Here is a 72,089-nt window from a genome sequence, read left to right as displayed (position 1 = left end):
TTCCATAGTTCTCTTTTGTTTCAAAAGTAGTCAAGTAAATTGCATTAAAGCGTGCAAATATTCATTTAAATGAAATCTTTGCTGTGTGCGTTGCTGTGTGATTCCCCATTCAGCATTGTTTAGGAGTCTATGAACTATGATGGCACTATCTGAGCTCCAAGATGTTCTCTCATTAAGCGCTGATGAATTAAAAGCAAAGACGATTTCTAGTGTCCTCGCATGACAAACCAGGCGAGATCTTTCCAGCTCTCAAAGCTGACAGGGATAAAATAAATAGAATAATAAATACCCAAAAAATACAGATGCACGTTCAAGTTTAGCACCCCACAATCTTTAGTATCTACAGTATAATACAACATGTAGATATGTGGGATTAACACTTCAGTTATAATATCACAGCTGCCCAGTGCTGACTATCCAAGCAACACAGAGGTCTATTTCAGTCGGGAGTAGTATTATAGTGGGACAGATGGATGGAAAAATACTTCTTCACTGCCTCTTTACTGACATACCCTAGTGACCTGGAATATGGTATAGATGACTCTGGTATATTAAGTTATTGTCATTCTTTTCAGCATATACAGGTTTTTTTTTTTTTTTTTTTTGTAAATGAGGCTTATTATAGAAGCCAGCTCTATTTTCTTGGCACAGAAAATGTTTTAGCAATGGTTCTCAACAGGTTTGCCTTAGGACCCAGATTTTATACTAGACATCGAGTGACGACCCAACACGGTACCAAAGTTGTTAATTGTAAAAAAGTAAAATGTCCTTAAAATCAAATATTGAAATGTATTAATATTACCATCTTTATGGACAAAACAATATAAAAAATTACCAACATGACAGGCTGAGTAAGAACATTTACATTTTGTAATGTAGGTATAAACAACAGTAGAAAAATAATTTAGTTGTGAACCTGTATTTAATGTAGTCTGGGTCAAAATTTCTTTTACCATGAAAAGTTTTGAAGTTTTTTTTTTCTTTTTCTTTTTTTTCTTTTTTTCAATAAATATCAAACAACCTGTTCATGTTGGCATCTGCCTATTTGGTTAGATTCTACCTTGACAGATGAATTTGTGCCGAATTTGTGTTCGATGTAACGCACAGCCTTTGACGTCAACAACAAAAGATTTGGGAAACGTTTTGTCCGCCCTTTAAAAAGTTGATAAGTTGATATGTTGCTATTCTAACTACTGTATCTGCTGTCCCTCCAAAGGAAGACTGGATGAGTGTCTGGGAAACCTGTTTGAAACAATCATTATTTTATCAGTTCCATTTGGTATGTCAAAATTACACAGCTTTAAAGAAGAGAGACTAGAAGATGTCAAAGAAACCTTTTCCGCAACTCTTAATCTACCACACTTCTAAAAGCAGTTTACTAATGTGGCCAGGGGAACATTTGTTAGGTTTTAACCCTTGTGCCAGGTCCTGATCGCCTACCAGAGACCAGCTGCCGTGGGCCTAACTTTGCTTCACTCTGTGGGGTTGTCCTGTCAAGGTCATGTCTGCATGTGCCAGGTCTATATCCTGTCCATCAGAGCTAATTTTGTCCGACATAGGAGAGGAAACATGACGATGTTTGTTTAGAGGGATACACACAAACAAAAAAGCAGGCCATGCCCTCTCTTGCTGAAATAGAACTAGGGCTATTTTGGCGGGTCAGAGACTGTCCTAGTCAGGAGGACTTATGAATTTGTAAAGAGGTACCCTATTTAAAGGAAATAAAAATTCTGCAATCATTTAATCATGTCGGCCTGAATGCATGTGCTGTTAGTTTTGTGTGGAATTTTCACATAGATATTTTCCATACGAAGACATTGTGACTGCAGTGGCTATCAAGTTCCAAAAACAACAACAACAACAGCAGCAAAAGCACCATAAAAACACCATTAAAGTAGTCCAAACTACTTTGTGCTATATTCTAAGACTTTTGAAGCCAGACTCTAAATAATAACATTAAACAGCATTTGTTATTGCTTGTCTTGTAACCAAACATCATGGTGTCAAACCCGTCATAGGCACCTTATTTGACTGGAGAGCTGCAGCGGTGAAATCAATTAAATTGGACTGTCTTTGGAGGTTTCCTAAAGTCAGATTGAAGAGAACCCAGTTAAATTCCACAGACGTAAGGTGTAAAAATGTTCTCAGGATCCTCTTTTATGAGGCTGTCATTTACTGTCAAGTGTAAAAATTTTCCAGGTATCATCTGGTTTTATAACTGATATATAGGGGTATGAAGTTTTTGAGCCAGAGCTAAATATTTGGTCTTATTACTTTTGAACAGGATGCTTTGAAACAGAGCAGACGGATATGAAAATTAAAACTTTAGGAATGAGCAACTTTGTCCTTTTAATGGAAGCTTTAAAAGTCAAATGCTTTTTCCAAATCTGCCTGGGTTAGTGTAAAACTAAGGTATCATTATTCAATAGTCAAGATTTTCAGGATCATTGTTGCTCTTTTAGAACTGTCTATCTTGATGTCTATGCCAGTTCCTTAATATTTACCAGAAAGGCAAGCCCAGATGGAGTTTGTGCTCACAGATCTCTGCAAAAAACTTGTGACATCTGTCATCCACAAAAGTTCTACACATTCCCCACTCCTTGTATGTTTGATTATTAAAAATTTTGGCCAATTTTGATGAAGATTTAAGCTAAAAATAAGAATGTATTTCTCTCTATTACTCTATTTAACACATTTTACTATGTTTAAATCCCTTCAGTATAATTAATCAAATCGTTCCTAAAAAATAAAAAATGAATACAAATAAAGTCTGCTAAAAAGTCTGTAAATGGCTTACTTAAAGGAATAGTTCACCCCAAAATGAAAATTCTTTCATAATCTTTTGCTCATCCCATATGTGTATGACTTTCTTTCTTCTACTAAACACAAACAAAGATTTTTGAAAAACAACTCAGCTCAGTTGGTCCATTCAAAGCAAGTGAATAATGTCCAGAACTTTGAAGCTCAAAAAAAATAAAAAAATAAAAACAGCATACAAGTTATAGATACGACCCCATGGTAAAATCCATGTCTTCAGAAGATAGGTGTGGGTGAGAAACAGATTGATATTTGCAATATTTGCCATATCACCCTGAAGCTCTAGACTGGTAACCCTCTGAAGCTGAGCAGGGTTGAGCCTGGTCAGTACCTGGAGGATAATTAATAGTAATAAAATAATTAGATATTGATCTGTTCCTCACCCAAACCATCAAGACATGGATTTAACCACTGGAGTTGTATAATGATTACTTTTATGCTGACTTTATATGCTTTTTGGATCTTCAAAGTTCTGGTCACCATTCACTTGCATTGTATGGACAAACAGAACTGAGATATTCTTCTAAAAACCTTTGTTTGTGATCTGCAGAAGAAAGAAAATCATACACATAGTAAAGGGAGGGTGAGTAAATGATGAGAGAATTTTAATTTTTGGGCTAACTATTCCTTTAAAATTGTCTTTGCATATTGAGCTTTCTTGGAAAAAAATAAGCTTGGAAAAGGTATTTTAATTATTTTTTTCTTATAATTTTATATATATAAATTTCAATGTGACACTGTTACTGACACCTTTCAAGAATGGCACCTGCTGAAGACTTTCACACCTCCCTGAAACAATAATGCGGAGTTAATCTAGTTTACTTGTAAAATCCATACAGCTTGGGGCTTCAACTGAACAGCAGATGCTTAAAGCATTAGGGAATTCATGTTTCCTCATAAAGTGGTGAGTTAAACATGGGCTATTCCAAATATTCTCTGAAAGTTTTAGTAATTAGGTTATCTCATGAATATTGCAGATGTTTCCAGACTGTTTCTCATGGTTACACAATCTACAGTTTGGCCCAGTTATAAGGACATGCAGTAGCTAAACCCTCTGATACAGGCATATGGAATGCTGCATTATTAATCTTAATAGCTGTTTTCCAGGCATTTCAAGTTGCTAATAGAATTTATATAATTTTGTAAGTTGGCACTGTTTATTCATGCAACAGTTCAGTTCATGGAAAATTTGTTGTACCCATTGTAGACTCTCACTCCTTAAACGTTATGCCAAAATATTCCCATTAGCAAATAATGTGGAAGGGCATGAGCAGAGTGAGCATATTGAAACGTCATATGAGCCACAGAGAATACACTGAAGCAGGCTGGTATTAAAAGAAAGATTTCAGAGAAAGAGGCTGAAAATGATTCATGCTGCCCAGTGACAGCATGGTTCTTTTCTTTTTCTGATGGAGAATCTACATAAAAAAAGAAAAAAAGTTAAGAATTTGGCTCTGCTTCAAAAATGCTCTTTGCATCTTACTTTGCCATTAAAACCTGCTTGAGAAAGCTGGGAAAAATCCAGCATTTCAAAACTGCATTTTATATTGCTATAAACAGTATAAATTGTTCTACCTATGTTCACATGTTGCAAAGCAATAGATGCCACTTCAGTCAAAGTCAAATGAACTCCTTTAGCTCATTTATGACTTTAGTTTACAAAAGAAATACAATATAATTGTTTTATTTTATATAAACTGTGAGATTATTTATTATAAACTGGCCAAAAGTTTGGAATAATGTACAGAATTTGCTGATTCGGAAGGAAATTGGAACTTTAATTCACCAAAGTGTCATTCAGCTGATCACAAAGTACAGCCAGGACATTACTGATGTAAAAAAAAAACATCATCACTATTTGAAAAAAGTCATTTTTGATCAAATCTAGACAGGCCCCATTTCCAGCAGCCATCACTCCAACACCTTATCCTTGAGTAATCATGTGAAATTGCTAATTTGGTACTAGAAAATCACTTGCCATTATATCAAACACAGTTGAAAGCTATTTGGTTCGTTAAATGAAGCTTAACATTGTCTTTGTGTTTGTTTTTGAGTTGCCACAGTATGCAATAGACTGGCATGTCTTAAGGTCAATATTAGGTCAAAAATGGCAAAAAAGAAACAGCTTTCTCTAGAAACTCATCAGTCAATCATTGTTTTGAGGAATGAAGACTATACAATGCTTGAAATTGCCAAAAAAAAAAAAAAAGACAAATTCATACAAAGGTGTACACAAGGACAGAAAGAGATGTGGAAGTCCAGATGTACTATTAAAACAAGAGGATATGTACATCAGAGTCTCTAGTTTGAGAAATAGACACCTCACATGTCTTCAGCTGACAGCTTCATTGAATTCTACCAGCTCAACACCAGTTTCATGTACAACAGTAAAGACTCAGGGGTGCAGGCCTTATGGGAAGAATTGCAAAGAAAAAGCCACTTTTGAAACAGAAAAACAAAAAGAAAAGGTTAGAGTGGGCAAAGAAACACAGACATTGGACAACAGATTATTGGAAAAGAGTGTTATGGATCTTAACGTCATGGTTACTTGTGTAACCTCCTTTCCCTGATGGAGGGAACGAGATGTTGTGTCGATGTAGTGACACTAGGGGTCACTCTTGGGAGCCTGAAACACCTCTGGTCTTTGATAAAAGGCCATTGAAAATTGGCAAGCGGTATTTGCATGCCACTCCCCCGGACATACGGGTATAAAAGGAGCTGGTATGCAACCACTCATTCAGGTTTTATGCTGAGGAGCCGATATAAGGTCCGGCCATTTCAGCTGGTAGTTCAGCATTTTAGCAGGAGGGACACAACGTCTCGTTCCCTCCATCAGGGAACGGAGGTTACACAAGTAACCATGACGTTCCCTATCTGTCATTCACTCGACGTTGTGTCGATGTAGTGACACTAGGGGTCCCTATACGAAACGCCACAATTGGCTGAACTGTGTTACATGAACTGGTGGTGTGTGGTTGGCAGACTACTGTGTGCCTCATAGCCAGCACACCAGGTCGACACGTAACCTCCCCCAACATATTTATGAGTGTCGAACGGCTCTTTTTGGGGACAAGTCGACTACCCAAGAGATAGAGACAGGCTTAACCCAGTCGTGGCCTCTTTTCCCCTTCTTTTTTTTCCACTCCCTAAAAAAGAAGGGGGATTATCCGACTGGGCCACCAGGTCTAGTTGGGGGGTGTCCCTCCCAAGGGGAAGACACAGCGGAGACCACACCTCGCCCAAAGAGAGGGGGGATATTTAAGTGGAAGGATACGTCACATGGTCTTTCCAACCATGTGAAGAGTCTTCAAGGTAGATCCTGCCCAATGGGGGAGGAGTTACTACAAATATGGAGACTGGGGCAGAGGGGCTTTGCCCAAGGAAGACGCAGTTTGCCAACTGGGAAACAAATTAGCGGAAGATATATATCGCATGGGGTTAGCCTTACAGGGAACTGCCACATGTGGAGCACCTACCCCAGAACAGGACTCTTAGTTACCACGTGTACTGGGCCGGCAGCGAATCTCTACGAAAACTCGACTGCCACAGGGCTCGGAGGAAGTCAACCAGGGAACAAACTTGTGAACACTACTGGGAATTAATGGCGCACTTCTTCAGATCAGAAGGAGATGGAAGGCGCTATGTGCAAGTGATACACCCGGCCGGCTATCCTGGGCTTATCTGATTGTGTTGCGTGCCACTACCTGGGATGAAACCGGTTCCACCCGGAGGTTGTAGAACCTCGCAAATGTGTTGGGTGTTGCCCAGCCCACTGCTCTGCAAATGTCTGTTAGAGAGGCACCCCTGGCCAGGGCCCAGGAAGCCGCTACACCCCTGGTAGAATGGGCTCGTAGCCCTACCGGGGGCGGCATGTTCTGGGTGAGATATGCCATAGTTATGGCATCAATGAGCCAGTGGGCGATCCTCTGCTTGGAGACAGTGCTTCCTTTCCGCTGTGCACCAAAGCAGACAAAGAGCTGCTCAGAGATTCTAAAGCTCTGCGTGCGATCCAAATAGATGTGTAAAGCAGACACCGGACACAGCAACGACAGAGCTGGGTCTGCCTCCTCCTGGGGCAGCGCTTGCAGGTTCACCACCTGGTCCCTAAAAGGGGTCATGGGAACCTCAGGCACATAGCCCGGTCGGGGTCTCAGGATCACGTGAGAGTAGCCCAGACCGAACTCCAGGCACGTTTCGCTGACAGAGAATGCTTGCAGGTCACCTACCCTCTTGATGGAAGTGAGTGCAGTCAGGAGGGCAGTCTTCAAGGAGAGTGTCTTAAGCTCAGCTGACTGCAAAGGCTCAAAGGGGGCTCTCTGTAGACCCTGAAGAACTACAGAGAGGTCCCATGAGGGAACAAGGTGGGGTCTGGAGGGATTCAGCCTCCTGGCACCTCTTAGGAACCTGATGATCAGGTCGTGCTTCCCTAAGGACTTACCGTCGACTGCGTCGTGGTGTGCTGCTATGGCGGCAATGTACACCTTCAAGGTGGAAGGGGACAGCCTCCCTTCCAACCTCTCCTGCAGGAAGGAAAGCACTGATCTGACTGCGCATCTCTGGGGGTCTTCGTGTCGGGAAGAACACCACTTAGCGAACAGATGCCACTTAAAGGCAAACAGGCGCCTCATAGAGGGGTGATCATGTCTACCACCGCAGGTCCCTTCCAGGGGCCATACATGGAGATTCCAGAGGTCTGGTCACAGGTGCCAGAGGGTGCCCCGTCCCTGAGAAAGAAGGTCCTTCTCAGGGGAATTCGCCAGAGGGGAGCTGTATCGCGAGGAGCGTGAGGTCCGAGAACCACGTCTGGGTGGGCCAGTAGGGTGCTACCAGGACAACCTGCTCCTCATCCTCCCTGACCTTGCACAGGGTCTGTGCAAGCAGGCTCACTGGGGGAAATGCATATTTGCGCTGGCCAGGGTGCCAGTTGTGTGCCAGCGTGTCTATGCCGAGGGGAGCCTCGGTGAGGGCGTACCAGAGCGGGCAGTGGGAGGATTTTTGGGAGGCGAACAGGTCCACCTGCGCCCGTCCGAATCGACTCCAAATCAGCTGGACCACCTGAGGGTGGAGTCTCCACTCTCCCCTGAGGGTGACCTGCCGGGACAGCGCGTCCGCTGTAGTGTTGAGGTTGCCCAGGATGTGAGTGGCTTGCAGCGACTTGAAGTGCTGCTGACTCCAGAGGAGGAGACGGCGGGCGAGTTGTCATATACAATGAGAGCGCAGACCGCCTTGGCGGTTGACAAATGCTACCGTTGCCATGTTGTCTGTCTGAACTAACACGTGCTTGCCCTGGATCAACGGCCGGAACCTCCGCAGGGCGAGCAGAATTGCCAACAACTCGAGGCAGTTGATGTGCCAATGCAGTCGTGGGCCCGTCCAGAGGCCGGCGGATACGTGCCCATTGCAAACAGCGCCCCAGCCCGTTTTGGAGGCATCTGTCATGACCACGACGTGCCTGAAGACCAGTTCTAGAGGAACACCTGCCCATAGAAATGAGAGGTCGGTCCAAGGGCTGAAAAGACGGTGACAGACCGGTGTGATGACCACGTGATGTGTCCCATGGTGCCATGCCCAACTCAGGACTCGAATCTGGAGCCAGTGCTGAAGCGGCCTCATATGCATCAACCCGAGCGGGGTGGCCACCGCCGAGGATGCCATATGCCCCAGGAGCCTCTGAAAAAGTTTCAGTAGAACCGCTGTTTTCTGTTTGAACGCTTTCAAACAGGCCAGCACTGACTGGGCACGCTCGTTCGTAAGGCGCGCCGTCAAGGAGACTGAGTCCAACTCCAAACCGAGAAAAAAGATGCTCTGAACCGGGAGGAGCTTGCTCTTTTCCCAGTTAACCTGAAGCCCTAGTCAGCTGAGGTGTGAAAGCACCAGGTCCCTGTGTGAGAACAACATGTCTCGAGAGTGAGCTAAGATTAGCCAGTCGTCGAGATAGTTGAGAATGTGAATGCCCACCTCCCTTAATGAGGCAAGGGCAGCCTCTGCGACCTTCGTAAAGATGCGAGGAGACAGAGACAGGCCGAAAGGGAGGACTTTGTACTGATACGCCTGACCCTCGAATGCAAACCGCAGGAAGGGTTTGTGTCGAGGAAGGATCAAGACGTGGAAGTACGCATCCTTCAGGTCTACCACCGCGACCAAATCTTGATGCCGGACGCTCGCCAGAATGCATTTTTGCGTTAGCATCTTTAACGGGAGTCTGTGTAAAGCCCTGTTCAGTACCCACAGGTCCAAGATTGGCCGCAACCCACCACCTTTTTTTGGTACGATGAAGTAGAGGCTGTAAAACCCTTTCTTCATCTCAGCTGGAGGGACAGGTTCTATTGCGCTCTTCTGTAGGAGGGTAGCGATCTGGCAGTGTTTTCACTCTTGACCAAGGTGAAGTGAATACCGCTAAACCTGGGCGGGCGCCTGGCGAACTGAATCATGTAGCCGAGTCGGATGGTCCGGATCAGCCATTGCGACGGATTGGAAAGTGGCAGGGTGGAGCTCGAGGTGCCACACCACGTTGTGGCCGTGCTGAGTCTAGGGACATCGAAGCACTTACCTGGCTCCTTGTGACCACCCCCGGAACAACCTGGGACAGGGGAGGAAGAGGCCTGTCCTCGTAACCCGTGGATACTGCCACATCGGGGGCGGCTGTGTGCCACAGCTGGGCGCTCAGGGGCGGAAAGGCCACCGCTGGAGCGCCAATCCTGCAAGAAAAAACCCGTGGACGGTACTCATGGTGGTGACCGTACACACCGGGTATGTGACCCAGGGAGGAAGGAAGCCGCTCTTTTGCTGAACTGTTGGGTACCGCAGCCACTTGGGAATGCTGTGAAATCAAACAAAAAGGCAACAAAATATTTTCCGCCTGGCCCTCCACCGGGGGATGGAGTGGTCTTTTTACCAGCTCTGAGTGAGTGGGTTCCTTCATCCCTGAGTCGCCCGTCTCAGGGGCGCTTTGAGGACCTCCGTGGGTTCTTAGGCGCCGGCTGTGAGATGGGTGGCATCTGCTTCCTGCGGTGGGCTCCATGCCGGGGCCAGTGCAGTCACCACAGGGGGATGCCCTTGGCGACGAGCAGACGGTGTGCAGGGCAGGATGTGCTGGATTGCCTCTGTCTGCTGCTTCACTGCCGAGAACTGCTGGGCAAAGTCCTCGACGGTGTCGCCGAATAGGCCTGCCTGGGAAATGGGGGCAGCAAGGAACCGAGTCTTGTCGGCCTCGCCCATCTCGACCAGGTTGAGCCATGGCGTGCAGGGCAGAGGTGGCTTGTCCAGCAGCACTGTAGGCTTTAGCCATCAGGGACGATGTAAGCCTACAGGGCTTGGATGGGAGCTTAGGGTGTCCGCGCCAGGTGGCGGTGCTCTTCGGGCATAGGTGCACTGCGAGTGCCTAATCCACTGGGAGAATCGCCGTATAGCCCCTGGCCGCCCCGCCATCGAGGGTAGTGAGAGCGGGGGAACTGCGGAATTGGGGCCAGGCAGTAAAAGGTGCCTCCCATGACTTTGTCAGCTCCTCATGCACTTCCGGGAAGAATGGTACTGGAGCGGGGCGTGGCTGCTTTGAGCGGTGCCGCGAGCCCAGGAACCAATCATCAAGCCCCCATTCAGGGGAGAGCGGAGGGTTCCACTCTAACCTGACGCTCGCGGCCACCTGGGAAAGCATGTCCGTCATTTCGGCATCGGCCTGTGACTGGGCAATCGTCCCCAAAGGGGGAAACCCAGCTGAGGCTTCTGCGTCTGACTGGACAAGCCCGCTCTCCGATGCTGTGCTCGAGAGCTCATCATCTTCGCGGGCTCCAAACAAGAAGCCAGACTCGCCGTGAGATGAGCCGGCGAACTCATCCGGAAGCCCGATTGGGGCAGACGAGCATGCTGGGGAATGGGAGGTCCGCGGGGGGATACCCAGCGGAGACGATCCCATTGGGGTCCCCAAATCGCCCCCAGTGCTAGCCGCGCTGGCCTCATACCCGTAGGTAGAAGGACCGAGGTGGGGAGCCGCTGGGGTGGCTTGCTCACTCGCAGTGAGAACATGAACCATCCACAAACACTGCCTCCATGTGGGTCGCGCCCAGACACGAAAGACAGCGATCATGATCATCCGAAGTTGAGAGATAACGACTGCAACCAGGAATAACACACAATCGGAAAGGCATCTTTAAAAAGATGCGTCTTTAAAAAGATGTTCCGTGTGTGCCGCTCTTTTAGAGAAATATATACTCTTTTAGAGGAGGAAAAGCTCTTTCAGAAAATATATACTCTTGTTTTTCTGCCGAGGCGCCCAGGGGCATTCTCTGCAGTGCACCAGTGCAGAGGAGGGAGAAGCCGCTGAAATGCGCCGTCAGATCCAGCAGAGGTGAATGATCAGTAGTATTCAGCTCAGTGAGCATGACCGTTCGGCTCCGAAGAGAAAATCTGAATGAGTGGTTGCATACCAGCTCCTTTTATACCCGTATGTCCGGGGGAGTGGCATGCAAATACCACTTGCCAATTTTCATTGGCCTTTTATCAAAGACCAGAGGTGTCTCGGGCTCCCAAGAGTGACCCCTAGTGTCACTACATCGACACAACGTCGAGTGAGTGACAGATAGGGAACCCCATTGAGCATTTGTGTGATCTGCTAGACTGTAAGGTGTGTAAGAAGTGCCCGACAAGACAGCCACATCTATGGCAAGTGCTACAGGAAGCGTGGGGTGAAATGTCACCTGAGTATCTGGATAAACTGACAGCTAGAATGCCAAGGATCTGCAAAGCTGTCATTGCTGCACGTGGAGGATGAGAACTCTTTGAAGTAGTTTAAGTTGTTCTGATTTTTTTAATTTTTTTAATTTTTTTATTGTAATAGTAATTTTTCCTGTTATTAATGTCCTGACTATACATTGTGATCAGTTGAATGCCACTTTGGTGAATAAAAGTACCAATTTCATTCCATAAGATCAAAATCTGTACATTATTCCAAACCTTTGGCTGCCAGTGTATATAGGAATTTCTGTTCTCTTTTTTCTTCTTTATTTCTTCCCCTCTGTTTGCACAACTATCTTTCCTGATCTGTCCTCACAGTGTGACAATATTTGTTGTCCTATATTGGGGCTTTTTCTTCGAAAGTGGAGTTATTGCTGTGTGCAAAGCATCTCACTGACAGAAATCATGAACTGTGAGCATGTCTCTCCAATTTTAAAAAATAAAAATAATTGTTTCCACAATCATTACCTAAAAACCTAGTGATTTCAGGTTGATCTGCAGAGTATTTGCATCCATGTTCTGTTTCATGTCCCATCATGTCCTGCATACTTCATAAAACTAGCTGTTGTGAAACTATATACTGAAACTACATGTTTTGAGTATAACAGAATTTCAAGTCTTTCTATAGGATGTTGGCGAGCAGGAGATCGTGTGAAACTGGAACAGTTTGCTCAACAACACAGCGTGAGGATCACAGGCTTACGACAGAGCTCGGTGTGTCTAATAGAGCAGTTTCCCAGACGGTGGCTTGTTAGAAGGTTTTTTCCGGTGATAGTTTGATACACAGATTGTTCTGCTGCCTGGACCGGGGCCTCGGAGTTCAGCATTGTTTAACCTCCTTTCAGATCACAGCTGGGCAGAAAGCTTAAAAGAAATCACCTGTTTATAGACTGATACATGCAGATCCTCTTCTAGATACACCCGACCTCAGAATCATTAACCTTTTCATGGACACAATTGTGTTATTGGTTAGATTACTTAGGGCATTTTCACACCTAGTTCATTTGAGCACTCCAAGATGTGAACAACCCAAGTGGTCTCAGACCCCCTAAAAGGACCCAAAAGCAAACCGTACTCAGACCACCTCAGGAGGTGGTCTGAGTACGGTTCATTTGTGGGTCCTTTTGTGGTTCGATTGATTTGCGCGATGTGAAAGCGAAAAGGTACCAGTCCGCTTGGCATTTTATGACATAAGTACCTCGTGGCTTACCATACATAGCTGCAATACATACTTCATATTCCAGTCACAATTTACTGTCCACATATGGGAATTTTAAGCGAATATAGATATACCATGATTACCATGATGTGTTTTTGTGTCTTATATTCCATTCTTGTTGGAAGACATAAGGTGCAGAGCAACATATTAAGATGAACTGCTTTAAAGTGCTCTGATGGGCGTACTGTCTACAGAGGTTCACATCAAACTCCCACGAAAATACAAGTGAGGATATTTATATTTTCACTTTATTTTTTTTTTTTGAAAATGTTCTTGGCTCATACACACAATGTAAATGACATGCAGGAGGAGACGCTCGCTTGCTCCATTACTCTCGAGATGATAGATAAAGGAACATTTTCAAATGCACGTACAATTTCTAATGTTTTCCTTCATTAGAAATAAGAGCTTGTAGCTTTTATCGGAGAGCCTTAAAATAACGTGAGAGAGTGTAGAATTTAGGACATAAAACAGTTTATACATTATTACTATTGCATAATGTAATATAATTGGTGGTGTTGTCTGGGTTTCATAAATGATATAACATAAAATATTACTTTTTATGTAATTCTATCCCTGTGCAATAATTTTTAATGAAAAATTCAATATTTTTAAAGCCTTAAAAGTAATCATATAGCCCCATTTTATTATATGATTTCAAGTTAAATATCAATAAATTACTGCTTATGATGTAGGCCTATCTGTAATAAGCATTCTTACACATTAAGAAGTATGACAATTTGTATGACAATTGCTTATCATAATAATCACTTTATGAAAAACTATTGTCAGCCAAATTTCATAATCGTGACAGCTCTAGCTGCAATGGGGTCTGCGTTCTTAAGGAGCTGTGGTGTGAACAATAAGGGGTCTGAGACCACATTAATGTGAAGAGGACCAAAAAAGAGGGTCCTCTTTTAAGTCCACTTACATTGTGAACACCAAAAGCACTGAGGTCATTTGCGGCTGGTTCCCTTTCTGGTTCACTTTAACCAAGCTGGGGTTGGTTCACTTAAAACGTACTATATGTGAAACCACCCTTAATTAACTAAATGCTTGAGAACTTTTAAATACCAAAGTAAAAAGGCACTTGAAGATTTTCATATGGGATAAACAAAAATATTATAGGGGTTATATTATGAGGAGTCACTTTTTCACAGAAATTCTTCCAACTTTCTGACGTCAAAAAGATTAATACAATTGAGTAGTTTACATAACAACAATGCCTGTTCCATGTTCAGAAACTTGGCCTGCTTATAGTAACAGTGAAATAAAAAGGATGAAGTAGGACAGATACTATTCTTCCTAAACACCAAAAGAGCAAACCAATAACCGTAAAATGTGGTAAAGTCTGCCAAATACTGTACTTGTGTTGTTCCTGGCTGTGAGTAGCACCTGCCACTCTGCATATTCTTCTGAAGAATCCCAACATTAGAAACAAGTGATAGAAGGCTGTTTCTTCAACCATGGTCCCAATCATTTTATTCTGATCTTAACAGTTTCTGTGGCACATTTCAGAATGGACTGTTTTGTGAACCTGTCACAATGTAATGCAGACTTTTATTGAAGGATGGGAGAGTTAAAAGCCATATTGGACTTGACAGCAAACCTGTAGCTCACGACAGAGTGCAGCAAAGCGCATTATCTCATTTCCCATGCAAAGAAGGTATTTACATAGAAGTAGCACAGTAGCAAAAAATGGCTTGTTTAATTTACAACTCAAGAGAGGGTTGCAAAAAACTTTACCAATGTTTCAAAGTAGACCTCAGGGAAAAACTAAAAAAGGATGATATGGCCTGTTTATGAACTTCTGATTAGTAAAAACTATTTATTTGAAAAATACATACATGATTTATTTGATATATGTTATACTGAATATGAAGTATTTAGAATGTTCAAGATGAGAAGAAGAGCTTCACCTGTACATACACTAGAGCTGCACTGACTGTGGATTTATAAGAGCCTTTTAGTCTTTAAGTCTCTCACAAACTTTGTTGCAGCATGCTTGACACACATGAGAAATCTAAAGAAGGCGGGTGGAGTTATAGAATCACGGGAACATAAATTCACCTACTAAGCACTGTTACTCTGCATCTTGCCCAACAATGTGAGCCTTTCAGACAGGAAGCACAGACTCAATGCGCCTTTCCTGCTCACCGTGTTAAATGAATAATTCAATAAATAAATGGAATATTAAATGGTGTGACCGGAAAAGGGTGACACCCTATTCCTTATTTTCCCACCAGTGTGACAGCCTGTCCCACATAATCCAGAGGCTCCCCTCATGCAGTGGACATTTGTAAGAGATTTAGTCTGCTCTCACATTAAAATCTAAAAGTATGCGTCTACTTGTGAAAATGAAATAAAATGAAAGATTTAAAACATTTTCTATTTTTATTTTTATTTTTATTTTTATTTATTTTTTTTCATTACAAATGACAGTTTCAGCATAACAATTTAAGTGAAATGTTAAATTGAAGCATTAACATAAATTTAATAAATTCTTAGTTTCTGGTATGACCCCTTTTTTGCTTTAATGATGGCATGGACTCGAGCTAACAAAGACTCCACAGGTTTGTGCAAAACCTAAAGATCCATGTTATTCCAGCATGATTTTAGAAGATTCCAAAGAGCATCTTGTTGTTTTTCAATTCAGGAATCTGACCTTTTGTACAAAGGAGATAACAAAATGTCAAAAATCTGCCTACATTTGATTAGTGGCCTAGAGCAGAATTTTAAAGATTTCTTCTTTATTTTACTTTTGGACCCCTCAGTATTTATCTTTCATCTTTCCAGATTTATTCTGCAATATTAAAATTAATAAATCCACCTGTTCCTTTTTTTTTTGTACATGTGCTTTAAATATTTTAGTTAGGCATAATTACATCATTACTCCCAAAAGGAATGCATCTTTAAAAGATGTACATGCATAATATACTGATCCTCAATATTAAATGTTGAAATATTGAAGAAATCTAATTCAATGTCCAAGCGCGAGGAAGTCACAACATCTTAATGCTCTGTATTATGTAATTCACCTTCTCTGCTAATGCAATCCAAAAGCCATTTTGTACAAAAAGTATATTATGGTCAAGTATAAAAAAATTAAAATAATAATAATAATAATAATAAAATAATAATGTGCTTCTGTTTGCTTTCTGCTTTTCTTCCTTCATGGTGTTCCTATTAATATCTGCAGTACATCAGAAGATTTGCTAATTACCATTAACGGACAGAGCAGATGAGGTGACGCACACACATGCATACTTAGTTCCTTCCTTTTCCATTGCTCCAGATATCCAGGCTACCTCAATTGACATTAGTGTCAATCTAACCCTCTTGTGTATAAAAATATTTCCATGGCACTGATCTGAATCAAGTTTCTCCATCATTTTTCTCAAACACAAATCTGTGCAAAGCACAACAGTCATCCCTATTAGGGAATATGAAAGAACTCATTTCCTCTCCTTCACAAACTGGAATTTCTCATCTTGACACAATGTTGGTGGGTAATAAGGAGCTCCAGTGCGAGAGGTGTGAACCAGGTGCTTTTAAGTTAGTGTATATTAGTAGCACTTACAAAAAGACATGCCACTTTGAGGTTAATCGTATTTTGAAGTGTTAAAAGCTCCAGATGTCCTTCCCAGCAGTTCATTGAAAGTCACACTGCAGTTTTTATTTTTTTTCGTATTCATTCACTTTTCACTCGACTGTCAGCTACATTTATTTTATTTCTTAAGGTTGTATACTTGCTACGGGTCATTAAGATGAAGAGCTGAGGTGCCAAAGAGCTGCTTTAAATAAAAAGGAATGTTATGGAGACTTTCTGTGTGCAAATGTAGCTTCTACTTTATATCTCACAGCAACATGACTGAGTTTTAGGCAAGTACTTGAACATGTGGCGATGACCAATCGCCACCAATTAAGATACAGCTGAGAGAGAAATACAATATAATTGAAAGAATATGCATTTTTCTAGGTCAAGAGCTGAAGATGTCTTTAATGAATATTATTATGACAACTTTATAGTAGCTGTCTGTAATAGTTACAGTGTGAAAGCTTTGGGAAGTTAACGCATTACCTGTTCAACTTTTTTATCAACATCAACATTTTAAGTTAAAATGTCAATGAATTTCAAAGTGTATATTTTAGATGCTGTGATTGGTCTATTTGGACCATTTTAATCAACTTTTGGCCTTCAACAATTTGTTTTAAATGGTCCTGCAGTTTGACAAATTAATTTATAACTATAGCAGCCTGGTCTCATAAAATGAACGTCACTCTGTATGCATTTTTGCAAACTGACTTTTACGAGCCACTTTCTATGTTTCGCTGCAGTTTCCTGGTGAAATTCACACTAGAGGCACTAAAACAACTGTTGGTTTTATTTACTGTCACACAAATCACAAGTACGATTGCTGATTATGATTTTATAATACTTATTTTTCACTCTATTATTCACCTCCCTCTATGTTATGACTTAAAAACATTGTTACTTTAACGCATGATTTCAATAACGAGACATTTTAACACCTGTATTACAGACCCACCTACATATACACACTTATTCCTATGTCTTTCGCTTGATTGGTAGCTCACTTGATAGAGCATTGGACTTTTGATTTGACAACTGTGGTTCGAGACCAACAAAAGCCACATGAAAGAGAAAGTGGCATAGAAGCAACATGAAATAACATGGTTGTTTCAGTAAATGTACTTTTTTTTCTAATTTGCATTTTAAAACACTATCAGTTAGGGTTAGGTGTTGGTTAAGGGTAAGAATGTCTGTTTTGTTAAACTCTCATGTATCTTTCTGGACAGTTTAAGGTTAGAGAGGTACGTTTTATTAAAACATCCATCTAAAATTCACCTTAAAAACCATGTCTGATCACTGCCTCATTTTGCTCGGTTTTGGCGCCCACCACTGGACACTTCACTTGCAAACTGCAGCCAAACGTGTAATGAAGCACGTAATTTCAGTTTTGCAAAAACGTTGCAATGTTCACGTAAATTTCATGAAACCAGGCTGAAATGTACAAATATTCCATGTTGTCTCTCATTTGTAACATTATTAAATCACATGCATAATAAATCTTAAAGAATTTGCAAAATGCTGTTTGAAATAGTTTTAGATTGAGTATAGCATGTCAGCTACCCATATATCTATGTTTAAAGTGTTTTGGATAGCATTTCCAATGCTTTTCCAATGTCTATTTAAAGAGATATGAATCCAAGGAACAAAAGTTTTGACCATTCAATCTTTTTTTTTTTTTTATTGAAAAATGAAATAAAATAGCATGTGCAATAATAATCACAATAATAATAATAATAATAATTATAATTATAATAAGAACAACAATAAGATTAATCATAATATAAAAATCTGTACATTCCATTGTTTTTCTTTATTCAGTACAATAGGGAAGACTGATACAAAATGACTGCAAAAAGTATGGGGATATTTACAACAAAGAGAATGAAATGCTGCCTATAGACCATCAGTCACTATAAAGAGCACTTCCTCCCCATTAGCCAACAGTTGCCAGTACAAATCAGGCTAACTGAAAATGTGGCTGTTCATCAAGTGTCTCTTGAAAAATAGACATGCCAAAAAAAAAAAAAAAAGCTATAGATGAAACAGTATTAGCAATTTTTGTCTTTGTATGCGTAACACAGCCGTATAATGTGCAGTATTATTTTTTTTTTAAATACCCTACATTTATTGTCTCCTTTTATAGAGCTTTCCGGAGAACATGCTCTAATGGTCGTTTTGCATTACTTTAGGTGTATAAAAAAAAAAAAAAAAAAAAAAAAACAAGGGTAAAAACATTGCAATCAAGTTTGACAAAGCAATCAAGTGTGATGTGACATCTCAAGTGCACATTTTGTGTGCAAGTGCGGTTCTGAGCTCAGATTCTGTGTTCTGATTGTCTTTGGATCACAGTACCACGATCTCAGTCTAATTACCCAGTCCTACATACCCAGTCCTAGGTACACATGTCAGATTAGTCATTTGGGTTGTATTGCAGTTTACCAGGTAAGACAAGAGGTTAGAGTTGATTAAGAAATAATGAATGATTAGAGAGGTTTAAAGTCAGAAGGGAGAGTGGGCTGCTTTCTGTCCTTCTTTTAAATAAAACAAAAAGTATATAAACCTAAACCTTTCGACCCTGGTACACTCACACAGTTGTAATCCATGCAAACAGAACCTTAAATCTAAAGGTTTCCTAGCAGTATTTTCAACCCAAACACTTATGTAGCAATAAACTGTAGTAACACTGAAGTTATGGGAAGAAAACGAGGGTTTAGCTGTTTGAAAATAAGGTCGGCTAACCTGTAGCAGTCTTATTTCCTATGGGCTTTGTTTTTCTGTTTTTGTACTATACACATTTGGCTTTGAATAAGAAAATATCTGATAAACCATCCATGTGCATAAACAAACAAAACAATTATTTTCACTTACAAATATATATTTTTACTCCATGTTTTGACTTGTCCTGTTGTCTTACGCCAAGAAAAAAATAAAAACAAATGATGCATTCTTTAAAAAAAAAAAAGATCATTTTGAATACTCTTTGGTTTCATCTAAAACTCTTTAATATTCAACTTAGCAGCACTTGTAGAAAGACATTCATTAACACGTTCACTCTTTTCATCCCTGCGGACACGATGACTGTGATGCCTCACTCTGATACTGATTTAAAGACCCTGTCCGATTTCTCATAATAAACAGGCATGTTCCTGTGCGTTTCTCCTCAGAAAGCCTGCCTTAGGATAACCTGAAATAAACTGCAGGCTCAGCTTAAGTTTAGCTGACTTATATAGAAAAGGAGTAAAGGGAACGATGGGATAATTAACTACACAGTAGAAACAGGACTTTAATGTCCTTTCTTATTATACTTAAGACATTGTCTAACACTCACTGTGCATTTCTCATTTGAAGTCCTTCTGTGCTTCAATGTGGAGGTGGAGAGTTGTTTCTTTAAATTTACCTTCTAATATTGGTTTCTATTTTGCAGATTTTAATATTGTAAATATAGAGCATTAATGTATTTTTTCCATTTGCAACTATTAAAATTGTCCAACTGAAATGGACAGAACTGGGTACATATTAATTTTCAATGCAGACATCAAATCAACTTTTGTAGCAGCATGAATGAATGGCTGAAAATGTTTAAATACGTGTCTAAGCTCAAATTCATTCTGACATCACATTCGGCCAAATGCACAGGGCTGCATGCCTGCTCATTTTCAAGTTTTGCCTACCAGTTACATACTCCCCACTTCATGTCGTATAGAAGCAACGGTCTAAAAGGTAGCCTAATTGGGTAACCCACTCCTCCCCTTGATGTGCATTCTTCATTAGCTGTGCAGTAACCTCTATGCTGTTTTTTTAACCATGCATTTTCGTTAGAACACTCTTGTACAGTTTCTCTGTCGATTCCTCCTCGCAACTGTACCGTTAGCTTGAGTCTGCCTCACCGAAGAGCTCAGTTCAGCTCAATGTGCCTGTTTAAAGAGGTGTCTGTTAAACCTTGCCACAATTTCTGCACAGTCATATTTCAGATTCCCGCCTCAGAGGCCGTGGTTCTAAGGTGGCTTGGCTGTGGTCTGAGTCTGAGCTAGTGTCGGTGTTTGTTCCTACAGGCCCCATGCTATCCCCGTTCCCTTCCTCTTTGTCCTCTTTGTTTGAAAGGGCCACCTCGTTCTCATAACAAAAAGAATTTGAGTTGGATAGGATATATTTTTTCTCAGCAAGGTCCCTCGCACTGCACAAGGGGGTGCTTGGCACTTCATAGGTCTTGTGAAAGCGAGAGTAGTCTACTTTGTAATAATTTTTCTCCTCAAAAAGAACAGGCTCAAAGCGTTGACCCCACAGGATCTCACTGGCCACGTAGGAGCTACGGCACTGGGTGGTCATGGCAGTGGCCTCCACCATACCTTCCAGGATCACTACGATTTCAAAATCAGAGTTTTCCATTTCTTGCTTGCTCATGTCATAGAAAGGACTGTCCTCATCTATCTCATGAACAATAGTAATAGGTGACACCAGGAAGATGCGATCAATGCCACTGTCAAAGCCCACGTCAATGTCCATCTGGTCTAGAGGGATAAACTCGCCCTCAGCTGTGGTGCGAGATCGAAGAAGCTGAGCCCGGACGTGGGCCTCTACTAGGTGGCTTTTGCGCAAGTTGCCCACCCTCCACATGAGGCATAGCTTATTGTCCCTCATGGCCACTGTAGCGTTGTGGCTGAAGACCAACGTCTCATTCCTCTTCTTGGGCTTTGCCATCTTTGCCATCACAGCACCAATGATGAAGGCATCAATGATGCAGCCTACAATGCTCTGAAATACCACCATGAACACAGCGATGGGACACTCGTCCGTAACATAGCGATAGCCATAGCCGATAGTGGTTTGTGTCTCGATGGAGAAGAGAAACGCAGCAGTGAAGGTGCTTACATTCGAAACGCACTTCGGACTTGCATTTTCCAGGTCTCCATGGAATATGGCAACCAGCCAGAAGATACATCCAAAAAATAGCCACGACAGCAGGAAGGCCAAGCAGAAGATGAGAAACATCCATCGCCAGCGAATGTCCACGCACGTGGTGAAGATATCGGCCAGGTATCGCTGACTCTTCTCGCTGACATTGATGAACTGCACATTGCAGTGTCCGTCTTTCTTGACGAACCTGCTCTGGGTCTGGTGACGGGTGTGCACCTTGGTCTTCCCGTTACCGTACCCATTTGGCACTGCAGCAGTGGCCAACTTCATTCCGTCCTCCTCTGATGACACGATGCTGTAGCGGTTGGCCCGCACACTTCCCATCACCTCAGTCTGGGAGGTCTGTGCTGTTTCTGCTTTGGAAAACAGTCTGAGTTTCTGGAAAAAGCGTTGGAGAAACAGTTTTGAAACACTCACGGGGACCAACACAAGCAGGAAATATTGGGGTTGTTCAGAGCCGGACGCAGGTGGCGTCTCGTTGCTCCAGTTGGACCTTTTGATTGACAAAAAGGTCTGAAGGCCCAGAGATGGGGTGGTCACTTATTTCTCATCTGCTCTGGTGGTTTCATCAATCATACTTCCTATCAGGAACAAAAGACAAGATACAACGGTTAGCATTAATTGACAAAAACCTTAGAAACACAAAATCACTACACTACAGTCACTACAGCTTAATCAAGTGTTAACCCTCTGGAGGGTATAGAACAGAATTATAGAATTTTTGCACCACATGCATCAACTAACAGAATTCCATTGGTCGACCAACAGAAAGTCCCGCCAATGTTAATGTGTTGGGTAGGTCAAGATGCTCAAACAAATTGAGCAATATTTTGATAATGCCACAGAGCCAGTGTTTTTGGGAGATAATCAATCTAAGAATGGCTTACTTTTACTGTAGTTGTCTTTGCATGTTAATATGGAATAGGAGACAGGGTTTAAAAATGGAAACAATTGCACACATCACCTTTTAAGATCTCTTCTCTCAGCCTCAGTTTGACTCAAAGGTCTTTCTAAATTAACCTAATCACTAAAATTACATTTTTGGTTCAACCATCTCACATGTCTCTAAGACCAAACATGATGCACATAATTCTCACCCATTCTCAAGTCTCAGCTTGAACTGATAAATTCAAACACTGATTAAATCACAATGTTAACATTTCCCTTTGAATTTAGTATCACATTTAATAATACTAACTTTGATGAATGGTATGTGATTAATCAAAAACTCATACTTTGAAATTTAAGAGCACCCTTACCATTCCTTTCAGATTTAGAAAAACATAACAGTAGTGTTTGCCAACAAGGCTTCACTCAAAATTGATAAAATAACAGAACTTAACCCAAAACCTTAAAGTAAGTCCACAGAGTAAATTGTGAAGTATGCTTGTTTGATCATCAATTATTTTTGTTGGCTGTATGGTGATGTCAAGATAATTTATCATTTGACTTTCCAGTAACTCCATTGGATCTTGTGGAAATGCACAATTACATCATATGTCCTTATGACATTTTATAATTTCAATCACTGAACCATTTTTAAGCTTACATTGGAAGCAATTGTCAATTTGTCTCTACACAATATATATATATATATATATATATATATATATATATATATATATATATATATATATATATATATATATACACATACATATATATTTTTTTTTTTTTTTTTTTTTACATAATGCCATTTTACCAGACAGTGCCCAACATCCCTTGTTAATGTCATGCCAACCAGTCGGTCCGTGAGAGCTCTCTCTTATACTGTATAGTGTTATTTCCCACAGGACAATCAGTAATACCCATTTTCACATACTGTGCTAATCAGAGTTTGGGTAGATGGAAAACTGTTTTGCTCAGTCATGTATGTCCCTTGAGTCCTGAAATATTTAACACCTGTAGCTTCTTTAAAATATTCTAGTGAATCTACTGAACATTAAAATACTTTTAATAAGTCTTGCAGGGATGTCCTCACAAACATTCCAGGTAAAAACCAACTGAAATGGTTATTTGCAATCTATTTTTTTTTTTTTTTTTTGCATGTAAATAGTGCTTTGCCTGTTCCATGCAGATTTTTAGACATTGCTTAACTTAAGTTTGAGTCTCAAACATGAAAAATAAATCTGACATACTGATCAAATGCAATCGTTTGCCTGACCGAAGTCAAGAATGTCACAAAGCACATAACATACTGGTCTATTGCTTTAATGTCAGCAAAAGTTAATAACAACAAGCTAAGGCTGGTTTTCTGGAGGGTGCATAGTAGGGACTGAGACAAGGCTTGTTGACTTGAGAGCTCGTCCTTTGGGACCTCATCTTCTCTCTCAGCCATGTAATGACAGCCCTGTGTCAATTCTTTGGGGAGGGCTAAAGCACGACTCATTAAAGCTCCCATTCTGCCCTCAATGTTCCTAGCAACCATAATGAAAAGAAAGGTTCTTTTTTATCGTAATCACTAGATACAAACAAATCAGAAGGTGAAAAAAAAAAAAAAAGAGTGAGCAAGAGAAAAAGTGAATGAGAAGAAGTAGTTTAGAGAGTTTGAGAAATTAAGGTATTTAAAAAAAATTACTTGGTTTAATTGTCTCCTTATTTAGCAATAAGAATTCTGCCATCTAGAACAAAATCAAGCCGTTTATTTCTTTTGGTCTCTGGCTTGTTCAGATTCAATTCAACATATTTGTCTTTTCCTAAAGACTGTTTTCACATGTGGTCTCTCAGACATTCAGATCAGGAGCAGGTTGATAGATTGCATTATTTCTTACATGAAGTAATATGACAGTGTTTATATCCAGGAGAGATGTTTATTTTGATGCCGTGAAACAGTAAGGACCAATGGAAAATGTTACATAAAAGTCTACATTCTTTTTTGTGATCTACTGAGTTAATATTCCTAAAATATCTCTGCTTGCTTGCATATTTTAGGGAAAATCCTATTGCCTTATTATTGCTGTTAACATTATGTGGTGTGCATAGTCCTGACAAACAAGTTAATCCTCAATTTAGCTGTCAATTGAAATTCGGTGGGTGTTTAAAGGCAGAATAGGCAGTCTGTGCATCTGTCAGTCTACTGATGCCTGACAACTGCTGAGCGCAGCTGTGCGGCAAACAGACAATAGTACACACTTAGTAACAGTGAGTTTAGTAAAGCAGACTATTAAAAACAACAATAGACAAGAATGAACCTTTTGTGTTATGCAACAATATGTGCATTGCAACAATAAAAGCACATGTTACAATCCTGGGACATATGGAGTCAACAGGTGCAAGAGAGAGAGAGAAAAAGAAAAAGAAAAAAGAAAAAGAAAGACATTCCCTTAATATTTTTTTTTTTTTTTTATTGGTCTACTTCCAGGATTATTTCTTATACAGTTTGGAGATACTCAAGATGTCATGTCACTTTTTCTGTTTGTTTGAACAGATCTTTAACTTCAGAAGAAACAATGCAGTATTGATGACATTTCTCATTGAACTGTTCTAAAGGCCAGAACTAAACTGTAATGAACAGCTCTTCATTCAGCAGCTGCCACATTCAAGTCTTGCCTTGCCTTTAGCATTATAAATGAATAAAAAACTTAGACAAAACTAACATAAAAACCTTTGTGTTAAAAAAAAAAAAAAACACTTAATATCGCCATGCAGTCAGTGTTTATTTTCTGTTACATAAAATCATTAATTAATGCATACATTGTATTAATTAAATGTCAGTAATGTGCGACCTTACCAAGTCATTTGTAAATGAAGAAATAGTTCTCCTATGTATATCCTACGATATGTTTTACTATCCACAATGTCTTCTCATTGATGTTGTTCTCTCCACGTATGGTCTTGAAATATTCAAAGATAAGAACAGAAAACTACACGTTCCTCCTCGTATGTAGCCTGCGGTAACTCATGTGCTGTTTCCACAAGGCTTCAAAGCTGTTTAAATAACAAATACCGGTAAGACACGCCCACTCTCATGAAACCGACCAATCACGAGAGGGATAATTTCACGCGCGGATAAAGAGATTTTCTCAGGCTGGAGAGCAAGTGAAAAAGAGAAGCTCAGGTGAGATTAAACTGTGACAAATGTGCCTAGTTTTCAAGAATATCCATTGGATATTGCACAGACGACAAAATAAACGGGCAATTCACAGTTTAATGTAGGATTTGCAGTTTGGTACGTGCTTATATCGTGCTTTTCTTTGAACAACAAACAAAGCATTGGGTTCATAAAAAAAATAAAAAATAAAAAAATAAATAAAATGCTATATAAAGCTTCAGAAATGTGCTTATTACGTGTGTAATTTTATGTTTAAGTATTTTGTTGACCGACTGATATTTACAGGGACTTAAAGTGATAGTTCACCCAAAAATATAATTCTGTTATCATTTACTCACCTTCATATTGTTCCAAACCTGTATGACTTTCTTGCATATGTAGAACACAAAAGAAGATTTTAAGCAGAATGTTAGCCTCAGTCACCAGTCACCATACACTTTCATTTTATGGAAAGAAGATGCAATGAAAGTGAATGGTGACTGACATTCTGCCAAACTTCTCCGTTTGTGTTTGCATTTTTGGGTGAACTATACCTTTAAACTTTGACCTTTGACATATGGTCCCACCCTCTGCAAATATAGAATATTTAGTTGAATACATGGCTATTAATTGTGGCTATTATTTTATATAAATTAACGACTATATTGTGGTCTTTAGTCTAGATTTTGTCATTGTAAAAAAAAAAAAAAAAAAAAAAAAAAAATTGATATGGATTTTATTTTTTCTATGCATGGACTTTTTCAGATCTATCTGGTTATTCCAAAAAAAAAAAAAACCACAAACAAATATATACATATGTATCTATATAATAGCACACCCCAGAAAACTTCCTAAGTCTGAGGACTTTATCAGTCTCGAACATACTGTATATTGGCTGTGCATTGTATTGTTGTAAATCACAAATTAATGATAATTTATTGTTCAATCAGAGGAATGTTTCCCCTTCTCTTTATAAGTGGTCCAGTGAAAACCCAGCAGTATAGGCCTATGCCCTTCCTGGCTGCTGCGTGTCACCCACTGCTTACTTATCATAAGTAATGAGCCGTGCTCTACTTTTATTTGTGAAGCTGTTTCACAGGGCTTATTTAAGCTACTTTTTGTTCAAGTCTATAAATAATGCAGTCTATTTATAGGCAAAATGTGGTGCGTGAGATGTCCATCCTCTGTTTACCTTTCAGCCTAATTTGAGGCTATGCTTGGACAGCACTGAATCCAACCACAAGGTGGAGGGCTGGAGACTTCACTTTCTGAGGAAAAGCTCCCAGTACCCAGTAATTTAGTTTTATTCACTTGACTGGACATAGGTTTTTTGTTAATACCTCAAAGACCATACATGCCACTGTTTTACATCTTGGTGTATTTTAAAGAGAACATCCTGGGCTTGTCTGTGTTGCCAAATGTTTGGGGAAGTGTCCAATATGATGACATTAATGTATGATTTAATGCTAATAAAATGTTATAAAAGGGTAATTGACAAATACTTAGTTGAAAAAATACTAATTGAGAAATACAGGGCATGTTATATTCCATATGATTTTAAAAAGCATTTGCTAATTATCTTATAATTCTTACGCATGTGGTTTTAGTTATTATTATACGTGGTCTCATGTGAATTGAGAGTCTAGCAATACTTGTATTTTTTAAAAATTGTCAAAAATCTAAATGAAATGGTGACCAGTCACAGCACCTAAAGTATACACTCTCTTACACTCATATAGCCTGAATTTGAACCTAGACTTGATTTAAAAATAAAAACTGTATGCACTAACACCTTAATGAAGTAAAAAAAAAAAAAAAAAAATCTAAATTGTGGGTCTCGAGAGGGTGGATCTTTCTGTTGGTATACACTATACATGGTAGCCTACTTTAAGAGCTAAAGATCATTTATTGCTCTTGAAGGTTAAACATTTTCAACATCACCCCTTAGATTGCCCTTCAGGAACTTGGATGCATGCTGTGTAAACAGGAAAATATTGGAAATTGCCACTGGGGCTCTTGTTTCCAAAAGATTTTATTAGTTGTTTGTAAGGAAAGGTTAACCACTCTGCAAAATTAGGTGGAAAAATCTTCTGGACTTCCTTGGCTGATGCAAAAGAGACTCTCTGACTGACCACAGTTTGGTCAGGTTAACATCACTGTCATTATAATTACTCCATAGCCTCTCATGTAGGTAAAGGTTTGGGGTCATATTTTAATCAATTTAATCTTTTTGTACATCTCAAAGAACCTTAAAGTTCATAGAGGAAGATTTTGTAATGCACATCAAAGTTTTATAACCTCTATGATCTCCGAGAACAAGTGAAGGTGTGCTTGTGTGTGTATGTTTTATACAAAAAGATTATAGGTTTGTGCAAGACTGCTAGATGGTGCACACATATATAGCTAACATATGCACCTTTGAAATAAAATACTTTATAAATCAAACAGGACACACTGCTTTTATTCAAAAACATCCCAAAATTTTGTTGATTTTATAATTACAGTATTATTTTAAATAGTGCTCTGTATAATAATCTCATCAAAGCCAAAGCATCATTTACTCATTTTTATGTTGTTTCAAACCCATTTGAATACAAAAGGAGATGTGAGGTAAAATGTTAGCCTCCTCAATGAAATTGAATGGTGACTGAGGCTAACATTCTTCCTAACATATCCTTTTGTATTCTACGGAAGAGAGTCATGGGTTTAGATATGGGTCTAAACCTGGTTTCATAAAAACACATTACAGTTACTACATTTAGCAAAATTGAGCACTGGAGCTGCTAAAACTTCAATGTCTTTTATTCCCTTTCACACAAATCATGAGTAACAGGGCAGTTTATCAGTTGAGAAATGCCTATGTCTTATGACATTGAACACTTTTACTACAGTGCATGACTTGTAAGGTGATACATTTTAACATTTGCATTGCATAGCCAACTACATTTACAAGCTTGATCAATCGCGATTCAACTGCATAGTAGCTCAACTGATAGAGAGCAAAGAACCAGGTTTTGAGTCCTGAAGGATATGCAAGTTTACAAGTGAGCTGAAAGTGTCATAGAAGCAACACAAAATGATGGTGTTACAGCAATGCATTCCATGTCACATTTGCTTTTTATGATACTGTCGGTAAGGTTTAGGATGAAGGTTTAGGGTAGGGAGGTCAGTTTTGTTGATTTAAAACCCGCTAGAGCATTACCCATAAACAGGGTTGGGAGGGTTACTTTTGAAATGTATTCTACTACAGATTACAGAATACATGTTGTAAAATGTAATTTGTAACATATTCTATTAGATTACTCAAGGTCAGTAACGTATTCTAAATACTTTGGATTACTTCTTCAGCACTGGTAGATTTTTTCACTTGTTTTGACTATAAAAACTCTGCCAGTACAGTAAGACAAAATACACATGTTAAAAATACATTCTCTGAAAAACCTATATATCTTATGCAGTGTTGTTTCTAAAACGAGATAAATCAAATTGATGTTGTTTTAAGGATTTTTAGATATTTTTACAGGAAAACAATAAAAAAAAAAATATTATCAAGAATAAGATTGTTGCCCTAATATCAAAGGTCTTACTAGATAAAAGAAATTATGATCCACCGTGAACTTTCTTGATAAAAAAATGTGATCGTGTCTAGTAACATGTGCATGTAAAATGGCTAGAAAAAGCATTTTAGCTTAGCGTAAAGCTGACAACTTACACAAGGTTTATTTCTGTTTCTTCTGCTCCAAACTTGCTTCAAACTTACTTCTCTGTCTGTTCGTATGAATGTAACACATCATAAGAAAGTGTTTCATCGCTGTTCAAATGCACTTTGGATAGCATAATTTATATGTATATATTTTTCCATTTGAAAGGACTAAATATTAAATGAAACAAATGACAATAAAATGCAAAGTAATCTCTTCAGTAATCAAAATACTTTTTGAATGTAACTGTATTCTAAATACCATTTTTTTAAATTGTAACTGTAGTGGAATACAGTTACTTATATTTTGTATTTTAAATACGTAATCCCGTTACATGTATTCTGTTACTCCCCAACCCTGCCCATAAAAACCTCATCTGTTTGAGAGAAAATTTTACTAACATTTAGCGCCACTTAGTGGACATTTCACTTCAGAACTGCTGCGATATTTGTGAGGAGCTACGTCATTTCATTTTCATTCATGCTGGAATTTTCATTTTTGGCTGAACTACTTTAAGGCAAACTATTATTGTACTATTGCTTACATTAGTGAAGCCTATGAGGAAGCCCCATTTCAAAGTGCTATAGAGTCATGATGTATCAGGTCCACTGTTATAGCTTGTACTCTTGGACAGCACTGCTGGTAGATTCTTTTTCAGTGTCGAGGCTATTCCCATTAACCAAATCCTCAGCTGCTGTTGGGGAACTTATGTACAGTGGCTTGTGTTTTGGCTGTGGAGAGCACTTCTTCAGGTCATATCCCTCTGCACTTATTTCTGGGACCAGGACTTTAACTGTGTGGTTGAACAGGGTGTAGTCCACTCTGTAGTTCTTGCGGGTGACCCTGATCATCTCCTGAAAGTGCTGGCCCCACAGAATCTCACTTGGAATGTAGGATGTTCGTGTCTGGTGGAGGATGCCTGTGCAGTCATCCGTGTAGGTGAAAGACACCACCAACTCGAAGTTCTCCTTCCTCAAGTCCTGCAAGCTCATCTTGTACAGAGGACTGCCAGGTCTGATCTTATGAATGATGGTTGTTGGGGTGGCCAGGATGATATTGCTTTCTTCAATGTTGAGATCTTTGTATGAAACATCAACTTTCCCGGTGGCGTGTGCGATGTGTTGAACTACCTGTGCATGAGCCGTTCCTTCCACCATGTGGTTTCTACGGAAGTCCACCACCCGCCATGACAGGCATAGGTGGCCATCACGTAAGCTGATCACAGCACAGTTGCTGAATCCGACCGTTTGGGCTCTCTTCCGGGCAGATGCCATCTTGGCTACGGCGATACCAATGACAAAAGTATCAATAAAGACGCTGATGACATCTTGGATAGTAACTAAGATTATGGCGATCATGCAGTTTTCGGACATGCCCCGAAAGCCATAACCAATGGTTGTCTGGGTCTCTAATGAGAACAGAAAAGCTGCTGTGAAGCTTCGCACCTCATAAATACATGGCTCATTGGTGGGGTCTTTCATATCGCCATGGGTGAGTGCAATGATCCAGAACAAAATTCCAAAAAAGAGCCATGATAAGATGTAGGAGAGGGCAAATGTCAAGAACATGACCCTCCAGCGGATCTCCACCAGGGTGGTGAAGATGTCAGTGACCCAGAGGAGCCACTCTTCTGGAACATGGCGCACCACCATGTTACAGCTCCCATCTTTTCGCACATATCGCTTCTTCTTAGAGTAGTAGCCGTCTTCGGTTAGCACACTAGGTATGTCACCACTGCACTTTACTCCAGAGTATTGTACCGTGCCTGAGTTCATGCTGCATCAGTCTATAGATAGAAAGAGAAAAGTGCAGTCAGATTTACTTGTAGCTATTACATTGCACTGATATTAAATTGGATATTTAAAGAGATGGTTCACCCAAAATGGAAAATTCTGTGATCATTTACTCTCCATCATGTTGTTCCAAACCTGTACGACTTTGTTTATTCCATGAAACACAACAGGTTGATGTTAGGCAGAATGTTAGAACAGCACCATTCACTTTCAGTGTATGGGGGAAAAAAGATGCAATGAAAGCGAATGGTGACTGAGGCTAACATTCTGCCTTACATCTCTTTTTGTGTTTCATGGAAGAAAGAAAGCCGTATAGGTTTGGAACAATGTGAGGGTGAGTAATTAAAAACATTTTTTTTTTTGGGTGATTCCTTCAAGTATATTGACAGAAAATCTGAATGATGCCATTGGCTAGGGCTGCACAATTAATCTGAATAAATAATTGAGATTTACAATTAGAAGAGATACAGTTTACACTGCCACAAATAACTAACTGTGAAAAGTGTCAGGTATAGCAGTCCATGGTTTACTCATGTTGTGTAAAATGTATTAATAAGTTTACAATTTATTCAAAATTTGAATAACATCTTTGTTTTTATGCTGCAAAGAGGGCCAATGTGAAGTTGACTGTTTAGGCTACTAGTCTTGATTTACTGATTAATAAAACGCCAATAAAGTCATTCAGGAACACATGTTCTTAGCTTGTTTTGGATGTGTAGGTGACAAAGAATATGGCATGCACTAGATCTACACAAATTGAGCATTTTACTGGAAATGTTATTAATACAAATTAATCCCAATTACTATATGAATGGAAATAATCATCAATAATTATTTTTGTTATAAATGTGCAGCCCTACCATTGGCAGATTTGACAGAATCCCAGTGCCTTTGACCACAAGCATACAAAATAAGGCTTACAATGTTTACACAAAACACAGTTACAAAAACACATGATATGATGGTTGCTTGGTGGTGGAATATTTTTTTTTTAAAACTAGCATATGAGAGGAACTGTTGTGGTGTCATTTAAAATGGTAAAGGAGAAATCCATGTTTTTTCCTGGGACATGATAATGTTGGCCTTGGAGAGAGAAACTCTAGAACAAGACAATCAAATATTGTATACACATTCTATACAGGTAGTTAGTTTCTAATTAAGGGGCTTTATAATGTGCAGGTTGTCTTTTTTGTTTGTATGGGATCTTAAAAAATTTCCTTGAATTTGTTGTTTTTGTTCATATAAGAATCCAATCAGACTCATCCCGAGAGTGGTATTTTGTTTTAGTGCATTGTTGCTAAATGTAGTAATTGCAAAACTTTATGAGAACATATTTTGTAAACAACACCATACTTTGCACCTTGGTCACACTCATAAGTACCATGGTTGCAAAATTTAAGGCTTGTGTGGAACAAGCAAAGGGTTGTGGTCAGTAATTTGGCCATTTTATGTTGATGACTTAACACAAGCTCAACTTGGGGACACCAAAGAACATCGATCCAGGGACTCGTTATTTTGACATAATCCACATCATTTTTTTCTGATGTTGGGTCTAAGAGAGATATTAATGGAAGGATTTAATGTGTCACTGAGGAGAGAAAGTGTGGCTTTACAACATACAGTAGATTCTGGCAGGGTGTCAAATAAACACTTTGGCGCATATAGTTCTCTGAGAAAGCAGTTAGCAGGTGTCACCCATTACCCCACCCCCCATTCTGCAGGTTAAGGCTTGTCATTGTATATTTCCTGTGCTATGAAATGCTACCTATATCTTACAAGAATGTTTGTGCAAAAAAATGTTATGCAAACAGAGATGTTCTAGAACTTGTCTGGACATTTCATGGCCTTGCGTTAATGGTAGACATTTCTGTATGTTTTTGTACAACATTGGTGTCAATGGTGAGCTGATACCTCACAGTGTGGACTTTCCCCTTTTCAGTAGGATGATGTGTCACTTTTGTTTGTGGTTTAACGCAAGAGCGCAAACATATGAACACCCACACACAAAACAAACACATTACATTTATGAATGAGAGGCAATGTATATAGATTTTTGCAGGTTATTACAAAGCTTAACAGTACAAACTTTGCCTACAGTAAAAAAATAAATAAAAAAACCCCCACACATCCACATACTCTCTCTCTCTCTCTCTCTCTGTCTCTGCCAGACCCACTCACACATGAGCACACCTGACACACATCACAAGTTATGAAATTTTCCACAACACCCATAATAGCGATGTCTGTGTTTAACATAGAATGGACCGCAAACAGATACTTATAATTACATGTCAAGCACTTCATGTTCCGTCTCGATTTTTTTACGTCCCAATTTGGAATGCCCAATTCCCACTACTTAGTAGGTCCTCGTGGTGGCGCGGTTACTCATCTCAATCCAGGTGGTGGAGGATATGTCTCTGTTGCCTCCGCTTCTGAGACCGTCAATCCGCGCATCTTAACACGTGGCTCAGTGTGCATGACACTGTGGAGACTCCACATGTGGAGGCTCATGCTACTCTCCACGATCCACACACAACTTACCATGCACCCCATCGAGAGCGAGAACCACTAATCACGACCACGATGTGACCCCCATGTGACTCTACCCTCCCTAGCAACCGGGCCAATTTGGTTGCTTAGGAGACCTGGCTGGAGACCTTCTGCTAAACCAGCACTGGCTTTGCAGATGCAGATGAATGAATTCTCGTCTATATGAATTTTCTTGTCTATATGAAAACTTTGGATGCGTTGAGACAAATGGGTCAGACTGATACAGACTGAATTATAGATAGAGACAGCAAGAAAGCAAAAGAAAGAAAAAAGGAAAAGATGGAGAGATTATTCTATACTTTTTCTAGTGGTGGACTTTGTCATAAACTTGTCGGATGTTGGTTTCACTGGTACGTTTTGGTTTCCCATCTATTTTAAGATGGCAATCTGGGAATGTTTACCATTGGTAATTTTTCTTTTTCTATATTCTCTTTGCCCAGTGTCAATATAGTTTATCATAATAGAATGGTTGCTTGGAGATGCAAACCTCATTGCAACAACAATTGTGATCTTTCCAGTTTGCAGACTTCTTAGAAACTTTGCATTGTGTGGCAGTAGTGTACAGAGAAATCTAATACTTTTAACTCTATGTTGTCTTTCGTAGGCCATTGTATCTTGATAAGTTTGGCTTGGGTTGCCAATTAATTCGTATTCATGATTGTTTGTGTGTAATGTAATTGAGTGTAATGTAAATCTCCTAACATTCATTCACCATCAGAGTTATTATAACTAACTTCCACTAATTTTGTAATTTGCTACTGAAATGTCCGAGACCAAATAAACAAAAAAGTTCTCAGGCTTCATACTCTTCAGAATCAAGAAATGTTTTATCAATGCACAAATCTAAGTCTAAAATTATATTAAAATAATTTCTATTTAATGTGAAACATAAATAAAGTCCCTATTGACCCTATTTACTTTCTTAATGGAGGTCCTTAATGGGCAATTCATTGGTGCACATTATAAAAATTATTTTGATATTTTATCAAAATGCAATGTAAACATTTTCTACCTTTTGAAAAAACTTTCCTTTTCGGCTAGTCCTTCTTAATTTTTTATTTGATTCCAACTAATATTTACATTTTGGTCAATTGGACTCCTCTTAAGTTATATTTTTTGATTCTTCAGCAAACATTTGCTGATTTCCAGCATCGAGACAATTGTCGAGAAAATTTGTGTTTTCTTACTTCAGGGTTAAGAGGCTCTGCCAGGGCAGCCAGCCAATGTGAAGTGACTTTTATCTGGGTGGAGTCCCTAACTTTCTCCATTTACCATTAAAGGAAGCTCTTCTAAACTGCAACACCCAGAGAGGGTGAAAGAAGAGAGAATGGAAACTGTTAGCATTCCATTGAGAAAACCTTTGGCAGCAGACTAATGTATCACAGCCAAACCACTTTGAGCATCTTCTGCACTGATCGCTGCCCCCACCCAGCCAAACTGGGCTTCAGGTTCCACTCGCTTACTGGCTGAACTGGTGTTCACTTCCTTCTGGTCACAGAGCCATTCGTGCTTGCCAGACTATGGAGTGATACAGTATTTGTGTAATCATGTGAAATACCCAGATTGTCTTACAATTATCTCTTCTTCTGGATTGTGGGATAGAAACACAAGGGAAGAGGCCCTTTGTCTTTGTCGACATTGAATATTTGTTTGATATTGCCTTTATTTTATACAATTACAATTATCCAAAATCAATTTTCACTATTTACTATAGATTCATATTATTTCTTTAATCCTTAACAGCTCAATTTGGTGTTTTACAGCCTTGCTCAAATAAATTAGATTTGTATTTACTGAAGGAAATGGTAGTTCTTGTTTAGGTAAGTTTAGGTTTTAGGCTTTGATTCTGTGTAAATTAAATGCTGCATAAGAGCCAATTTGCCGTTGTCATGACACTCATCATGCGTCTGTTTTCTGTCAGCTGTGCACAAGAAACAACACAGTCACTGCGCAGTATAAAGGCGGCTATACTGTAGATGGTTAAAGGAATATTTCGAGTTCAACACAAGTTTAGCTCCATCGACAGCATTTGTGGCATAAAGATGATTTCCACAAAAATTAATTTAAACTTGTCCCTCCTTTTCTTAAAAAAAAGCAAAAATCATGGGTTACATTAAGACCCTTACAATGGAAGTAAATGGGGCCTATCCGTAAAAGTTAAAATACTCATTGTTTCAAAAGTATAGCCACAAGACGTAAGCACCAACCCTAAAACCCAACACGGTCTCATTTCCAAGGCATCAAATACTCCCACCTGTGCAAGAGCCCAGTGCGTCAACCTACAGCGCAATGCCGAGAGAACCTTCTAGCATCCGTTTCCGACGCACATGGCAGGTAAGCCAAGGGGCACTCTCAAAGGAAGGCATCACTTTATATTTTTGGATAGTATTGCATGTGTTTAACCACAATATGTTTTATTTTACTTACAAATATAGCAGTCTGGCTACATTATACAATCATACCGATTACACCGTGTAACAATTTTTCCCTATCTGTCACTCACTCGACGTTATGTCAATGTAGTGACACTAGGGGTCACTCTTGGGAGCTCCAAACTCCTCTGATCTTTGAGAAAAGGCCAATGGCAATTGGCAAGTGGAATTTGCATGCCACTACCCCGGACATATGGGTATAAAAGGAAATGGCTCGCAACCACTCATTCAGATTTTCTCTTCGGAGATGAACGGTTGTGTATTTACTGAGCTGAATTCCCTCACTGTCTCATTCACCTCTACAAGCTATTGGATTTACGGCGCATTACAGCGGCTTCTCCCCTCTCGCACCAGTGGAGTGCAGAGAACGCCCCTGGATGCTTCGACAGATTAAAAGAGTATATTCTTCCCTGAACACACCCACGCCAGGGCGGTTTTGATGGACTATGGGGACGACTTCACTCCTCCCCCCTCCCTGACCAGCCCTATGATGGGTATCCGGAGCCAGGTAAGTGCTTCGACGTCCCCAGACTCAGCATGGCCATGGGTTTGGGGCTTGAGCCCCCTCAACGTGGCACCTCAGGCTCCACCCCACCGCGAGGCCCCTTCCGCCGGTATGTCCGATGTGATTGTCCCCTTGGTCCCCCTCGCCCGGAGTTTGGAGGTGTGGCTTGCGCTCTCCAACCCGTTGCGGTGGCTGACCCGGACCGTCCGACTCGGCTATGCGATTCAGTTCGCCAGGCATCCGCCCAGGTTCAACGGCGTCCACTTCACCCCGGTGAAGGGCGAGAACGCTGCTGCCCTGCGCGCGGAAATCGCGACCCTTCTGCAGAAGCACGCGATAGTGCCTGTCCCTCCAGCCGAGATGAAGAAGGGGTTCTACAGCCCCTACTTCATCGTACCGAAGAAAGGCGGTGGGTTGCGGCCAATCTTGGACCTGCGAGTACTGAACCAGGCCTTGCACAGACTCCCATTCAAGATGCTGATGCAGAGACGCATTTTGACAAGCATTCGGCATCAAGATTGGTTCATGGCGGTAGACCTGAAGGACATGTACTTCCACGTCTTGGTTTTGCCTCGACACAGGCCCTTCCTACGGTTTGCTTTCGAGGGCCGGGCGTACCAGTACAAGGTCATACCCTTCGGTTTGTCCCTGTCCCCTCGCATCTTCACGAAAGTTGCAGAGGCAGCCCTTGCCCCGCTAAGGGAAGTGGGCATCCGCATCCTCAACTATCTCGATGACTGGCTAATCCTAGCTCACTCTCAGGATCTGTTGTGTGCACACAGGGATCTGGTGCTCAGGCACCTCAGCCGTCTGGGGCTTCGGGTGAACTGGGAAAAGTGCAAGCTCTCCCCGGTTCAGAGCATCTCTTTTTTCGGGTTGGAGTTAGACTCAGTCTTGATGATAGTGCGCCTCACGAACGAGCGCGTGCAGTCGGTGCTGAACTGCCTGAATTCGTTCAGGTGGAGAACGGCGGTCCCACTGAAGCAATTTCAGAGGCTCCTGGGGCATATGGTATCCTCAGCGGTGGTCACGCCGCTCGGGTTGATGCATATAAAACCACTTCAGCACTGGCTTCGGACTCGAGTCCCGAGGTGGGCATGGTGCCATGGGGCACGTCGTGTGGGCATCATGCCTATCTGTCGCTGTTTGTTCATCCCTTGGACAGACCTGGCATATCTACGGGCAGGGGTTCCCCAAGAGCAGGTCTCCAGGTGAGTTGTCGTCACAACAGATGCCTCCAAGTCAGGCTGGAGCGCCGTGTGCAGTGGGCACGCAGTCGCCGGCTCTTGGACAGGCCCACAACTGCTTTGGCATATCAACTGCCTCGAGTTGCTGGCAGTATTGCTCACCCTGCGGAGACTTCGGCCATTGATCCAGGACAAGCACGTGTTGGTCCGGACGGTCAACATGGCGACGGAAGCGTACATCAACTGCCAAGGTGGCGTGCGCTCTCGTCGCATGTCACAACTCGTCTGCCGTCTCCTCCTCTGGAGTCAGCAGTGGCTCAAGTCATTGCGGGCCACTCACATCCCATGGCGGATGCGCTGTTGCAGCAGGTCACGCTCAGGGGAGAGTGGAGACTCCACACCCAGGTGGTCCAGCTGATTTGGAGTCGATTCAGTCAAGCGCAGGTAGAACTGTTCGCTTCACAGAATCCTCCCACTGCCCGCTCTGGTATGCCCTGACCGAGGCTCCCCTCGGCACAGATGTGCTGGCACACAGCTGGCCCCGGGGGCTACGCAAGTATGCGTTCCCCCCAGTGAGCCTACTTGACGCTGTGCAAGGTCAGGGAGGACGAGGAGCAGGTCATCTTAGTAGCACCTTACTGGCCCACCCAGACTTGGTTCTCGGACCTCACGCTCCTCGCAACAGCCCCCCCTCCTCCCCCCCAGTGAATTCCCCTGAGGAAGGACCTTCTTTCTCAGGAACGGGGCACCATCTGGCACCCGCGACCAGACATCTGGAACCTCCACGTCTGGCCCTTGGATGGGACACGGAAGACCTAAGTGGCCTACTGCCCATGGTGGTAGACACGATTACTCAGGCCAGGGCTCCCTCTATGAGGCGCCTTTATGCTTTGAAGTGTGCCTGTTCGCTAAGTGGTGTTATTCCCAATGCAAAGACCACCAGAGATGCGCAGTCGGGTCAGTACTTTCCTTCCTGCAGGTGAGGCTGGAGGGGCGGCTGTGCCCCTCCACCTTGAAGGTGTACGTGGCCGCTATAGTGGTGCACCACAATGCAGTCAACGGTAAGTATCTTGGGAAGCACAACCTGATTATCGGGTTCCTTAGAGGCACAAGGAGGCTGAACCCTCCCAGACTGCGCCTCATTCCCTCATGGGATCTCTCCGTGGTCCTACGGGGCCTGCGGGGAGGCTCGTTTGAGCCCTTGGAGTCAGTTGAGCGAAAGGCACTCTCTTTGAATACTGTGCTCACCTCCATCAAGAGGGTAGGGGACCTGCAGGTGTTCTCTGTCAGCGACACATGCCTGGAGTTTGGTCCAGGATACTCTCACATGGTCCTGAGACCCCGACCGGGCTATTTGCCCAAGGTTCCCACAATCCCATTTAGGGATCAGGTGGTGAACCTGCAAACACTGCCCCAGGAGGAGGCAGACCCAACCTTGGCATTGCTGTGTCCGGTGCATGCTTTACACATCTACTTGGATCGCACACAGAACTTTAGATGCTCCGAGCAGCTCTTTGTCTGCTTTGGTGGACAGCGGAAAGGGAGCGCTGTCTCCAAACAGAGGATCGCTCACTGGGTCATTAACGTCATTGCTTTGGCATACCATGCCCAGGACGTGCCGCCCCCCATTAGGGCTACGAGCACACTTGGCTAGGAGTGTGGCGGCGTCCTGGGATCTGACTAATGGTGCCTCTTTAGCAGACATCTGCAGAGCAGCGGGCTGGGCAACACCCAATACCTTTGTGAGGTTCTGCAATCTCCAGGTTGAGCCGGTCTCATCCTGTGTATTTTCAGGTATGAGCAGGTAAGTTGCGGGACAGCTGGCCGGGTGTACTGCTTGCTTATAGTGCCTTTCTCCTCCCGGAGGTGAAGATGTGCACTTTTTACCCCCAGTTGTTTTGACGAAGTCGTGGACCCTGGATGTCCTTCCTCCTTAGCCCTGTGGCCCTGTGAGTTTGCGGAGAAACTCGTTGCCAGCCCAGTGCATGTGCTAATTTGGCCCTGTACTGGGGTAGGTGCTCCACATGCGCTGGTTACCCGTTTGTAATCCCGTGTGATGTATCTTCCGTGAGACGGTTCCCCCGTTGGTGAACCTGTGTCTTCCTTGGGCAGAGGCCCCTCTGCCCCCTGGTCGCCATGTTTGTAGAGCTCCTCACCCCTGGGTAGGACCTACCACTGGGACCTCTCCACATACGACACTGCCGGTATGACTTGATAAGACCATGTGATGTATTTCCACTCACTACCCTCCCTTTGGGTAGGGTGTGGTCTCCGCGGTGTCTTCCCCTTGGGAGTGACACCCCCCCCCGACGTGGACACTTATTGCCCCCAGTAGATAAATGTTTTCCACTCTTTTTGGGGAGAAAAAAGAGGAGAAGAGGCCACGGCTGGGCTAGCCTGTCCCCATTTTTTGGGCAGTCAACTTGTCCCCGAGGTGCAGGGGACCGTTCGATGCTCGTAGGAGCATTGGGGGAGGTTATGTGACGGCCAGGTGTGCTGACTACGAGGCACACAGCGGTCTACCTGTTACTTTCGTAACCTCCATTCCCTGATGGAGGGAATGAGACGTTGTGTCCCTCCTGCCACAACACTGAACTACCCACTGAAATAGTCGGGACTTTCATTCGGCTCCTCAGCACAAAACCTGAATGAGTGGTTGCGAGCCAGCTCCTTTTATACCCGAATGTCCGGGGGAGTGGCATGTAAATTCCACTCGCCGATTCCCATTGGCCTTTTCTCAAAGATCAGAGGTGTTTAGGGCTCCCAAGAGTGACCCCTAGTGTTACTACATCGACACAACATCTTGTTCCCTCCATCAGGGAACGGAGGTTACAAAAGTAACCAAAATGTTTTTTGTTTTTGGTTCCTGGGTAGTAAGTGTAATTTCCTAATTGCTTATGCCTCAAAAGTATAGAAAATGGCTATTATTCCCCACAAACTTTGCTTTTGTGACCAGGACAGTATTACTTTTTACCTATTTTCCAGAACATTCCAGATAGATTCAGTGCTGAGTAAACTTGGAGTAACTTCTAGAACTTTCTAGAACTTTCCAGTAATATAAATACAGGGACCTTAAGCCCACCAGTTCAGTTTAGTACCAGCTGCCTAAGTGATACATATCTGCATTTTTCTGAGATGGCATCAAGAGGGTGCAAGCATCTGGCAGACGCATTTTGCTATGTCTGCGGCAAATTTATCAAGATAGGAGCGAAAAAATACTCCGTAGAAGCATCTGCTAAGATGTGTGAGGTCTACAAGGCATATTTCAGCATGCCTGTCAGGGATCAAGACAAACCCTGGGTACCTCATTTCACCTGCAAGCACTACAAAAAAACTCTGGAAGGTAAGATGGACAATTGTTGCTCGGAATTTTATGTTATAAAATTTGTTAATTTTTAAAATTGTAAAAGTTTTTAATTTTAAAATGTTTTACAATTTTTGATGTTATTGAAAAATATATCATATATGAAAAATGTTGTGAGAATCTCTTACACATTAGTCATGGGTGAAATAAATGTATTTTTGTAGGATGGTACAGAGGGGAAAAAAGAGCCATGAAGTTTGCTATCCCAAGAATTTGGTGGGAACCCACTGACCACTCAAGCAACTGCTACTTCTGCATTGTGGACCCTTCCAAACGTCGGACTGGCAAGAATGCACCTGCTATCACATATACAGACCTTCCTTCATCCATTGCCCCGGTGCCACACTGCCACGAGCTCCCCGTACCCACTCCTTCGGAGAGAGAGAGCAGCCATCTTTAGAAGAGAGCAGCAAGTCAGAGAGCGAGGAAGACGTTGTCGATCCAGATGACAATTTCAGAGGTGGAGCTGAGGAGAGAAACCCATACTACCCCAACCAAAAAGACCTCAATGGCTTGATTAGAGATCTTGGTCTCACCAAGTCCAGTGCCGAGTTTTTGACATCTAGGCTCAAGCAGTGGAACTTGTTGGATGAAATTGTGCAAGTCGCAGATCAGAGGAAGCATCACCAACCTTCTTCCAGCTTCTTCACCCGTCAAGATGGGCTCTGCTTCTGCCACAATGTGATCAGTCTGTTCAAGGCAATCAGAATCGCCTGTAACCAGAATGAGTGGTGCCTCTTCATTGACAGCTCATCCAGGATCCTCAAAGCCATGCTGCTCCATAATAGTAAGAAGTACCCATCTCTTCCCCTGGCTCACTCGGTGCACCTCAAAGAGGATTACAACAGTATCAAGACCTTGCTGGATGCCTTAAGTATGATGAGTACATTTGGGGGCTGATTCGTGAAAGTGATTTACAGTATAATCGTAAATCTCGAAAAACTACTCACTTCTAAATCTTTTGTAGTCATTTTTGTATTACTTTAGTATAAATACATGTTAATTTGGATTCATATGTTGTTGTTTTTTTCTGACTTTATGTGAACAAAAAGACACAAATTTGCCTGTTTTCTCATTGGAAATAGGTACATTTCAAAATATCGCTGTCCTGGTCACAAAAGCAAAGTCTGTGGGGAATAATAGCCATTTTCTATACTTTTGAGGCATAAGCAATTAGGAAATAATGGAATTGTGTTACATAGTGTTATTTTAGATCCCCTAACCCAAATCCGTTCCTAAACCTAAACAATTATCAACATTATAATACTTAGGAAAATGTAGTAACAATAATTTGATTTACATTACCCTATTTTAAAGATAATTTCAAACACCCAATCCCAAAATCATGCCTAACCCTAACCAATTCTTAACAAATATAAAAGACGTAACAAGCAGATAAAATACAGTCATAATACATATCTATTTTTTAAATATACAGAAGCACTATAATAATATTCCAAACCATACAATAGATATGGGTGAAGAACAGAGTGAAACTGTAGGTTTTATTTGCTGAAAATCTTCCCCCTCCATGAAGGCAGTGTCATCCTGATTGTACCGGATACATCCGAACTTAAGCTTTTCATAATCGGTCACGAGCCACACTGAAGTCAAGCCTGTGTCATAACGCTTCTTGGAGTGGCAATTTTTGAACATGTTAGAACGAGTAAAGTGCGGGATGTTACGCCGGATGCCGGGTGAACATGATCGTGGAATAAAAACTGAAAACAACAGACTAAATATTTTAAACACTGCAAACTAATAAATGTTAAATGAAAATCATACCCCAACATATCATGTCAGAATGACAAAACTATACCTCAACATATAATTTCACCATTATGAAACGTTTCTCACTGAAAGCAATACACTTGCCGGATGTGTCAGAAATTGACACCAAAAGCTGCTTTTGGCGTCCACCTGTTGAGGCGCGCAGCTCTTGTACTAATGGCAATATTTGACACCTTGGGAGTGAGAACATGTTACAAAATCCTAAAATGTCTGTAAAAACTACAATTTAAACAACTTTACAGCTTGTTTTAGTGATTTTATAAAATTATAAACTTCCCATTTCTGCCTTTAATCCCTCCAAAAATTGGCTTCATTCACTTCCATTGTAAGTGCCTCACTGCAATCTATTTTTTATTTATTTTTTTATTTTTTTAAAGAGAAAGAGGGATGAGTCAAATAAATTTTTTGTGGTAATCAACATTATGCCCAAATGCTGTCGATTGATCTTAATTTGTATTGAACCCAGAATATTCCTTTAAATGCATGCAAGGAGGACAAGACCAATTTAGAATTCAAAGAAGAATGCAAATAATATGGTGACATCATTGCTGTTGGTTAGACTGGGAATGCTGAACATTCTGTCAGTGTAAGTCTATTGGAGGTTGTCAAACTTGAATATTACAGTACATTTCTTAAAAAAAAAAAAAAAAAAAGTATAAAGTTTAGAAAAAAAATTTGGCACACCCAAGGCTCAAACTGTCTACAAAACTAACCTTGAATCTGATAGTGTATGTTAAGCAATTAGATCTGGGTCTGCCCGTTAGAAGTTTAAAACAAAGTGCTACAGTGCTACCTAAGCATTGTAAATAACATAAATCACATTTTTCAATGTAACAACTGCGCATGAATATGTAACCACCTAAGCAGAATCAAATGGATGAAAGTACAATTTAGATTTAGGTGAATGTGTATTTGCCCAAACTATCAACCATAAAACATGTAAACTGAATTAATTTTACTGAGCCCTTGATTTACAGTTAGTGATAAGCATAGTTACTGACCTATGAGTTTTATAGCCTGTTTCTAGCCTGCCACCAAATTAAGTCACTGTATCATGAAAATTCTTAATTGCACATATAATCACTTTCCAGTCATGCCTAATATTTCTTAATAAAGATGACAGTTCATAAACCCTTAACTGTGTCTCACAAGGAGGGTCAATGGTCTCTTTAGACAGTTAATTAGGACCAACTCGCTGCTGATTATTATTTTATTTTTTTACAGCTCTGGGCCTTAAAATGTATTAAGTCCTAATAGATTTAAATCTGAGAGTCTCCTGAGTCTGGGTCATCGTATCAAAGTAGTGGTAGACAAGCCTAAATGCTCTTAAGAGGGTGCATTGTATGACAGGGTTGCCGCAGGGCCTGTAGTTTATTCATTACTTTTACACGCAGAAAAATGCTGTTAGATGAAACTCAAGAATCTTAATGTACAGTCACATAATTTCACAAAGTTTTTAATGTGGGGTCAAGTTCAGAAGCGAACAATACCAATGTCTCAAGAAGAGCAAATCATGTTTTGGCATAAACATTCCCTCAATTTACTGCACAGACCACTGGCACCAAATAGTGGCATTGCATGGTCAAGTAAGGGATGACAATATATTACCAAATCACAAACAATAAATTATGAAAGATATGACATGACAGCAATAAAGTTTAAGGCTGCCCTGATGCTGCATTTTATTTATCAGAACTGCCTTTAATACTAGGGGCTGAGGTGGGTCAGAGCAGGCATTATTTAGTCTGGCTTTTATGCGGAATTAGGCCCTTTCCCACCTACAGTCCCGGTACTTATCCCTTAGTAACTTTCTAGATGCGAACTCTTAAGAGGAATAGCACACCCAAGGAGACTTTTCCCCTCTTGCATTCGCACTCACAAAAGTAACCCCCATAGTGACTTCACGTAGTATCGACCATTTTTCTTATGATGTTATTTGCATGCGTAATTCAATAGCACAACAACAACAAAATCAGCAACACCTGGAATCAGAGCTACACTTTTAGGGCTGTTTTCTCTGAACAGTATAAGAAGCACCTTATTACATCTTACCTTCATCCATCCTTATACAACCTCCGAAGGCAGCATTTTCAGTTTTTGGGCACAGCCTCTGTCTTCAGATTACAGTTTAAACTGGGCATGTGCAGTGCTGCATGCTGCAGCCGGAGTGGGAGGAGAGACGAGGCGGTGAAAGTGCTCTTTAACCACGCAGCACACGCTGAACTCCGCAGGCAACATGTTGAAAATGCACTATAAAGCTATTTATCAAAAGGATATTTTACAATAAAGGCTTTTATGACTCAAAATAAATTACTGTACTGAAATACTCACTCATTGACTTAAAAAAGACGTCTTGATGCAAGTTAACCTTGCAGTAACAGGCGCAATACTTCCCTTGTGTAAACTAGATTTAATGACGATATTGTGTATAATAAAATTTAATTACCCACTCTCGATAAACATCTGATTATTTATATCTGACATCCCAGGAAAAATTTGATGTAGTAATCCAGAAGTTACTTTATTTTCTGTATAGTCACACAGTACAAACAGTACAGATGCAATGAAGTCTCCCGATGAAGTCACATACACACATAAACACATATGTGATACGGTTGATTCTCTTTGGATACTTTGTTTTATGCTATTTCTGTAAAGGAATTGTAAAATTTGCGTAATCCTCTAAGTAGCAGGCTAGCAGCTAGTTTGTTTACTGTGGAGCTCCTTTCCTTTCTCTATGCTTTGTGCATCATAGGCTTTTGACCAATCAGTCTGCAGCACCTCCCATAGTCCCACAGTCTGTATCTACCCTAGAGTAGGAGCTAAAATTGTCCTCTAAAATGGCTTAGAGGGACTATAGTTCCTTAGGTGCGAAAGCGACGAAAAGTACTAAAAGTACCTAAAACGGCCTTTAGTACCGCCAGTGGTAAAGGACCTATTGCGTCTTTACACAGAATTTGAGCAGGCACAGTGCCTGCTCAGAGAAGCTGTGTAAAGATGCATTTATAAATAGACAAACACTCATACACAAGTTTTTGAAACATTGGCTACTCAATGCACAGGACAAGTATTTACTGTATTGTCTTCTGAAATGAAGTTTCTTCTGAAAATAACTTTAGGTTGTCCCTCTGTCCCCAGACTGATTTTAGTACCCATGTTCACATGAAGGGTGAAGCGTGTATCCATATACTGCTCATGTGGGACATATGGCAATGTTCTGGAATGTTCTGAGTCCAAGCTTACCTCTTCTGTTTCCTGCACTGCTCCAGGGCTTTACACAACCATTACATGCCCACTTAAAGCAAATAACATCCATGAAGCTACACAAAGTTCAGTGACATGAAACCACCCTGTATGTGGGGAGCAGAACTTCTTTGCCCTGGGCCCTGTCTCACCCATAGTGACCTTCAGTTTTTCTGTTCCCAGGAAGTTTGAGGCACTTTATTTAGCTAAAGTTTTACCAGTTTCATTACCGGCTCATGTGGAGCACTCTGTTTAGCAAAAGTTTAATGTTACGTAAAGCTTTTAATGCCTAAATATGTCGAGCAAAGATCTTGGAGGATGTCACATGCAGGATATTTTTGGATTCATGGTGTGGGTAGTTAACCACAGAGTTGATGGGGAATTATGATGAGGACTTGCATCATGTTCTAACCAGGCATGATACAATAAGACTCCAAAGACAGATGATACGTCTGTCCACACTCAATGCGAAAATGTGCAATTTGACACAATCACAGTGAATCACAATATATAGTATCTGATGTTTAATGCACTGTTATGTGGAGTGGCTGGTTAAAGGGATAGTTCACCCAAAAATGAAAATTCTCTCATCATTCATCATTCATCATTCAGCAGAACACATTGGAAGAAAAACAGAAAAATATCTTAGCTCAGTAGGTCCTTAAAATGCAAGTGGATGGTGATCAGACTTTGAAGCTCCAAAAAGAACAGGCAGTCAGCATAAACATCGTCCAAACGTCTTCTAAAGCGATACGATCACTTTTGGTGTGAAAAGGATCAATATTTAAGTACTTTTTAACTATAAACCATTGCTTCCAGTAAGCTTCACGAGAACGCTGAGCTCACGCTGTCTCTTGTGTGACGTATTCGCATTTGCATGTTACGGACATAATCTCACTTTCTTCTCTCGGTTGAGACATCCAGGATAAGCACACATCGCACCATTGTGAGTTAAAAAAACAGATACAAATACAGATCTAAACCAAGACCAACGAAGCTTCTGTACAGCATTCCTCCTTCTCACTTGTAAACAGCGCTGCTTTTCCTGGTGTGTCACACATGCTTCAGTTCTCGAGTGTCTCACGTGCCAATGCAATTACGTAACACGTGCGTACCGCTGCTGACCAGAAGCAATGGTTTATAGTTACAAAGTACTTCAATATCTATCTTTTTCACACCAAAAGCATTGTGTTGCTTTAGAAGACATTAATTTAACCTCTGGAGTCATAAGGATGACATTTATGCTGACTATCTGTTCTTTTTGGAGCTTCAAAAGTCGGATCACTTGCGTTTTAAGGACCTACTGAGCTGAGACATTTTTCTATTTTTCTTCAAATGTGTTCTGATGAAGAAAGAAATTCATACACACCTGGGATATCATGAGGGTGAGTAAATGATGAGAACATTTTCTTTTTTGGGTGAACTAGCCCTTTAAGACAAAAAAAAAACAAAAAAAAAACACATGGAAGACTAAGCTTTTATAGCTTGTAAGTAGTCTGATCACCTAGGTCTTTGTAAGGACATTTCTGTATTACAATAAGCTTAAAGTGTTACTTTATTACTAACATGGGTACTATGTTAGTTAAGCTCTGTTAATCTTTGCCTGCAAAGACAGAGTTGTTGATGTTTTTTAATGGTCCTTTACCTTGTCCCTGGAATACCTGACAGTAGCATTATGTAAGTTTTAAGTCAGTAGAAACAAATTAGCTTGAAATGTTTACGCAACATTATGTTTTATGCACTGTCAGCTGTTTTGACATTCCAAGAAAAGTCTCCAAGGCAGTCTACGAAAGTTGACCAATTCGCATTGTTGTCTGTACAGAATTCCTAATTTCTTAATACATGCTTTACTAATTATGTTTGAAAAAGATATTTGTACCTCTTTTTACCACTTTAAATAGAAAGAAAAAGTGCGGCTGTTGTTGCACTTGCAGGCCATTTGAGTCCAGAGATGTTTCTCTCACACATTTTGCGCTCTCATTTTGTGCTGGCTGCACAAGGCTTGTCTTCCCTAATGCAGCTCAAGTGTCAACGTTATCCTGAAAAGCCCTTCCTCTAACTCCCCAAAAACAGACATCCCTTTATCTCAGTTCACATTCTGTACTGTATGTCTAGTTTGATCTTTGTCTAACTGCAACAGGAAACAAGGAATAATGTTAATTTTGGGAGGTGGGCTGACAGGACTCTTGGACAGTGTTTTCACTAGACACAACTTTGTAATCTCTCCTCATGTTAATTACTGTAAATAACCAATAGAATGGGCATGGGGTGTGGACAAAATATAAAAGTTTAAAGGTGAAGTGTATCATTTCTGCACCACTAGCATCACAAAACTGCAAATGCAAAAATCAAACAGGTTTCCCCAAATACTCCATCCATGTGCCATTTGTTAGACAAACGCAAAGTCCTCAGACTGATCTCAGTGGCGACAGTAGGTCAAAAGTTCTTCAGCTGAAATAGGTCAGTGCTTGACAAAATTCAAACCGCTCCCATTGGCCAAAGCTGGAGGTGTTGTTGAACGGATGAGCATGTGTGAGCTACAGTTTTTGGATGAAATGTCCTAAGAGTGGCTCCACCCGTACAAAAAATAATTTCAGTTTTTTAACTGTAGTACAAGTTTGGTAAATTGGATGCAGTATTCCTGCAGTTTCCAGTACTGTAGTACAAGTGTGGTAATTTGGTTGCAGTATTCCTGCAGTTTCCAGTACTGCAGTACAAGTGCGGTAAAAAAATCCAAATTACCACACTTGTGCTACTGTTGTTCTCTAGAACTGCATTCTGGGATCATACACATAATACATTTGCTGTACTTCCGTAAATTCTTCAAAACTTGACCAATGACTGCAAACACAATGTGGGTTATTAGCAATCAGCAATTTATTGACATTCAAATGTTTAAAAAGGTTTAAAAGCTTTTAAAGATGTGCCTGGCCATTAAGACACCTGAGCATCAGCAACACAATATTTTAAATTAAACATTCACTTGCAAATATAAAAGTATTAAAATATAAGTTTTTTATTTATTTTTTTTATTTTATTTTTTAACAGTTAAAGGCATCCTTTTTCACAAATTATCAGAGCAAGTGTCATGAACATGTGATACAGTACATGCAGTACACAGTACAGTACATTACCTCTAAACTGCTGTACTGTAATGAAAAAACACTCATCATTGGCAATGTTGTTTAAATATTTAATCACATGATTTTTATAGTTAATCACAGATTTTGAAAATGCTGAAATATGACTCTCTCTCTCTCTCTCTCTCTCTCTCTATATATATGTATAGTCTTATTTGCCAAGATGTATAGCAATGTGCATGTGTATAAATGTTGGAAATTATTCGCATTAATAAAGTTACATTCCCGCTCTAACTCACTAAGTGGGAGCACTTAGGTAGAAGAAAAATATAAAAAAAAAAGAGGTTGCGCTCATCTAACTTTTCCCGATATTTCCTACATTTTCCTACTGTATGTGATATATGTGGGGCTTTTCTCTCTCCCTAGAGAGTGTGTGTGTGTGTGTTTGATTGCATGCCGGAGAGAGAGAGAGCGTGCGCAACTGATGATGCACTCTCATCTCAGCGCAAGAGAAATGAAAGCATGAGTAAAGTGCTCCGTGTTCACTCTATTTACACTTTAGCGTAATCCAAATATATTTGCATAGCCTATATTTGAAATGTATTTTCACAAATTACAAAGAAAACAGTTTGTGGACTAAGGAATATTCCTCTTTCTATCACCATATGAAAAAAGTGCAACTGAATTAATGTGATCCATGACTAGTAGGCACCAACCCAACACGCTGAATAGTGGGAGAACTAAACAACAAGTCAGCTAAAATGTACACCCTCTAATACAAATATTACATGTGACTGACAACAAGAGACGCAAATATCCGGGTTCGTGGGATGACTGAACTCACTGTGAATAAAAAAAATGTTCTCCCCTTTTTCTCCCCAATTTGGAAGGCCCAATTCCCAATGCACTCTAAGTCCTCGTGGTGGCATAGTGACTCTCCTCAATCTGGGTGGCGGAGGACAAATCTCAGTTGCCTCCACGTCTGAGACTGTCAATCCTCTTATCACATGGCTTGTTGAGCGCGTTACCACGGAGACATAGCGCCTGTGGAGGCTTCACGCTATTCTCCGCGGCATCCATGTACAACTCACCACGCGCCCCACTGAGAGCGAGAACCACATTATAGCAACCATGAGGAGGTTACCCCATGTGACTCTACCCTCCCTAGCAACCTGGCCAATTTGGTTGCTTAGGAGACCTGGCTGGAGTCACTCAGCACGCCCTGGATCAAACTCGCGACTCCAGGGGTGGTAGTTAGCGTCAATACTCACTGAGCTACCCAGGCCCCCCACTGTGAATTAATTGTTATCCAAACGCATGAGTTTTATCACAGAGGAGCCATGCAAATTTTCTTATACAGACGTCACCCTGAGTAACAATGACCATCCAAATAGGGCTTTGTTTTACTTTTAGCACTAATACTGCCCTCATAATGATACTTTATCCAAATAGTCCGGCATGACTGTGTGTTTGTTTGTGGTGTGTGCGTCTCTGTGTAAGGTCCCCTGGTTACATCGCAAAGGTTAAGCCCTATTGTAACAACTGTTTATCTCACACAGAATAGAATAGAATGCCAGAATCTAATGTCAAATTGGTATTTATGTTAATCACGTTAAAAAAATTAACAACATGTCAAATTTTGTAAATTAATCGCATGTTTTAATTTCTACTGCCTAAGTTTAGATTCTTTAGAACTGCAGTTTTGTTCAATGTGAAAACTGCAAATGCAATTGAAGCTCCATTTATACTGCAGTACAGCTGTTTAACTGCACTGAACTGCAGGTGAACTACACAAACTACAGCTGTACTGCAATGATTTGAAATTGTACTTCATTGAACTGCTATTATTTTGCAATGTACTGCAGTTATACAAGTGTGGAATGCAGGTATACTTGCACTATATCAGTACTGCAGTTAAAAGGCATTGTAAGTGCAGTACAGCTTGTCATTGTGCAGTACAACATCATTGTACTACACAAAACTGCACTTTTTACAACATAGATTGCTGGCAGTGGTTTTTAGTAGTATATGATACAAACTATACACCCTAACCCAAACCCCAGCCCTTAACTTAATCATCAGTTGAGTAAAAATGCAACCTTCGAACCGCACCCATCACTGATTTTGTGATCGCAATTGCTTAGTGGTTTCCACCGGACCATAAGGTAAACACATTTGAATTGATGCAAAGATGTGTTAAACGGAATGGCGCTTGTCAGTAATCGCAGAATCGTTTCAATGTCTGAGTATCGGAACATTCAGTAGCAACATGTCGAGCTCCCATGTGATCATGTTGTAGTCCCGCCCTGAATTCACACGATTGGTTAAGTCAGTGTTGCTGTGTCAGGCTGGACAGGATGCTCAAACATATAGAGCAATCTTTTGATAGTACTACAACAGTCACACTGTTTAAACTTTTCAAGTGAATCAGTGTACAAAATGACTTACTTGTCAAATTGTCTTTACATATTAAGCTGGGATATGAGAAGGTAGTTTAAATTTGAAAAATTGCACACATCAGCTTTAAGCATCTGCATTGAAAACCCTATACTGATTGACAAACAATCTGAATATTGAATAATCTACAGTAAATAATTATCTGAATATTAACAATCAGGCTTACAAAGACTGTGCAGCCGGTAGCAAGAAACCCCTTAATTTAAGACAACCCAAAGTAACAATAGCCTTTATAATTATAACCAAGAATTTTCTTAACTTCTTGCAACCCTGAAGAATTCTTAATCAAATTTGAGTTCACAATAATGGTATCATAATTTGCTTGCATTGTTCTTACAGTTAAGCAGCTCTGTTTGTCATTTCAGGTGAATAAATAAACAGACTGAGAATGCTGAGGGTGCCTACCTGCTCTTGTCTCTGTTCCTGTCACTGTGAGAATCTGGCATACTTTGACAAGGACTGAACATAACCTGCACTGACTGCAGAGGCTGGATTAGGTGAGTGTGTGTGAGAAAGAGCCTGCCCACCTGTACCTACTGTATGCTCAAGATTCACAAGTGCTGTGTGTGCGTAGCAAGTTTGGAGCCATAGTTACTTTCATCTCAGCCTCAGATGGCATGCCCACATGCTTTAGATGGTCAGTGAAAGACTATGCTTTATAAACATGAAGATTAATAAACTGACAATATGTAAGGTTATGTAAATGCCTTAAATAGTTTTCCTTTATTGTGGTAAGCTCATAAACTGTTTAAGCATAAACTGATTGACACCCGCAGTTTCCCCAATACCCCTATTTTGCAATGAATGTAAACACCTTCACCCGCGTTCTTACCAGTTTAACCAGTGTGCACAAGTGTGCGCATGCCTGTTTACACTTGTGACGTCAACAGCAGAGAATAATCTGATGATTTCAAATCTCTTGTAAACACGGTTTTCTTGCGTTGTCTAATTTTTTGAATAAGCTGATTTTTGTTTGTTATCAGAGGATTGTTTTGCATGTGAACGCCCTCATTTAAGTGTATAATAGTGTAAGCTATTAATAGCGAAAGACCTTTTTCAGACTCATTTTTTAAAGGAATATTCCGGGTTCAATATATGTTAAACTCAGTCGACAGCATTTGTGGCATAATGTTGATTACCACAATAAATAATTTTGACTTGCCAATCCTTTTCTTTAAAAAAAAGCAGTGAGGCACTTACAATGGAAGTGAATGTGGGAACATTAAAATACTCACTTTTTCAAAAGTATAGCCACAGGACGTAATCAGTATGTGTGTAAACATGATTTTAGTGTGACAGAATCGTTCACTAACCTTTTCTATGTAAAGTTATAGCCAATTTTACAACTTTGTTGCCATGACGATGTATTGTCAACAAACCCTAAAACCTTAAAATGACTGTAATAATTAAAATGTAAACAACTAAACAGCTCAAATAATACATATGTTTAAACAGAAGAATTAATGCAAGTGCTTTTATAAAATTATAAGCTTAGATTTTCTTCCTTTAAATCCTCAAAAAATTGGCCACATTCACTTTCACTGTAAGTGCCTCACTGTAACCTCGATTTCTGCTTTTTTTTTTTTTAAAGAAAAGGAGGGACACGTCAATTATTATTTTTATTATGCCACAAATGCTGTCGATTGAGCTTAACTTTATTGAATCCGGAATATTCATTCTTAACACATGCTTCCTTGAATGAATGAAAATATTCACAGACATCACTGCATGCATGTGTGTCATTACACTTAAAAGTACAAACAAAAATGTAGATTTGCCTTGTGAACTACCCTAAAGTAACAAATATGTGATGAGTTTAAATAAAACTTGTGCGTGCTCTTGGGAGTGAAGACATGTTGTCACTGTAAATACAGACAGCATGTATCTGGACAGCTTGTTGTTGTCTAGAGTTATAGCTAACTTACAATCTGTGGCACAATCACTGATCTGAACAGGATATTCTAAACCCAGCCATTATTAATCCTTTTAAAAATGGTGCAGAACCACTTATTTACTAAGAGTATTTACTAGAGGTTTATTGGACTCACTGCCTTTAACATCAACAGCAAAAAAAATGGAAAGTGTTTTCTCCTTGTTTTTAAAAGTTGATAAGCCCATTTATTTTCCTATTGCAAATTTGAACAATTATTTTAGTTTTAGTTTTCCTATTGTAAATATGCACAATTATATGGTTAGTTGCATTTTATTTGCATGTAGCATTTTTTCCTTGCTGTCCATGATCTTCTCAGAATAGACCAGCGACCTAAAACACTTTAGAGCAAGACATAATAATAATAGAGTCTCTCTATGGAACATCATTTTGTCTCACTCTTGTCTACTCTTTGAAAGTACAAGACCATTTCTCACATTTCAGACAGGCAAGACATTTGTCTCACTGTCTTGCCATGGCTTGAGAAAAAATAGGGTAGCCTGACTTATAAATAGAGTTTGGGCAGGTTGCTGCTGTTTTGTGCCTACAGGCAAACTTAATGAAATGGAAACAAGAGATTACTGTTCAGCCACCGGAACTTTTCCATTCTAGTACAGATGAAAATGACCCATAAATGTCAATGCTTTAACCAGAAATGCACATCTACATTTGGTTATGTGTATTTCTTAAAAGTGCACCTCTTGTCATTAAAGGGTTCAATAGAATCACGTTACTATACCTACATTTTAGCAAAATAATTGTTACGTGGCTCGTTATATTGTATCCTTGTACGTACACTATAGGCGCTACAACAACAATACATTTTATTCACTTACACAACTTTCATTGCGTTCCGCACACAATGCTATCTTATGAAATCAAGCTATTTTTACGATAGCAAATGAATTGTAAGTTGATACATTTTAACGTTTGTATTACATAACAACTACATTTACAAGCTTATTTGAGTGCGATCAGATTGCACGGCAGCTCAACTTATAGAGCATTGTGCTTGCGATGTAAAGGAATAAGAGGGGTAAGAGTCCTGAAGAGCATGCAAGTCATCACTTGAGCCAAAAGGGTCATTGAAGCGGCACTAAATGACATTGATGTTTCAGCAATTACGCTTTTCATCTCACATTTGCTTTTCTGACACTATCAGTTAGGTTTAGGTTTAAGGTTTAGGGAAGGGAAGGGAAGGGAGGTCGGTTTTGTTGATCTAAGACTCGATAGAGCATTAGCCTTAACCTTATCTGTTTGGGAGACAATTTAACTCACATTAAGCATCACACAGAGGACATATCACCTCGGAACTGTTGCGTTACGCATAATGAACCACTTAAGATAATTTTGTAAAGATGTCACCACAGTTTGTACATATACAGACAGCAATAATGTATTACAGTTCAATAATGTTTGATATGATGCGATAGAAACTGAATTACTGTGGGTGCTGGAGCTATATATGTGTTTTTGACCAGTCCATTGCTGTGCCAACCAAAGTCTTTTGTTAACCATTGATCTTCTAGTTATTTGGGTCGTTCAATAGTTCAGTGCCATATGGGTCCTTGTCTGTTCTGCAAACCAGCATAGTTTTACTGATGCAGCCTCATTTATCCCATTAGGACTGAAAGTCTTAATATAATGTAATATTTAGCCAGAAAATGTACATTGGTAAAGTCTTAATGTTTCTCTTACTAAATGTTCTTCAGTAGCATGGAATAATTAACTAAATGGTGTTGTAACTGCTGAAATGCTCTTTAATTGCATAATTAAATGAAAGTGAAACAGTGTCTCCAACCCATTTTACTTCCGTAATGTGACGTATTTCCAAATGAAACAGAATATTCAATGAGAAAAAATGTGTGGTGGGGCTTGATTTTATGTATTGATTGGATCATTTATGTATTTGAAAAGGATTGTTTCAATACATTTATTTCACAATCCTGGTATTATTGTACATGATTCATCTGTGCATGTTATTCCATTGAAAAAACCTAACCATACAGTCTTTCCCCTTACCCAAACACTAAACCTACCCATGATTTAAAAAGCAAAATAACTTATGTATACCACAGAAGAAAGAAAACACTGGGGTTTGAAAAGAGACGAGGGAAGCGTATTACAGGTTATTGACATACAGTACAATACTGTACAAAAGTCTTTTTTTTTTCAAGAGCACATTATAAAAGATGTTGCAAAGTAGTTGCAAACAAGATATATTAAAATCCTCTTTTGAACTTGTTGAGGTTACTAGTTCTCTTTTTTCATGTCTAAAATGATGAAAAAAGAGACAGCGAGCAAGCGAACATCCACTACAAGTTTAGATTTCATTTTCAACTGTAGGAACCTTCCCAATATAAAGTTTAACAAGAACACTGAAGAATCAACACTGATTCAAACAAATTTATTATGGAAAGGCTGAAGTTATGGTTCCGTTTTCACCTTAAACTTGAGTACAGTACAGTATGTGCATTTGTCTGTGCTTCTTTTGTATTAAAATAAATCAAATACATTTAGTTCATTGTTTGATACAACCACTTTCTGTTTAGGCAAACAGCATGTGTATAAAATTCTATGTGCTTTTATGTTTTTATTATTATTATTATAAACAGAATTGTTACACTTAATTTACAGTTTCCTTTTGTCTGGGTGTAAGCTGCCACCACACAATCTGAAAATACTCTTAAACAATTCCTGCCATTATCTCTATCAACATGACTGTTTTTGTCTGTGTTAGGCTAAAATTATCGTACACATACTTCCAATGAGACTTTATCGAATTTCCCAATAATTAGGGATTTATTTTTATTTTTTGGGCTTTATTTTTCTTTAGTTAGACCTGTTGGCCCTGTTGGTGCTAAGCAAATCAAGCCCTTTACCGTTGCCCCTGAATTAGACAATGGCTATGTTCTGAATGGCATACTACCTTACTATTCATGCTATCTCTGCAATATGTGTATTATGCTTTGAGCAGTATGTGAATGTGCTATACGGATAGAGTACCTGGATAACTAACTACATTTGCCAAAATGTGCAGTATACAACCAGAGCACACTGTGTGAAATACATATTAATTAGACTGAGCTATTGTTTATCAAAACTTTTTGGTATTTAATGATATTATAAGTAGATTTGTAATTGATATTCTCAAGCTTTGTCCGTCATTTGTTTACTGAGCTCCTCACATTACATTTTTGGATGGCCTTCTCCATAAAGTATATAACAATGCTGCCAGAGAATTTGGCCAAAAGTAGATTTCTTAGAAGGTAGCATTACGATATGACTTCGATCAGACTTCGTATCTGGATCGCTTCTACTCTAAAATGCTGCCTACGTAGGTTGCTCACTAGGCAGCTCAGTGCAATCTAATGTTTAGTTTTCATCCAGTAAAGGTTTTAAGTATCTTTGACACTGACACTTTATTTAAAATTTCTATGAAGTTTGCTCTGTCAGCATGGTACGCAGTAATGATACTTATCTCACTGTCCTAAGGATTTTGAACGGTTGTGCGTGTGAATGAGTAAATGTGTGTGAATGTGCATGTCTGTTAGTCTATTCAAGGTATTTGGTATCCAATGGTTCAGAAAGCATACCCCTTTTAAATATCGTCTTTCAAGCAAACCAGCAAACAAACAAACAAACAAACAAACAAACAATTGTGCGACTGCATGGACCCTGTGGGCCACCCTGTCTACAGAACACTCTAATGGTGTCAGGACTGGTTCACTGTGGTTCATTAGTTTGTCTCACATGTGAACTATTAATAGAAAAACAGACCACTTTATGACTGCGCTTTTAGAGAAGGACCTTGCATAACATCTAGTGTAGCATTCCAAATACAGTGGGCTAATGTTTTCTTTCAAATGCCACTACAAATAAGTTAAAAGTGGTTTTATGCAGATAAACCCCAAGTTGTGGCAGTTTGGCTTTAAGTTGTGGCAGAGATTATATGTATTCCAATTAAGAGGTAAAATGAAGTATAGCTTGGTTTAGCTACACTAAGGGGTTGTTCAAACCAGTGGTGATTGCTATAAGACTACATAAGAAGCACAGATTTCATCAGAAATGGGGCAATGACAAGTTTAATATATGTACAAATAATCTACTGTATATACTGTAAATTGCATATTACTTTTTGTGCATTTCATTATTTTAGCGAATAAAGGTGTAAAATATCACACATTATTTCGTTCAAGTAACGTAATCTGCTTTTTTCTACATGAATATTTCTGTAGAAGTCCAATTGAGTGCTTTGAAGCCTTGCTCCAATGGAGTCTATGGCAGATACCTGTACCATTTAAATGTGCAAAAGATCGATTTGCATTGGACGAGAGGCCCTAAACATGTCGTTTCGGCTCCATCCCAGATGGCATGCTTCTCTGGGAGCTTCATGAACGCTTAGTAATTGCAATGGATCTGCATCTGATTGCTTATAAGACACTGCAAAGCATTTGAAAGCATTCAATCAATGTATTTTTGTACCACCTAGAAGCACAGCTTCTCTATATAATGATTGGTGGAGCTCTCAAATGGGTGGGACTTCACAACAAATGTCTGATAATTGAAGCATGATGTATGTGACTGACAGCGTATGAAATGTAATTAGCACCGCTGTCGAGTGCAGAGTGTTTGGTGGCTCGGTAATGCAGACGCTGATATTTACACTCGATGTAACATATTAATTTCAGCTTTCATAATCTGATATTTTGCCTGTTTTGAGCTCAATTAATTATTTACTTCAAGAAATTTCTTTTTTTTTTTTTTTTTAGTAGTTTAAGCAAATTTTAGGAGCAACATTAAAGATACCAAAAACAAAAGTCTGTGCTTCCCGACTTTGGAAAAGCACTGGCCACCACTAGTTCAAACCAAATGCATTCTTATGCAAAAAACAAAAAAAAAAATAAAATAAAAGACTAGACACAGAGCAACAAGATGCAGAACACAAATGTTTTACTTTTAAAAGTTGATGTTGTTTTTTACTTGACATGGTGTCTTAAAGAAACGTGGCACTGCTTCAGCAGACGCTAAACAAAATCAGTTGGACATGGTGCATCAGTCAAACATGACCACCTAGCGCAATATTTTCATAAAAAAAAAATAATTTGGAAATGGTTGCAAACGGATACAAAAACATGTCCGTGTGAACAGCCCTTATTAGTGCATAGTCTTAAGAAAGTCCCTACTAAAAAGTCCAGATTAGAACAGCATGAATTCCTATGCTGGTCTAGGCTGGTTTATACTAGTTTGAAGTTGGTCTAGCTGGTGGACCAGCCTGCCCTCTCTCCAAAACCCACCCCTTCAAAGACATGTCAACCAACTCAATGTCAGCCAACCCAAATGTGCAAAATGTTTGAGAGGCAAACCCCTGACTCTTCTGAACTCTTCTGCTGTTTACAGAGCCTAGGGCTGTCAGAGAGACAGGTACAATTTCTCAGTACACCTATATCAGTGAAGTCTGTCAGTAGAAAGATTTTATTTGTGGTAATCAAAGAAAAAAAGAAAAAAAAAAAGAAAACGCATGTAGCACCTTTAAGCTGATATTCGTTAATATTTTGCATGAGTGAAAAGGCATACAAACGGTTGTTTACACACCCACTGTGAATGTGGCTGCGAGTTTGTTTGGGTCCTCCCGTACCGTTTGGAGGCTCACATTTTTTCTCAGTTTCATAAGTGTTCTCATGTCAGTGCCAATGAGGCTGTGTATTGATGCTAATCTGATGGAGCACAGCGAGGGGAAATAGCCACTTTTCCCTGGCCCTTCTTCACCCATCCTCAGCCCTGCCCCTGGAGACCCAACCGCTTGGCTCCATATGCTTTATTCCATCGCAGATCTGCTTTTTCCATTTTATGTTTCATATCCAGTTGTTTTCTTTCTCCCTCTGCTTTATTCTATCATTCCTTCCTACCTTCATCTCAATCCTTCACTAAAATCAACATGATTGTGTTTCCTGGTGAGTTAAATGGCTCCAGGACAACAGGAGACTGAAAAGTCTGTTAGCCTTTATAAAGTCTTCATAAAGATGTCACCAGCCTGTCAAACTGTTTTGCCAACATATTTTAGATTGCAATCCAAGAAAATTTTAAGAATACAGTCATGCATTGACCTGCTATCAACATGAGAGCTTGTAAGTTTGTTTTTGACTGAGGCTTTGATTAAGGATGCTATTAATGCCTGTGTTTTATCCTTTATCCGTCGCCATGGTTATATTAGCTTGATCAAACGGTCTATTCACTCTTCATAGAAAATAAACATTTCTGTCTGCTGTTTGTAATATTTTTATCTGTGTAAATTGAAAACATTGCCCTTTGCCAGGCCCTTAAATTGAGTGGTTTTTAGCTCTTTCACTTTTGGAAATAGTCAGAAGTAAATGATTGTTCTCGAGTGCACTTAAAATACCATTTGTTTTGGTCTAGGTGGCGGAACGCGATTACTAGCTTGCTTTGGATACCTCACAGAACTTTGGGTATCTTTCAGTTTGACAGATTTTCAGAGTGTGAGGTACAAACATCAAGACTTCAGCATAATTATTTTAACATTAATATTTCACTCAATTACTCGATTTTGTGTGCAACATTGCAGACGTCAAAAACAATAGTCTGCACTTCCCTACTTTTGAAAACACCAGCCACCACTGTCCCCTACATAACTTCTTATTTCTCAAAGAGTTTTATATTTTAATGTCGTACTGAAGTTGTTCGCTGTTTTGACATATTTCCTACTGAAACAGGAACTAGGGGTGGGACATGTCGAGCGACCATTTTTTAAAATAGCCAATAGGCTTTAGTTTACAGCCCCCCCCCCCCCCCCCCCCCCACACCATGCTGTTCATGCCAGAGTCGCATACCGGGAAAACTTGAGAAGCGATCTCAACACTGGCCAGCTTTTCAAAAGTTGAGAACCGAATGATCTAACTGTCAACGTTACTACATAACCAGCCCACAAACGCACACAGCACATCGTGGTTTTTTTAAGTTGTTGTTTTTGATCAAAGATTAAGAGGGCAAACCATTTAAAAAAATTAAAATAAATAACGCACACGGAAAAATAATTTATAATAAAACAGCAACATCCAAAAAGAAAATAAGAATTGTTCATTTTGAATTCATGGCGACTTTAACATTTGTTTTGTCCAAACATATATATAATGTTCAAGTTTAATTCTACCTGGCCGTTGCTCAGATATCCCCATCTCCAACCTGACAGCCAAAAGTCTGTTTGAGCCACTCCAAACTAGCAAAAAAAAGTAATACTTTCTTTAACATGCTGCTTACTGTGTATCTGGAGAATGATCTTTTACTGCTGGCCGCTGTGGTCCACTGCTGGATAGTTGAGGTGTTAAAGTGTGAGTACAAGAGAGAGAGAGAAAAACCACCACCGTAGACTCACTCAAAATGACACTGAACAAACCTGTTCCCACACACACACACACACACACACACACACACACACAGTCACTGTTACTGTTGCAGTGGCTAAACCAGTGCATCCAATGTTCAAAGTCCCTCCTAATGTAACCAGTGACCAATCTAAAATATCATGACTTTTTTTATTTCTTGGTGTTTTAGAGTAGCCTAAAATTTTTATAATTGAATGGAAACACACTTGAAAACAAAGCTTGTAAATCTTGTAAAAAAGTAAAAATGTAAAATGTTGGCAGTTGCATGAGACTGATGGATCTTTTTTTTTCTCCCCTTTTCTCACCAATTTGGAATGTCCAATTCCCAGTGCGCTCTATAAGTCCTTGTGGTGGTGTAGTGACTCGCCTCAATCTGGGTGGCGGAGGACGAATCTCAGTTGCCTCCGGGTCTGAGACCGTCAATCTGCGCATCTTATCATGTGGCTTGTTTAGCGCATTAACTGCGGAGACGTAGCTTGTGTGGAGGCTTCACGCTGTTCTCCGTGGCATTCACGCACAACTCATCACGTGCCCCACCGAGAGCGAACCACATTATAGCGACCACGAGGAGGTTACCCCATGTGACTCTACCCTCCCAACTAACCGGCCCAATTTCGTTGCTTAGGAGACCTGGCTGGAGTCACTCAGTACACCCTGGATTCGAACTCGCGACTCCAGGGGTGGTAGTCTTTACTCGTTGTGATACCCAGGTCCCCCTGGAGTCTGATGGATCTTGTAATATTTACGACACACTAGCATACCGTTAATTTGCTCTTTGCTTTTGTGTGAGTCTCTTTATTGGGTAAAGACATGTTGTGATGAGTGTCTAATCATGTAATAGTTTTTTATCTGAAACCACATTTCCATAGCATAATGTTGTATTTTTTTATTTTATTTATTTTTCATCCAATTTAATTTAAGTTTATTCCATTTTAACAAATTTAGTTAAATTTTACTCATTACAATCATCATCATATATATTTTGTTCTGCTTTATTTTGGCAGTAATGTACTTTAAAAAGCTTTATAGTAAATAAGTCAGGTGGCTGTTTTGCACAAATGTAACTAACTTAATGTAACAGTTTAATGTCCTCAAACAGAACACACTACTGTGTCTTCAAATCATCAAGGCTTTAGGACCAAATATGGGTGATAGAGAGAGAGAGAGAGAGAGAGAGAGAGAGAGAGAGAGAGAGAGAGAGAGAGAGAGAGAGAGAGAGAGAGAGTATGAGAGTGTTGCACTTGAATATGGCACCAATTAGACTGCAAGAGTAGAGTTCCTGAATCCTGTTCAAAATCTCCATACACATTAGTTTTAAGCAAAACGTGTAAGGAAGACCTACCATGAGCTCCAGGATTGTTAAACAATGATACAGTATATGCTTCTGTTTAAGCAAATTGTCACTGTGATAATCATAAATAATAAAAATAATAATAATATTAATATATCATTCCCACATTTCCACTGATACACTATAATGAATCACGGCAAACACAATAGTGCTGTGTTTTTCCAGGCTATCTAGGCAACTTTCGTTAATATGGTATGCTGTAGCATTACATCCTAAAAGATAATAGTGGTGTTCTCTGATAAGAAAATACATTACAAAGACACAATACCACAGACTGATTTGATTCAATTATGTCATTTGCAGTGCTTAACTGTATAATTAATTCACTCCCTCATAAGGACACATTTTTGTGACTTTGTCTTTTTGTACGATTTTCAAATACTTTTCTACTTTGAATCATGTAATGTGTTCATCTAGATGTAATGATGTGATTCATCTTGGAGCTGGTTGAATTCTTTCAAGTCTTCATTGAAGAATTTGTTGAAACGCCCATAGAGAAAATTAATGGGAAAAATAGTTCAGAAAAGCAGGCTGCAGAAAAAGTGACTGTTCACTTTTGAGGTCTGTTGTCATTGTATAATATTCCTCTCCAGAATTTAACTTTTACTTGAGATATCGCACGAAAGTGATTCAAACAATTCCTCAGCTGTGCGTAACTTTTGACTGTTTTGACGCATATGTGTGGAATTCTTCTTGAAAATCTGTTTTTATGCAACTCTCTGGTTTTATTTTTGAATGAAATCCTGTTTGTGTTTCCCCCAGTGTGTGTGAGTGTGTGTGTGTGTGTGTGTGTGTGTGTGTGTGTGTGTGTGTGTGTGTGTACAGTAATTACAGCACATATAGAGTCAAATCATATGACAGTCTTTTAGTATCTTTGTATCTTTCTCACTTTCTCTCTCCTCTCTGATACAAATGCAAACCACACACATAAACCCACATTCTCTCTGTTGCACTTAGCTTTGGAAAATCTGCTGGAGTTTATTTGCAGATAAAAGCAGAGGAGAAGAATAGTCATGTAAATGTTTCCAGCGATTGAGCCTTTCCATGCTTTCCATTACCTTAGTGGTTGACTCAAAACCTTTGTGATAATAGCTCATTCAGCTCCAACACTGATAATGTGGCATGCATTTTTTTTTTTTTTTATAAACTGTTAACTGTTTTTTTATTAGCTGTTTGACAGTCAAAGACGGACAGACTTCAGTGGCCTTGGTTCCAGAAGTATTCTTCCATTCATTTTCTCCATGCACCTGATTTTTACAACCGTAGAGAAGACATTTCAGCCAACAATTTCAGCCACATCCATGATGACTGACCTTCTCTTCACTGACTTTGCCATGCTTCACCACAGACATGGCTGGTGTTCCTCATGGACATGTACTGTAGTAAGTAAATTGACCCAAGTCAATTTATCAGGTGCTTTTATCCAAAGCGACTAAAGGTGTGCTTATTACAGGGACAATTCCCCTAAAGAAACCAGGGGTTAAGTGTTTTACTCCAGGGAACAATGGTGATAGTTCATAGATCAGCCTTTGAGGGTTTGAACCTACAACCTTTTGAGTTACCAGCTCAGATCTTTAACCAGTAAGCCACAGCACTCACTCTCAGTTTGCATACCTGTGAGGTTAGACCAAGCTGATATAATAGGAGACTTACTCCTGTTCTGACCTCCATCATTGTGAGAAGTTCTGTGGTTAACTAAACAGAGCAGGGTTAAGTTTCACAGTTGTTGTTGTTTTATTTTAGTCATAATTTTTCTTTTGATGGAAATGTCCTTTAAATTTAGTCAATATTTCATCATGTCATATTCATTCATTTCAGTCAATTTACTCTAAAATGGCATATTTTTGTAGTCGACAAAAATAATTATAATGTACAAAATGACGAAAACGTATCTGAAACAGATCAAACTTTAACCAAACATTACAATATATTAAAATATTTATAAACTACTTAAAATTATTTAAAAATGTATTAAACATATTAAAAATTAATATGGCTAATATGTACAATTACACAAAATGAGAAAATGTCCTGATAACCTGAGCCCTTGAAATAATAGAATATAAAGCACATACTGAAGTATTAAGTACTTTTTTATTTTTTAATTTGAGGGAGTGGCGGCGTAGTGGGCTAAAGCATGTAACTGGTAATCAGAAAGTTGCTGGTTCAATCCCCACAGCCATCACCACTGTGTCCTTCAGCAAGGCACTTAACTCCAGGTTGCTCCAGGGGGATTGTCCCTGTAATAAGTGCACTGTAGGTCACTTTGGATAAAAGCATCTGCCAAATGCATAAATGTAATGTAAGACACTCTGAATTCCTCACATTTAGACAGTTTTGGATATTATGTTATGTGTACAGCATAGTCGCAGTGCATTCTTGGTAGTGCATAACTTAGTTCAAGTTTACATGTTCATTCACTTTATTGTCTGTGCAGATGTAAGTTGTAATATAATGTTAACGTTGTGATTAAGCTGATTAACCACACGTGTTGGATGAGATTGAGTGAGAAAATTAACCCTTTAGTTAAGTTCATTGTACAGGTGTTCAGCTCTTGCAACTCACTCAAATCCTCAAAATACTGTGACTGGATTTTTTGAACAAATTCTTTCTACATTTTTCTCTCTTAATTATTATTATTATTTTATTTTTTTACATAAACAAAAATATTATTGGAGTATTATTTTTTTTTTCTCATCATTATTTAATCAATAGTATGTTTGAATTAAAACCATTGTGAAAATCAAAGAATAAAGAAGTTCTTTTGTTTAACACTGCAGAAGACAACATCACAAGATGAGGCTTTAGCATGGAATCATCAGAATAAATTAAAGAGATGCCAAAGGAAGACCTGGAGGAGGGAGACAAGGGGATGGATTTTAGCTGGAAAGGTATTGTAAAGATGGCGTGATGTTGGGTTTGTTGGATAGAAAGTCGTAACAGCAGAACTTCAATGCAATAAGTCTTGGATTGGATGTAGTACTGTATACGCCAATGGGAAAATTTTCTCCTTAGCTATCATCATTTAGAGAAATGATAAAGATGATCTTCCTTTCCCTCTCTCTCTCACACTCTTTCCATCTCTCTCTTTATTATTAGAGCCCACACTCCAGAGAGAGAGAGAGAGAGAGAGAGAGAGAGAGATTGTGTGCAGTGAGTTCCTGTAGATGTCATTGGTTTTCAGTGGACTAGTCTGAGTACTGGCTGTGGAGTCTGGGCGTCTGGGTCCATGAGAATCTGTCCTGGGATGAACTGGGACAGTCAGTGGACAGAAGTCAGGACCGACACACACTGATGGGTGTATAAATGTGGAGGAAATCAGCTGTTTAGGAGAAACAAGAGGCTCAGCCAAGACTCACCACACTGTCTGGCACAGTCCTCCCCATCGCCTCCTCCTCATCGTTTTCATTTTCAATTACGCTTACCCTAGTCTATCATTTTCCTGTTTTCTCTGTCTGTTGCACGATCCAAGCCAAATCCCAGTCCTCTTGCTAGCACTGTTTAGCATTATCTCCACAGGGAAAACTGGCTTGACCCTGGGCTTTGAACAATCTCAACTCAAATCATCATATCATTTGGTACTTGTTAAATCTGATGTAGAGCTTCAAGAGCAAAAAAATTGCTAACATGTTAATACAGAAGGTTCAAACAAGTGTAGCAACTTAAATAAAGGCTAATATAAATAGGTAAATAACCTATTCAAAATACACATTTGAGATATGAAGGTGTTTAATTTATGTTGTTGAATGATACCTGAAAGTCTCTTCAAGTAATGCTAACCACAGAATAGGGCTGCATGATTATGACAAAAATCCTAATTGTTGATTACCCTTAATGTTGTAATTGTGATTAATTTAGATGAAAACAATTGACATAAAAAGACTTACTTTGCGTGGATCTGCATGCCATATTCTTTATGTAGGCTACAAATCCAAAACAAGCAAAGAACTGTTTATGTTATTACTTTTTTGCTGTTTTTATCAGTAAAGTAAGATGTTGCCTAAACAGTCAATTTCACATTGGCCCTCTTAGAAGCATAAAAAACAAAACAGTTATTCAAATTTTGAATAAATTATACACATAAGTGAGCAATGGACTTGTTTGTGAGCATTTTCCATACCGTCTCAACTTTTTCATAATTCGGGGTTGTACATGGCCTTTGGCCATGGACTGCTATAATTGACATTTTCCACAATTAGTTCATTGTGGCAGCTGTAATATTAATCTCGATTATTTATTCGATTTAATTGTGCAGCTCTACCACGGACCTTATTTTACTCAAAAATCATAAACCGCTATTCTAACAATTCTGGAAGTTCATGATCAAACTCATGGCAAATTAGCCTTGCAGTTTGACCAAACTAAGCAACATAAAAGTCAACATGAATTCAGAGTTGGCCCTATTTACTTTTATGAATGCATGTCCCTGGTCTTATTGTGCATGCATTGGTGCATGTTTTTACTAAACTAATTCTTCTCTAATTCTTAATTCTTAAAACTTTCTCCACCTCTTAAATGACTTTCTTTTTCAGCAGAAGTAACAAATCATTTTTATTTTTCAGCCCTTCCCCTCCAACAGCCAGAGTACATTCTGGTATGTAACACACTTTTTTTCCCGATCCAATCAATTCCCAATGGATAAAAGGCCCGCCCTATGATTTGTTTCGTTGACTATCCGTCGATTCTGTTACACTCCGGAATACGTCAGATTACGGAAGTAAAATGGGTATATGCTTATATGTTTCACTGTTAATTTTAAAACATTTACTTGCTGAAAGTATAAGGTGAAGTAATATCATTGCGGGCTTAAGTGAGAGGTGAAAATATCTGAGGAGAGAAAATGAGTGGGATATTTCTGATCGGTTTCTACCAAACACACTTGCTCTCTGTCTTGTCAAGGCCAAAGGTGATTACTTCAGAGCATTTTCAGAAAAAAGGCCTCAGGCAGTGTAGCACACACTGCAACAAATACTACCACACAAACACACACTGGCCGACAGTGACGCGGGTTCCTACAGCTGGGTCTCCAGCACAGAGTCGTACACACTGGTCCACCTGTGTCAATAAACACTGTGATTACCTCCTAGAGCCTACTGACGCCATCTAATATACTGGAGAGATCATCACAAGGACAGGGTGACCATTCTACTGTATCTGTCTCTCTCTCGCCACATCTCTCTGACCCATTCCCACTGAACAGAGCAGCCTCGAGGGAGGTACACTGGCTCAAATCCCACTGCATTTTCCATCACTGAGACCAGGAGGTGAGCACCTGTGATGCCATTACAACAGCGAACAACATTTGTGCAGTTCCGATTGTTTACATTTTTTTAAGAACAATGTGCCTTGTGCAGAGTAGACTTTCTCTCTCTAAAAAGTGAACTGTCTATACAGTGTACATAAAGCCAGTAGGACTTTCAGGAATAACAGTAGTCACCTTCAACAGACTCTAGGATAGAGACACAACACATGGCAGCTCTCCAGGTTTTGTGCTGACAAAAGTAAAATTATGACTAACTTGACTAAAATGTTTATACAGATATTGTTTCTATCACACTGCAGAGGTGAGAAGCGGTGATTGTGTGAAGCACCCGTTATTTCTGTTCTGACCATTTTTTTTCTACTTTTTCCTTTTCCTCTTCTGTATGGTTAGAAGTTGAGAAATTTGGCACACTGATTCAAGATAGGGTGACTGGACGCCCCCAAAAAATATTTTAGAAAAATGAGTCTTTGCTTCAAAATTGCTTTACAACAATGGAAGTTGTCCTTTTGCTATTATTTCCACACATTTTGTCCAATCTTTACCAAAGTAAAGCCAAACCACACAAAAGTTATTGCATGTATTTTTGAGTCATGGCATTTTTTGGGGTAACAGCACAATGAAACAAGAAATAAGGCTATATCTTGGAAATGCTTTGGCCTTAAATTTAGCTAAATATACTTATAATTTTCTGTTTTGGCCTTAAGTCATGAGCCTGGTCTCTTTAGATTCCTAGGTCCTTACTGAGTTTGAAGAGACGCTATGTACCAATGTCAGCCATATTGCCAGTCGTCCATTTTTTATTTTATCGTAAAATGTACATCCTCAACTCTGCGTAACTTTGGCTGTTTTGATGCATGTGTGTGGAATTCTTCTTGAAAATCTGTTTTTATGCAACTCTCTGGTTCTATTCTTTGAATGAATTCATCTTTCCAAAAGTCTTTTGAATTTTACTGTAATTGTTTTGTTTTTGTTTTTTTACTTGTCCTTCAGTTTTCATCCAACCATCCTCAAATTTTGATCAGGCAATCTTCACTTGATATTCCAAATCACCATTTTCATGCACTGCACAGACAAAAATTATGGCAAAGATGCCAACCAGAAAGTGAGGCTGTATTTTTTTTAGCAATGCTTATACATATTATTATATTTTATTTTTAACATAGCATTTGACCTTGGGACAGTGTCACCTACATGTTCAAAAACATTTAATTCTATAGATTATTATTCTTTTCTTTTCTATGACACAAAATGCTCTCTTCAGGATTTGATCTGAAATTGATTTCCCAAGGATCAAAAAGAAATGCACACAGAGTGATAATCCCAAGCAAGTAACATTATACCCATCACAGGCATTACCAAATGACACTTTGAACTCCATAACCTTCATTCACCTTTGTTCTAGATTCCATTTCAACCCTAAAATCTCATACTGACTCCATTTTTGAGCATCTCATCTGACTTGCTCTCTTAGATCAGGGGATCAATATCATGCTCCAGGGCTTCAAACTGCTATCAGGCTCCCAAATGCTGTCAGTCAGTGCACAGTAGCCCAGAACCACATGTTTGTGTAAATAAACAGACAGCCAGTGGAATGACGTGTCTGGAGTTATGCATCTCATATGTACAGTACAAGTGGTTCCAGCTCTGATGGAAACTCTGTGTAATAGCTTTACGGGCAAATATATTTTCTCGTTTAAATCATGACATGTACAGCAGATCTTGCCCAGTCCTAACGACTCTATTCCTAAGCCATTCTTCCATATTATATTGATTGATGGGCTTACTTTTTGCTCCCTATAAAATGATTGTTTAATCTACTGGGTTTATAGCAGGATAGATTTAACATTTGGTATTATATTTAGCTATTTTGGATGATTTATTCCATTCACATGGGGTTGCAGGTTATAACACTACATAAAACAATTAACAGAGGAGGACCGGTTTCATTTCCTTTTGTAACGTTGACCCCCCTACCCCCCTTGTCTTGCTGTCCTGTTGTGGGAGAGTGTTATAGAAGGCTTTGTAGATTTAGGGAGCTAAAGAGCCACACACATGGTTTTCCTAGGCTGTAAATTTTATGGATAATTTCTGATGTGGTTAGAGATCTGCCCCCCCCCCCCCCCAACTAAGACCAGCATCTGCAGGTAATTATTTCTACACTCACACTTTTCTCAGTTGTTCCCTCTCTTCTCTTATTCTCTACACACACACAACCATTTCTTTCAAATTCCCATGTATTTGTTCCACTTTGTCACTCTTTGTTCTTCACTCATTTAGTCATACAGTTGAGATCTTTTCTCTGTCTTAATTTGATAACCTATACAGTTACATCTCCAGAGAAAGACAGAGAAAGACAAAGAAAATTTCAGGAAAGGAACTCTGTCTCTATTTATATCAGTGCGTCCTCAGAGGCCCATGTAAATCAGACAGCTTCAGAGTTCATATCGGTCGGAGTTTTGGGTTATGCCATAATACACAAATTTGCCCGAATACAACTGCAGCCAAACCAACTCATTAGGGTATGTGTGTGGTGTTTGAGGAGGTGGGATCTGAAGAGATCTAATTTTTTTCTGGAAGTTTTGTCATCTCACAGGCTTTATATTAGTACAGTATCTCAATGAATCCAAATACCTGTAACATTTTCCATCCTGCTAATATTTTCCATGATATTTTCCCACATTGTTCACTCTTGTACACGTAATATCTTTTTAATTATCAAGCAGTTGGTGCTTGTTCAATATTAAGTTCAGATAGGATAGATCACTGTTTTTGAAAGCTGATTCTTGTTAAGTGTGTTTTATTTAACATCATTCAAAACAATGATGGACATTACATGCCCCCTTCTTACATTAACCCAACTTCAAAACAGGTCATTAGTAGTGGCATTTTTAAGCTAAATAATTAAAGGGATAGTTCACACAAAAATTAAAATTCTCTCAACATTTACTGACCCTCATGCCATCCCAGGTGTGTATGACTTTCTTTCTTCAGCAGAACACATTTGAAGAAAAATGGAAAAACATCTCAGCTCAGTAGGTCCTTAAAATGCAGGTGGATGGTGATCAGACAATTGGAGCTCCAAAAATCATAGACAGTCAGCATAAAAGTCATCCATACGACTCCAATTGTTAAATGAATGTCTTCTAGAGCAAAACAATCACGTTTAGTGTGAAAAAGATCAATATTTAAGTACTTCTGAACTATAAATCATTGCTTCCGGTCAGCAGCAGTACGCGCGTTCACGTGGTCTCTTGTGTGACGAATTTGCGTTGCCATGTTACGGATGTAATCTCACGTTTTTCTCTTGGTTGAGACATCCAGAATAAGCACACAAACACACAGTTGTAAAAAAAAAACAAAACAAAAAAAAACAGACAGATACAAATACAGATCTAAACCAAAACCAACAAAGCTTCTGTACAGCGTTCCTCCTCCTCAGAAATAAACAGCGCTGCTTTCCGGGTGTGTTGCACATGTGTCAGTTCTCACGTGAACATGTAAATGCGATTACGTCACACGTGCATACTGCTGCTGACCGGAAGCGATGATTTATAGTTAAAAAGTACTTAAAAATGTATCTTTTTCACAACTAAAGCGATCATTTCACTTTAGATGACATTGATTTAATCACTGGAGTCTTATGGATGACATTTAAGCTGACTGTCTGTGCTTTTTGAAGCTTCCACTTGCATTTTAAGGACCTACTGAGCTAAGATATTTTTCTATTTCATGTCAAATGTTTTCTATACTAAAATATTTTTTGTATATTTTGTGAGAATTTTCTTATTCTTTTAATATGCTTTTAATATGCTTTTAATATGCAGAGTCAGCTATTAGTAAGACATTTGAAGGTTAATTTCACCAAAACATTTAACACTGTGGCGCTATCAAAACATTACACTGTTTGTTTGAGCGACCCATCTAGCATAACACAGCAAAAATTGCTCAACCAATGGTTGAGTTTGGGGCAGACCAATTTGTTTGTATAACCAATAGAAGGTGTAATCATTCACCAAATGATTATTTCATTTGGTGAATCACACACTTAACCTTTAAGTCATTGACTGACTGAGCAGTTCAGCAGCAAGGTAGTTTTCAGACAGCCTGTGTACACCTGGTGAAACAGGTAAGGTAAAAGCATCCCAAGAACTAATGCACTGTGTATGCTATAAAGGACATCATGTCAGTGCTAGGATTAAACACACAGATGTCCATTGACATTTTGGCTGTGAAGGATTTATGAAGGGAAATCTTACAATGATACATCCCCATCCAATTACTTGCTTATCACTGTATCTGTATTCATGCATTTCCACTGAGATGTCTGATGCCCTATTGGGATAGAGGAGATCTCATCCTTTGGTGGGGTCATTTGAGGTTCATAATGTTACATACTTTCTCACCCCTCCACATTCACTGACTATGATGCTGGCAGACTTGTTTGATGATTGGCTGACTGCGTTTTAAGCTGGGATGGAGGTATGACCTCCTTTGCCTTCTCTCACTCGTTTTCCCTCTCTCTTAATTTGTCTGTCTTTGGTGTCGGTCATTTCTCCAAACTCACTAGCCTCTTCGAACCCATTAACCCTCTGAGGTCCTGGGTAGCAAAGACTAAACTGTGCAGCTGGTGTCCAAGAGCTCCCCTAGAGCTTTACATTTTTAAATATAATTTATTTTGATTTAGCGAGTTTAGCAGGTCTCGGGCAGTCAAAGATCTGGCTTTGAGGGTGTTCCAGT

General features: G+C 39.8%; 2 protein-coding genes across 3 annotated transcripts; both read right to left on the bottom strand.

Moving 5' to 3' along the window:
• Positions 1-18,553: 18,553 nt before the first annotated feature.
• LOC127426851 (inward rectifier potassium channel 2-like) lies at positions 18,554-25,163 on the bottom strand. Its single transcript, XM_051673883.1, has 2 exons — positions 25,006-25,163; positions 18,554-21,856 (listed from the first exon to the last, which is right to left on the bottom strand). The coding sequence occupies exon 2, from the start codon at positions 21,597-21,599 to the stop codon at positions 20,322-20,324; it is 1,278 nt and encodes a 425-aa protein (XP_051529843.1). The 5' UTR covers positions 21,600-21,856; positions 25,006-25,163; the 3' UTR covers positions 18,554-20,321.
• Positions 25,164-28,089: 2,926 nt separating this feature from the next.
• On the bottom strand, positions 28,090-60,722 carry kcnj16a (potassium inwardly rectifying channel subfamily J member 16a). 2 transcript variants are annotated; one of them, XM_051673885.1, is made up of 2 exons: positions 60,614-60,722; positions 28,090-30,792 (listed from the first exon to the last, which is right to left on the bottom strand). In XM_051673885.1, the coding sequence occupies exon 2, from the start codon at positions 30,779-30,781 to the stop codon at positions 29,618-29,620; it is 1,164 nt and encodes a 387-aa protein (XP_051529845.1). In that variant the 5' UTR covers positions 30,782-30,792; positions 60,614-60,722; the 3' UTR covers positions 28,090-29,617. The 2 variants fall into 2 exon arrangements, with proteins under 2 accessions (XP_051529845.1, XP_051529844.1); XM_051673884.1 differs by lacking the exon at positions 60,614-60,722 and adding an exon at positions 51,814-51,907.
• Positions 60,723-72,089: the final 11,367 nt, after the last annotated feature.

Source organism: Myxocyprinus asiaticus, chromosome 36 (genome assembly GCF_019703515.2).
Source record: "Myxocyprinus asiaticus isolate MX2 ecotype Aquarium Trade chromosome 36, UBuf_Myxa_2, whole genome shotgun sequence".
Classification (NCBI taxonomy): domain Eukaryota; kingdom Metazoa; phylum Chordata; class Actinopteri; order Cypriniformes; family Catostomidae; genus Myxocyprinus; species Myxocyprinus asiaticus.
Note: the sequence above shows the minus strand (reverse complement) of the source record. Positions and strands in the feature narration are given on the sequence as shown.

Coding starts and splice junctions, on each gene's coding strand:
- LOC127426851 (XM_051673883.1), bottom strand. CDS start 21,599: ATGGGAAGTGTGCGGGCCAACCGCTACAGCATCGTGTCATCAGAGGAG.
- kcnj16a (XM_051673885.1), bottom strand. CDS start 30,781: ATGAACTCAGGCACGGTACAATACTCTGGAGTAAAGTGCAGTGGTGAC.